At 41.2% G+C, this 54,823-nt stretch overlaps 1 protein-coding gene across 1 annotated transcript; it reads right to left on the bottom strand.

The window, feature by feature from the left end:
- Positions 1-17,604: 17,604 nt before the first annotated feature.
- Positions 17,605-46,180, bottom strand: LOC132774346 (regulator of G-protein signaling 5-like). The gene is made up of 5 exons (XM_060774378.2): positions 46,021-46,180; positions 30,350-30,460; positions 23,292-23,353; positions 21,976-22,142; positions 17,605-20,124 (listed from the first exon to the last, which is right to left on the bottom strand). The coding sequence occupies exons 1-5, from the start codon at positions 46,062-46,064 to the stop codon at positions 19,963-19,965; spliced, it is 546 nt and encodes a 181-aa protein (XP_060630361.1). The 5' UTR covers positions 46,065-46,180; the 3' UTR covers positions 17,605-19,962.
- Between the last annotated feature and the right edge of the window lie 8,643 nt (positions 46,181-54,823).

The following is a 54,823-nucleotide window of genomic DNA, read 5'->3' as shown; positions in this document are numbered from 1 at the left end:
CAAGACTGTAATTAACCCCTTTGCTTATGAAGAACACGAAAAGATGCCACAACGACATATTTTGCAACTGTTATTGTAATTTAAGAAATACATTTCTCAAATGGAAATTGGAATCAAGCATGAATTTGATAGATGTCTTGGCTTGAATGGGGAGTTGGTTGTATTTTAAAAAATATTTTAATGTATTATTTGTTTATTTTTTTAAAAAAGAGAGGGGATAAAGAAGTGGGGGTAAGCTATGAGGATGGTGAATTAGGAGATTATTTTAGTATTCTTGAGCTTATTTTATTCTAGTGTCTATTTTTTATTTTTAATTGGGTGGCTTTAAGTTGCCTTTTTTAAATTAATAAAAGTTAAGTAGAAAAACACCAAAGACAGATTTGAGTCATCAATGCCCAAAGTAAAGGTAAAGATTATCCCTTGACATTAAGTCTAGTTGTATCCAACTTTGGGGGGCGATGCTCATCTCCATTTCTAAGGATGAGAGCTGGCATTGTCCATAGACACCTCCAAGTTCATGTGGCCAGCATGACTGCATGGAGTGCCATTCCCTTCCCTATTGATCTACTCACATTTGCATGTTTTCGAACTGCTAGGTTGGCAGGAGCTGGGGCTAACAGTGGGAGCTCACCCCACTTCCTGGATTCAAACCGCCAACCTTTCAGTCAATAAGTTCAGCAGCTAAGCAGTTTAACCCGTTGCATCACCAGCGGCTCCCAATGCCCCAAACCCTAGATATATTGGGAAGAACTAGCTCAAATGCATATGCAGAATGGGAAAAATCTAGTAAATAGAAAATACTGTGTGGATGGCTATTCATTGAATTTACAGGTCTTTTTCTCTCTCTCTCACACACACACAAAGATGGATAGATTGATAGCTAGACAGTTATATTAGTAGCAGCTAAAGTAAAAAAATTGCTACTTCAAGCTATTGTGCACCATTCTACTACTTCAGGGGAGCAGCCAATCACGGGTGCAATTAAACTATTAAACAACATAAATAGTTCATAGGACCAACGAGACTAGGACAGTCCTACTGTGATTTGGACTCTCCAATTGGACCATCACAGCTACTATTTCCATAGTGCTTGAAGGCACAACCAGAGGAAGGGATATTATGTTTTCCATCTATTATAATTCACAGAACTTTAGGATTGGAGGTGACAATAAGAGCCATCTAGTTCACCCTTGCCACGCAGGCACATCATCAAAGTGTTCACAATTAACCTTATGCATGCATAATCTTATATGCATAATGCGCAACTGAGAACTGGGAAGTCCTGGCCCTTGAGCGCTCCAGCTGGAGGTCATCTGTGACCAGCATTGCTGTAGAATTTGAAGAGGCATGAATGGAGAGAGAAAGAGAGAAACGTGCCAAGAGTAAGGCGTGTCAAGCCAACCCCGACCAGGACCGCCTTCCACCTGGAAACCGATGCCCTCACTGTGGGAGAAGATGTAGATCAAGAATAGGGCTCCATAGTCACCTACAGACCCACCGCCAGAACACTGACGTTGGAGGACCATCATCCTCGGACTACGAGGGATCGCCTAAGTAAGTAATTCAGGATAATTTACTCTCAAAGAAGTATGTGGACGATAGGGTGCATAATTGTTGCTGCAATTATGGCACCTCTAATACCTTATGGGATTTTGTTAGCAAAATTAGCTTGAGTATTTGTGTCTTTGCAACCCCCTGAGACTGCAAGAGCGTGACTTGCCTAAGGTCATCCAGTAGATGACCTTGGCAAAGTGGTGATCTCGAGTCATAGTCCAACATTTAAGTTATCAAGCCATGCTGACTCTCATAAGCTGCATGTAGTCTACATTATTCCATGGAGGCCTTACTGATAGTAACTAAACTTAGTCTGTGTTTGTGTGAGTATGCAGATATCTTGGTGGTCCAATTTTGTGTGACCATTTCAGCTCCCCCGTTGCCTAGTCTTGGTCAAGATCTCTCTGTTTCAGAGTCCATTGGCATCCCGTTTGTACAACAGAGTGGAGAAGACCTCCAGAGAGAAGGTCTTACCACCGTATCACATTGAGAAATGCTCTTTTCAAGCATGGAGAGGCACAGAGCTCATCACATGAATTAAACTACTTCCAGTCATCATGCATAGGCCTCCATGGCTGAAAAGTGGCAGAAATGTCCTGAAAGGAGGAAACTCTGATCAAGGGCTGAGATCGAAGGTGAACCCCCCCCCCCCCCCGGACACTGTAAAAGATGGTTCAAAATCAGGGAATTCATAATTTTGCCATGAACATCAGGCTGGAATGATCCCATAATCCCCTATCTCTCCCCCATGTGGGAACTTAAGGCTTTTTCCATGGCCCCACATGGCAACACCCCTGTAACCCAAACTTTATGAACTTTTATGGACTTTGGGGGACTATGTGACTTTCCCTTAGACCCTGCATGATTCCCCATCTCTTCCTATGAATTCCTTGTATGTTCCCCTACCCATTCTCCATACCTTATATTTATGTATGTCTGCATTTTGAAAAATGGAGGAAAAAGCCACCTTCTTCATGAATCCAGCACCTCGTGGCTCCAGAAAGCTTTCCCAATTTCCTGAGCCAGTTAATCCCTACACAAAGGACTCAACCAAAATTCATTTGCATGAACAATAAATAAATGGCTCTTATCCGACCAGATCTCGGAGGGCAAAAGGCTAGTCCATCTGGAGAGATAAGACCTATAGGCATCTGAATCACCCAACACAAAGGGTGTCTTCCTGTCTGTGAGGAATTAGGATTTCACCACAGCTTCTTCTCATTGTGTCAACCTAACCAGCTGAAACCAACCCCAAACTTCTTCAATGGACTCCAAATCCCAGGACTGTAAAGACAAAGGATCTAGCCTCTAGAAGCTAGACCAAAAATGTGAATTCAAGAAGTCAAACAATAACCCTGGCTATGCTTGAGAGCCTAAAGATCATCACCCAGCCATTTAGCAAACACTGGTCATCTTAATCCAGTCAACTAGACATTTCTTCATTGTCTCCCTGTTGCCCGCCTCCCTTCCACCTCATTGGCTGAGAGGCTAAAGCAGGGCTCTGGCCACCATTGGCTCACCTGCTGGTTTGCTGATGTCACAGCCAATCATAACAAAGCCAGCTCAGAAGGAGGGGAGAGGGGTGGGCATGGGAACTCTTGAATCTGAAGACTATAAATGTTGTATCTTTTTGCCCAGTGGGCATGTCGATTTTGTTGGCAGATTACTGCAATTGTCATCCTTTCTAGCTGGAATGAAATAAAAAACCTCAATGGCTTTCTCTTCAACTTGGTGGGATTTATTCTGTAATATTGGCTTCTCTTTCTCACCAGGCAACCCACAATGGCCATTCTATATTGCTCGACAACAGGGCCAGCAATTGTGTTCAGAGCTCCTACCTCTTATTGTGCTTTACTCCCATAGTTCCAACTGAAAAATTGGTGGGATGGGAACCATCAAAGTTTCATTACCCAACTATCAGCAGTCTCTTGTATCATATGGAGTTTGGGGCAGAACAATATTATCCCATGGAAAACCATGTTTTTAACCTGGATTGCTATCTCTTGTATTGTATGGGCTTTGATGCAGAACCTTAGGTCCACATGGAAAGAAGTGGTTTTAAATTGGTGTCAGTCTCCTTTAATGTAAGAGACTTTGGGCAAGGCAAGGGATCTCTTGGCTTTTTGATATTGTTATTTCTCCTGATTAAAAAAAAAGGTAATACTAACCTTATGATGAATGTAAGATGAATGTATTGCTAGCTCTTAGGTTTCCATGTGTGTGTGTGTGAGTGTGATGGGAAGGCAGAACTCAAAACAGGTAATTCTCTATGCTAAAAAGACAGTCACGTATCATTTTCCCCGTATGTCATTGAGCAGGGCGACTCTTATAGACAATTAGACTGTAGAAAGAGAGTGAGCTGCCCTTCTATCTGTCCAACGCCATACCTGCAGCTACAATGCAGTCAAAACAAGAGTAATCATAAGACCTTCCTTGTGTAATTCTAGTTTCCAGGAAAATAAATAGCTTAGGAAACTATGTGTCTGGGGGTTGAACTGCATTTTGGAAATACAGCTTCTGGTTATGTATACAAAAACACTTCTAAGCATCAAGAGATTTGCCAAAGATCTCCCATTTCTCAAATTAGTGGGAGTGTTTACAATAGAGAATAACTAATGGATGGAGATGAGATTTTCCATTACACAAGCACAGTAGAAACCCCACTGGCTGTTGTTTGAGTTTCTCTTTAACTTGTTCTTGCATGCCACCATCCTTACAAGGTCATATCTTAACTGACCCAATGCAACGCATTCACAAGACCATGTAAGGAGAAAATAAAGCAATACACACATTTTGTCAGGAGTACTACTTTGCCTCATCACCTTGGGCTCATTTTCTAGTTCCAGGCAGATTGGAACACAGTGTTTTCCCCTCTAGAATAGCAAGAAGGCTGCTCAGATGAACGTTTCCACAGGAGGGATACTTGGCATCTTCAGTTTATGAAACAAGAGGCATATTCTTCCTCACCGAGTCCTTAAATATTTTTGGGGCCACTTCTGTGAGGCCAAAAGCAAAATCAAAGGCAATTTGAAGGGCCGTCTCTCCTTTCAAGAGTCCATTAGAACTCATAAGATCTTCTGGATAAGCTATGGGTATACCCGGGGGGGGGGGGGGAGCAGTACTATTCTATTATCCAAGGAGGGCTAGAAAGAGAATAGTCAATTTTATTGGGGGGGGGGGAGTTGAAGGAGCAAAGCCATTCTCCTCATTTTTGCTGGTTATTCCCCCTCCCCACATCCTATTTTATAATAATAATAATAATAATAATAATAATAATAATCAGGCATGTAGCCGGGGGGGGGGGGGGGGCTCGGGGGGCTTCAGCCCCCCCCCCCCGAAATTCTCATGGTGGTTCGCGAAAAGGCCTTACTGGTGCATTATTTAAACTGTTATTTTTATTCATATCATGATCTGATCACCATACTCAATATATCCCATATGCATGGGGGTATTGGGGTAATGATACAAAAGGTTTGCTAGGCTAGACCCTCTTTCACTCAGACTCAGCCCCCCCCCTGAAACTCAGCCCCCCCGAATCCCCCCCTGAAAAAAATTCAGCCCCCCCCCCCCCCCCCCCCGCCCCGGAACGAAATCCTGGCTACAGGCCTGATAATAATATTAATAATAATAATAATACTTTATATCCCGCACTTCTCACCCTGAAGGGGACTCAGGGAGGATCACAGTACATATACATGGCAAACATTCGATGCCGCTTTGTATAGACAATACATAGACAGAACAGAAGGAGGTGCCATGGAAGGTTGGGCTCGAGTCCAGCCAGCTCTTCGTTATAGAGGATAGAGCAACAGCACTTTCTCCTTCCTTTTGGTCACCCAGCATTTTTTGATCTTCTTTCTTTATGGCGTCGTAAAACACCTCCCCTGCTATTTAGCAATTAAAAAAGCTCTTAGGTAAACAATGAGCTAGGCTGACAGTTAGCAGCTCACGCCAACTCGGGACTTCGAACTTGCAACCTTTTGGTTGATAGATCTTATAATTGCTGATTTCTCTAATTTCTCTAATCACAACTAAAGCTCTTTTCGAATTGCTTAGGTAAACAATGAGCTAGGCTGACAGCAGCTCACGCCAACTTGGGGCTTCAAACTTGCAATCTTTTGATTGATAGATCTTATAATTGCTGATGATTTACCAGCTGTGCTAAACCTCTGGAAACAACAAGGGTTGTTTCCACAGCAGGAACATGGGTGGGGGGAATAACAGGAAAATGGTTTTATTTCTTCAACCTACCTTCCACCCCCATAAAATGGACTATTCTTCTCTCTCTAGCACCCCCTTGTGGCATCCACCCAGATAATGAAACAGTACTTAAATGCCCACATCTATTCCAGAGCTGTTCGAACATACAACATACAATAAGATTCACTGTGAAAGTGCTTCTTTTATTTGTCAATTCGATTTATTAAAACACACTTTTTGCTCCACAATTTTGAGGAAACAAAAGTGGTTTTTCTATCATGTTCATCTGAATTGGGGTTGCAATTGGGGAGGGGGATACAGTGCAGAACAGAATAGTGGGGGCAAACATTGCAAGTCGCTTCTGGTATGAGAGAATTGGCCGTCTGCAAGGACATTGCCCAGGGGACGCCTGGATGATTTGATGTTTTTATCATCCTTGTGGGAGGCTTCTCTCATGTCCCCGCATGAGGAGCTGGAGCTGATAGAGGGAGCTCATCCGCCTCTCCCCAGATTCGAACCTGCAACCTGTCGGTCTTCAGTCCTGCCAGCACACTGGCCACCGGGGGCTCATGAAATGCTCTCCCTCTATTTCTCCCTATGCTACCTTTCTATCACTGCATGCCATCTATCCATACAACCACAAAGTATTGCTCCCACATTTTATTAGAATTTCCTAGTCTCACCCAAGATAGAATAAAGGAGACACAAGGCATTATTTTTAAAGATCCCATCCCATGTCTTAATCACCGCTTTCTCCCGTTTCCATGCGCATCAGAAGCTCAGAAGACTATTTATCCTAACGTCAACCCCCCCCCCCCCAATTTCCTCGTACTTCTGAAATGCTTCACAAGGGATCCGTGCTGTTTAGAAGTGTGTGGAAACAGGGTGGGCGGGGGAGATCTTGCAAGTGATGAAGTCCTCGATGAGAGGAAAGGGCTGCGCAAATAAGGACTGCAGCTTGTCGAAAGAAAGATGATGTACAATTCTTTTTGCGCACCACTAGATGGCAAAAAGCAACTCAAATTCAAGGGGCTACAATACATGCTTTAATCAACGTATTGTCGAAGGCTTTCATGGCCGGAATCACTGGGTTGTTGTAGGTTTTTTTGGGCTATATGGCCATGGTCTAGAGGCATTCTGTCCTGACGTTTCGCCTGCATCTATGGCAAGCATCCTCAGAGGTAGTGAGGTACCTCACTACCTCTGAGGATGCTTGCCATAGATGCAGGCGAAATGTCAGGAGAGAATGCCTCTGGCCATATAGCCCGAAAAAATCTACAACTACCTTTAATCAACAGTTTTCTGATTTTAATTGCATTTCAAGTGGTAGGCTAATGGTACAAAGTGAACTTGTTCTTGTTTTATTACATTACCTGCTTTTCCCCTGGAGGGATGTCTGGTATCCGAATCCAAACAGCTAGGCCTAATGATTTGTAATCTCATTAACACCCATGTCAGTATTAGCCCCATGCTTGTTTTGATTGGCACATTGGTTGAGAAATAAATTGGGTTGCAATAATAATAATAATAATAATAATAATAATAATAATAATAATAATAATCTTTATTTATACCCCGCCACCATCTCCCCGATGGGGACTCGGGACAGCTTACATGAAGCCAAGCCCAAACAACAAATTACAGCAAAATAAAACCGAGAACGAAAACAATAAACAACATCATAATTACATAAAACATACAAATGCATAACGATATAAAATTACAGTAAACACAATCACAGTGACAATGGGCAGGCTACATGTAATGATTAAAAGAAAAACTAATTAAAAACTGATTAAAAACTCTGGGAGATAAAAGGGAAGCAGGTTGTTTGCGGAGGGGGGGGGCTCATTGAAACGAGGGTTGTGGAAATAAACTTTCCCACAAGGGGAGGGGGGACGTAGACTCCAATGATAAAGGGTTTTCGGGCTGTATGGCCATGTTCCAGAAGCATTCTCTCCTGACATTTTGCCCACAACTATGGTAGGCATTCTCAGAGGTTGTGAGGTCTGTTGGAAACTAGGCAAGTGGGGTCTATATATCTGTGGAAAGTCCAGGGTGGGTGAAAGAAGTCTTGTCTTTTGGAGGTAGGTGTGGATGTTTCAGTTAGCCACCTTGATTAGCATTTGATGGCCTGACAGTTTTTAGGTGTGGCTTGTTACTGCCTGGGAGAATCTTTTGTTGAGAGGTGATTAGGTGTTCCTGGTTGTTTCTTGTCCAGAGTTCCCCGGTGTTTGAGTTTTGTTCTTTATTTACTGTTATAATTTTAAGGTTTTTTTAAAATACTGGTAGTCAGATTTTGTTCATTTTCATGGTTTCCTGTGGATTATCTACCTTGATATTCTGGATTATATGGCAGTGTAGAAGGGTCCTAAGGAGGTCCTAAGGGGAGCAAGAGATGTAATTGGTGGCATTTTTGGTGAGAAGTCTTCCATTTTGGTTGGGTAGGACATAGGAGACGCTTACTTCTTGGGAGGAGAGCAATTTCCAGTCTCGATAAAATAGTAGAGTAGAGACATCAGACTGGCAACAAAGATCCACATAGTCAAAGCCATGGTATTCCCTGTAGTAACCTATGGATGTGAGAGCTGGACCTTAGGGAAGGCTGAGTGAAGGAAGATAGATGCTTTTGAACTGTGGTGCTGGAGGAAAGTGCTGAGAGTGCCTTGGACTGCGAGAAGATCCAACCAGTCCATCCTCCAGGAAATAAAGCCCGACTGCTCATTGGAGGGAAGGATACTAGAGACAAAGTTGAAGTACTTTGGCCACATCATGAGGAGACAGCAAAGCCTAGAGAAGACAATTATGCTGGGGGAAGTGGAAGGCAAAAGGAAGAGGGGCCGACCAAGGGCAAGATGGATGGATGGCATCCTTGAAGTGACTGGACTGACCTTGAAGGAGCTGTGGGTGGTGACGGCCGACAGGGAGCTCTGGCGTGGGCTGGTCCATGAGGTCACGAAGAGTCGGAGATGACTGAACGAATGAACAACAACAAGGACATAGACCCTCCAAGGCAAAGTCCAGAGGGCTACCCCAAGAATGGCATAAAGTGGAACACATAATATGAAGGTATTCCATGGCTGGATAGTCTGCGCTACACAGGTGGTCCCACGAAACAAAGCCATGGTGTCCAATTGGAAGACGTCACAACAAGGTGCCAGAAAGACACATCTTTAGGGGAGTGATCCAATGACACAAAAAACCCAAAAGAAATGGCACACGTGTGATGTTGCTTAGACGTTGTATATTTGGGAGAAGGGAGCTGTTTGTACAGCTGCAATTGTTCTGGCCAAACTGTAATAAACCTCTGTAGTTTGTCTTCATGCTGAGTGCTTTCTTCTCTGTCCTTTCTGATTTGGTTTAGCAGAAGCTCACCGGGCACAGGCCTTCTTATCTGCGGTTCAACCTGAAATCATTTCATTATTACTATTGTGGTTATTAGCAGCACCTGTAGTAGTGTCGCTATTATTGTTATACTTATAGCAGTTACTATTGCAATTATTACTGTTTATTAATGTTATTACTGTTCTGCTGTCACTACTGTTATTAATGTTGATACTATTATTTTAAATTCATGTGGAATAATTATAATTATTTATATATTTACTGTCTTTATTCCCCACTCTTCTCAACCCCGAAGGGGACTCAGAGTAGCTTACAGATTATGGCAACATTCAATGCCACACCATACAACAAATAATAAATATAACATATCAAATTATAAAACATTTAAAGCATATAAATGCAATAAAGCATATTAAAAATAGTTTTAACAGAGCAGACTATAATAAAAATATTCATAATAGGAGTGTGTGCATTAACAGATTAACATATCCCCTTCTCTTGAAATATGATGGATCTTCATGTGAAAATTAAAGTAATTATTTGATGCAGTCTAGTGCCTTAAATTTTGAGCTAGGTCTTGGGAAGCCATGGACGAAAAGGTATTTAAAGGGGAGGTCCATGGTGAAGTAAAGGTTGAGAACTACTGGTCTATACGGTAACAAAGATATGGAAAAAGTTAGAGATAACAGCGAATGTAAACATACATTCTTTTCTCAAAAATTATCTGGTGGTTTTGGATTCAAGGTCTTGAATTCCATATACTAAACTTATGAGTACACAGAGATATTAATTTCTGTACAGTATTTTCAGATGTTGCATTTTTGTTTTTGTTTTTTTTATTTTTATTAAGGCTTTTCAAGATGTGGGGTACATCCGTGTTATGAGAGTCGTCAACATAACCATTACATAAAAGCGAATAGTGAGGATTGGGGGGGGGGGGGCGGGGGCGGGGAGGTCTGGTAGGGTGGGGAGGGAGTGAAGGGGTAGAAATGGGTGAAGGAAGTGTGTGGGTTGGGGAGTGGGTCTTAATTACCAATTTTGCCCCATAGAACATTAGTGTGGATATTCTTTTCCATTCTTGATTTTCACATGTCAAGTCTGGTTAATTTTGAAGTATTTTTTAATTGGAGACCAGTCTGTCCTAGCTTTGCCTATTGTCTGTTTATTTTCCAGATGTTGTGTTAGAGAGTCCATATTTATTATGTCTAGAAGTTTAAACATCCATTCTTCCACTGTTGGTATCTCTATACTCTTCCATTTTCTTGCTAATACAATTCTCGCAGCCATTGCCATGTGGAAGAATAGCTTGTCTTTATTTTTCTCGAGTTTGAAATCTAGTATTCCTAAAAGGTAATATTCAGCTTTCATTTCTATTCTTATATCCAATATCTTGTTTATTATTTCATGGATCTCTTTCCAGAATTTTTTTGCTTTTCCACATGTCCACCATAAATGGAAAAAGGTGCCTTTTTTACTTTGGCATTTCCAGCATGTCTCGGAGACGTTTCTATAACATTTTGCCAATATGCTCGGTGTGATGTACCACCGGTACATCATTTTTAACCAATTTTCCCTCAAGTCATAGGAATTGCATTGTATGTTGTAATTGTTAGGCATTGAATTGTGCCTTTTGTAAGCCGCCCTGAGTCCCCCCCCTAGGGGGTTGAGAAGGGCGGGGTAGAAGCACAATTAAAACTTGTTCGCCAGCTGGGCCCGTACCTTGGGAAGTCGGATCTGGCCACAGTGGTCCACGCTCTTGTCACATCCCGATTGGATTACTGCAACGCACTCTACGTGGGGTTGCCTTTTAAGACTGCTCGGAAACTCCAACTAGTCCAGTGAGAGGCAGCCAGATTGCTCACCGGAGCGGCATACAGGGAGCATACCACCCCCCTGTTGTGTCAGCTCCACTGGCTGCCAATCCAATTCCGAGCACAATTCAAAGTGCTGGTTTTGACCTACAAAACCCTATACGGTTCCGGCCCAGTGTATCTGTCTGAACGGATCTCCCTCTACGTCCCACCTCGGAGTCTAAGATCTTCTGGGGAGGCCCTGCTCTCGACCCCGCCTCTGTCACAAGTGAGGCTGGCAGGGACGAGGAGCAGGGCCTTCTCGGTAGTGGCCCCTCACCTGTGGAACTCACTCCCCGGGGAGATTAGATCAGCGACTTCCCTTTTTTCATTCAGAAAAAAATTGAAGACCTGGATGTGGGACCAGGCTTTTGGACTTTCTGGCAGCTAAAGGAAAGACCTTGATGATGGGCAGGAATTGACGGAACAGAATGGATTTATGGAACTCTGAACACTGAGCATGAGATTGTTTACTATTGTGTTATGTACTGATGTTTTTAACCTGTTAACTGTTTAATTGCTTTTATGTATGTATGTATTTTTGACATAGGCATTGAATTGTGCCTTCCTTTGTAAGCCGCCCTGAGTCACCCCTTGGGGGTGAGAAGGGCGGGGTAGAAGTAACTGAAATAAATAAATAAATAAATAAATTTTCCCACTCTGTGGTTCCAATCGTATGACCTAGATTTGCTGTCCATTTTGAAATGTAATTCTGTATTCTGTTTTCTCTGATGTTGCATTTTTGAAAGGTACTTGCCTAAAAATACTACACAAAAAACAAACTTAAGGAATTGGTGAAACATAATTTATTTCGTAAAAGACAAAAAACCATGTAAGTACTTTTAACTTTCCTTCTTTTATCCTTGCCTTGCACCTTCATTGTATACAATTCTGAAAACATAGTATTGCATTCTAGCAAACATTTCCTTATCATCTCGAACAATTACAAAGGAAGTTCCAATTGGAGATTTTCCTACTTAGACACCAATGAAATATAGTCCCATCCATTCCAATGGAACATATCCAGGAGAAGTCTCTGCTCGTAAATATATTATATATTTGTGTGAGAGAGTGTGTATGGGTAATATTGGGGATATATAACCAATATAAATATACTACAAATAATATATGTCTTACCTAATAATGAAAGTAGGATAGTAAAATGGAAATAAATTTATTGTTAGCTCATTTTATCTGTAGCAGGCTGCAAAACGCATACACCATTTGCATGGCTGAATCACTTCTCTTGTGTATGGGGAAAAAATTAAACAGAGTTTGGATATGTTATGAGAAATAATTGATGTTTACCTATGTTTACCTCTAGTATGGGATGGTATTTATTAATGTAGGTTCATTGCCATATTGTTAAAAAATTTTTTATAAGAAATTACTTTTTTTTTCTTTTTGGTCGCAGAGTTGAATGGCACAAATTCTCAAGGACCCAAATCAAACCAAGGCCACATAAGCTAGGTAAATATCAAAGTAAACTTAAAATACTACAAAATATCAGAGCTGTTGCCTTTGGCACCTCCTAACTACAGTTAGGCTGCTTACATTTCCAATCAGTGTTTGGCTTCCAAACACTTCCTGCTTCCTATTACTCTCTTGATAGCTGTGCAAAAAAGTCAGGTTAATGAGTGAGTAATGTTGGCACAAAGAGGGACAGCCTGCCAGGAAATGACAGCTAAGAAACAGAGACGGTCTTCTTGACTATCCCTATCTCCGCTAGGAAGTACCCCAAAATAGTTTCAGGCCCAGATGAATGAAAACCTAGGCTTTGCAAAAAAATAACCAATTACCTGATTATTTTTGCATGAATTGGATTATTTTGTTGAGCACTAGTCTAAGTTCAAGAACACAACTCTCTCTTTTTATATGTGACATATTTAATTAAAACAAAAAACGTATAGTTATAAATAAATAATATAACCTAGGGGAATTGCAGTGGTTTCATACATTTAGAGCCCATATCCTTGAATATGAATGCACACCTGCAATTTGGGTGTAGAAACTATGAAGAAATAGGCAGGGGACATGCAGATGCATGACTCGAGCAGGGGTTCTCAAACCTTTTCAGCTTCGGAGTCCTTTTTGAAGTAAATGTTTATCGTGGAACCCCAAGAAATGTTTATATGAGGGTTGAATGAAAAGTAATGTCTACACCTTCGTTACTTGGGTTTGGATGGGAATCTTTTAATAAATCAAATGCAGAAATAATCCTTAGAACTACCACTATTCACTTTTTGACATAATCACCAGACAATTGGATACATTTCTGCCAAAGATGAATAAGTTTTCTGAAGCCATGATGGAAGAAGTCGACACTCTTTTTCCGCAACCCATTTTGCACAGAACTTCCGATAGCCAAGCAAAGCAATAATGTGATCCACACGTTCTTGTGAAATGCTGACTATGCTTGAAATTTCTCTCTGAGTGATATGACGATCGTTCTGAATCAATCTGTGAACCTTTTGCTTGTGAAACTTGGTGGTTGCTGTCACAGGACGTCCAACTCTTTGTCATGCAAGTCTGATGTTCCCACCTCAACATCTTTAAACTTACTTGCCCAACGATGCACAGTACTCACATCACCATAAACAGTTTGCATTCTCCGATGAATCTCCTTTGGGGTGACACCTTCTGCTTTCAAGAATTCTATGACTGCACATTGCTTAGGTCTCATTGACCAACCGTATGTGCAGGGTTCCATACTTTGCACTTTAACAACAGAACCATTCAATGCTAAGGCTTCCCACCAAAATAGAACTGTAGAGGAGAGTCTACTAAACAAGCCAGTCCCTGCCGCATACCAGTACTGCCATCGGTTGAGAAGTTACGAAGGTGGAGGCATTACTTTTCATTCAACCATCATATATTATATGTGATGTACATATATCAGGCATGGACAAACTTTCTGACCAACATGAACTTAACAGTATTTCAGTGGAAGACCCCAGGGGCCATCCTGTTCAACCCTCTTCTGCCATGCAGGAAAAAGCACCCCCCTGAGTGGTGGGAGAGAAATAAGATTTTGGAAGTAAGCAAGGCAAGGTGGAAAAGATCTGGGCGGCAAAGAAAAACAGCTTTTGGCAGTGAGGAAAGGGCTTTTGGGGGTGAGGGGAAATGCTTTTGGAAACAATGGAAGTGGGGAGAAGGCTTTTGGCAGAAAGAGAAGCTAGGAAAAAAAGGCTTTTAGCGGCAAGGGAGGCAGGTAGAGGAGCAGGAAAGAGAAGTAAAAGCTTGAAGGGGGAGGGAGGGAGGAGGAGGAGGAGGAGGATGGAAGGAAGGCTTGGGCCCCTCATTATACTTGTGAAGCCCCAAGGGCTCTGTGGAGCACACGTTGAGAACTACTGGATTAGAGTGTTGTGTTTTGGGGGCCAACCAACTCATGAGCTCACGGGACAGTCTTCAGCTTGTCACTATCAGCCTAACCTGCCTCACAGGACTAGTATAAGGATAAAATGAGAGAATCAAATGCATGCTGCCCAAGGATCAAAAGAGGGGCAAGGCAAGAATCAAGTAATTAAAAGTCTTGGTCATCTACAGCCAGATCCATTTCAATGACCTGTGTCTGAACTATAGTCCTGTCACTCTGACACTTTGTCCTTTCTTAGATGATGGGTAGCATTTGGCTCAATGGTTCCTAATTCAGTCTCACTGCTTTCTTTTCAGGATGGAAAAAAAAACAAGATTGTGGAAACAGCTACCATTTCCCCCCTCATGGCCCTTTCCCTCACACTCATTTCCCCTTAAGCCTAGATAGTGAAAGACTGGAGTTTCTTGAGGATACTGGATCCAAAATGCATCTAGCTTGAGCCAAACACAGTCAACTCATATCAGGCATCCTTACACTTCATTTCCTTGACTATACATGACTTTGGTCTGCTCTGCACTATCCCAAACCCATCTCAATGTTGGATTGGGCCAGGTCTCATAGAGGGCTGTTGGAAACCATGTAGGCCCCTTCTACACTGCCATATAATTCGGATTATCTACTTTGATCTGGATTATATGAGTCTACACGGCCAGATAATCCAGTTCAAAGCAGATAATCTTGATTTTCTATGGCAATGTAAAAGGGGCTGTAGTAGTCAACTGGGAAAGCCCTTGAAGCCTAGCATGCTGAGGTGCAGATGGGATCACTGAAAAGACCCACATCTCCTTTAGGAAAAGTAAGAACACCAGGTTTTCCACTCCTTGAACTGTGGGAAAATTTAGCCCCACGCGGTGCATTCTATGAGAAGAAAGTAGAAAAACATAGCAGGGTATTTTTTGTTCTCCTGCTTCAAAAGTATACTTCCTGAAAAAGCTGGCCCCGATCCTTCAACCATGTACGGCATTTTTGTACGGTTAACTTCTGAACATTATTTCCATGCTATTTTTTAAAAGCTCGACTTATAATAAACTTGTTGAGCCTTTGTTTATTTTATTATACGTCACTTGCTGTCTCACTGAGCCAAGCAGATAGGCTGCTGGGTGAAACATATTAAAATGTTCTTTGTCAAAGATATGAGCGCAAGGGACAGCTCAAGTAGCAGCAACTTTAGCTCCTATGTGCTAGTTTTAATTGGGAAATGTATCTCTAGGGAGGATGAGCTCCGATGACCTTTTCAATGAGCAGAATGTGTAAGGTAGAGCATGCTTTCTAAAAACATTCCCATTCCCACAAAGCCTTCCCCCATCACAACATAGACACACAACATTATGGGAAGGCTATTGGCCCAAAACAAAACAATGCCCCAGACTAAACTCCAACATGAATGGATTACTTGTCAAAAATTGCCCCAGGAAAGAAAATGACCAAAGCATCTTAATGTTTATGGGACACTAATACAGATTTATTAAGGCTGATAGTGAACATCTTCTATGTTGCTGTTCTTAACTGACTTACCACTTCTTTTCTGTCACAGTTTTATGTCAGCTGCACATGAACGTGGTAGTAACTATGTCTAGGTTTTTGACTTCGTATAAATGGGTAAATTATAATGATGACTGTGCTGTCACACGCTGGGCCTGAAATAATGTCTGTTTACAGGACGTGCCTTCTGTATGCCCAACGGGACGTCGGGGTGCCTCAGCTGAAGGGCCCCTGAGATTTCCCAACACAAATTTCTATTGAGGTTCAAAATAAGTTCAACAAAGTTCTTTATTTGGGCTTAAATCTTCAAACAAATGAATTAAACACTTTATAACCTTGGAAAACCGGTAGCTTCCTCAATCTGCCATCAAGGGCAGGCAACTGGTGGTAAACTCTTCCTTTCTTCCTTAGGGAAATCTTCTGACCCCTCCTTGGGCAATCTTTCTTTACCTTGCTGGCGTGAGGCCCCTACTCCCGGCTCCAAGCTACTTTATGGATAGCTCGAGTGGTCCCTTACCAGACAAGATTTCTGTAGATCTGCGAAGCTGAAAGGTGTCCTTTAGTTTTACTCCACGAAGGCTGTAGGAACTGTCCTGTTGCCCCAGCAAAGGCTGGCTGTACTCCCCCAGCAAAACTGGAACTATCCCTTTACTCCCCCAGCAGAGCTGTGAGTAGTGAAGCCTTTGTGCAGGTGGGATAGAGAAACCCACACGCCCTGCTGTTAGGCTCCAAACAGTGAGACTAAACAAAAGTCCTCCTTTGCCTCCAAAACCCTGGGGAAAGGGCAGATCTAGAGACTCTAACAATGATTGCCAGGTTGCTAGCCCTATGACTGCAACCTGGGGAAGCTACCTGATTGCAAAATGCATGGCTTAAATAAATTCATACAAACTAGCAGTGCAAGAAAAAGAGGTTCAAATCTCCTGGCACTGCCATGCCAGCACAATGACAGTTATATGTTAATGATGGTGCCATTGTGAGAATTCATCAGACAAAAACATTGGGTAACAGCCTCCTAAAAAAGAAGATTGATATTGGCATCTGTCTGCTTGAAACAGTCGTATTCCATAGCATCATATTTTTAAGTGTTATCTGTGAGAGATCTATCTATATTGAGTAATCAATCTGTTATCTTTAAATAGAGACCCCATTAGCCCTACACTGAAATGTAGCAAACAAAATATTAAACTAATGGAAGAATAATTAAATTAAGAAATTATGCAGTAGTTAAATATGTATAAGAAAAATAATAAAGCCTGTCAAACTTATTTGGCTTTTAAATTCTGCTTTCATCTTAAATGTATAAAAGTTTAGCAATCTAAATATGTTTTATTCTAAACATATTTAGATTTTCAACTGTATCAAACTCTTCTGGTTCTGGAAATTAACAAACTTTTTAATGTTCTCAATTCAATAATCCACCCTTTTCAGATTAAATGTACATTCAACTGTGAAAGCTGTTCAGCAGTGGAACTCTCTGCCCTGGAGTGTGCTAGAGGCTCCTTCTTTGGAAGCTTTTAAACAGAGGCTGGGTGGCCATCTGTCGGGGGTGCTTTGAATGCAATATTCCTGCTTCTTGGCAGGGGGTTAGACTGGATGGCCCATGAGGTCTCTTCCAACTCTATGATTCTATGATTCAACACTTTTATTTGGCAATTCCAAACTTCCTGGTATATCAAAGACAGGGAGGAAATGTTATGTTAGTGTTCCAAAATATCACTTGACTGTAGAATCAACTATATTAAACATCCGACTTTATATATCAAAATAATGGCTGTATTCTCACACAAACACTAATAAGTTTACTAGAGTTTAATTTAATTTTCTTGAGCCCACGGGATATTTTTCTAACCATGTCAATACAACCCACACAAGATGAAGCTCCTTGATGATAGTGTATGTATTTCAACCACATTTTATGCTACAGAAAAAGTGTATAGGACAAGATGTAACCACAAATATTTTCATCACAATTCAGAAAAGAGTACTATACTTTATGAGCATTACATAAAGCTGTGCATAGGTCATACAGGGCCATTGTAGACAGTTTAGTCCCAATAAATGTTATGCAGGAAGTGAAAATAGATAAGTGACAGGTTGCTAAAGAAGTCATGCTGTTTGGTCTGATTATCTCCCCCGACTCCATCCCCGTCTCCGTTTCCAAATGTTTTTACAGGTATTTTGAAAATGTGCAATGCCATCGTCTACATATTCCACTGTTGTCCTGCTGAAATTGTAATTTCCGTGTGATACAACTCCTTCGTGCTAATCACCTGGTTGACCTTGCTCCAAACAATAACCAAAATTGCAATATGTCAATTCAATTAATTAATAAAATGGTTAAAATACAGAGATGTAAACTCAAACTACCATTACTTACCGGTACTTGTTGCAAACTTCAGAATTCAAACTTGGCCATGTCTACATAACTAATTATTACAAGATTAATTGTGTGCCACCACTTTCCCACACTGAGTATATTTTTGAGTGATCTCTTATATAGCAAAGGCTATTATATGCCAGTTTCTTTAAGATGGCACAATATACACTGAGTATCACCAGAGATTGGTACAAACAATAATTCACCAGATGCAAGTGCTGGCATTAAATTGCTATGTTGTACCAATGTTTTGAGATAGCAATATATGAATAGAATCTCCGAAGCATTTAAATTTAAAAAAACTTCACTTTTATTTCCATCCTTGTTGTTGAAACTGCTTTTTTCAAACTGGCACCCCCTCAGATGAGGAAGGCTACAGTTTCTTTCATCCACAGCCAATTTGATCACTCTTCTATTGGATGTGGTTGGTGAGAGCTGTAGTCCAAAACCTAGAATGTAGAGGCCATTAGGTTGGAGAAAACTGGTCTGTATGATCAGAGACTTAGGCTGCATCTACACTACCCTATATCCCAGGATAGGCCTGTTCAATGCATGGTTCTAAATGGTTCTAAAGTACTTACGAAACTAAAGTTCTGGTGGTGAAAATTTCAGAACTCTTTCAAAATTTAATTATTATTTCAATATTGGCGATTTTTATGACAGAACCAACTAGGAACTGCCATTTATAATGAAATTTTGAGGGTTTTGTTAGAGTTCTGAAATTTTCACCACCAGAACTTTAGTTTTGTAAGTACTTTAGGACCATTTAGAACCATGCATTGAACAGGCCTATCCCAGGATCTGATCCCAGATTATGTACTTTGAACTGACAGTCTATACCAGGGGTCCACAAACTTTTTAAACAGAGAGCCAAGTCACAGTCCCTCAAACTATTGGAGGGCCGGATTATAATTTGAAAAAAAAAAAACATGAATGAATTCCTATGCACACTGCACATATCTTATTTGTAGTGCAAAAAACCACTTAAATGCAATACAATAATTAAAATGAAGAACAATTTTAATAAATATAAACTTATTAGTATTTCATTGGGGAGTGTGGGCCTAGTTTTGGCTGATGAGATAGGATTGTTGTTGTTGTTACGTGCTTTCAAGTTGTTTCAGACTTAGGTTGACACTGAGCGAGGGCCAGATAAATGACGAGGGCCGTATCCAGCCCCTGGGCCTTAGTTTGAGGACCCCTGGTCTATACTGTCAGATAATCTAGGAAAAACCTATAATCTGGGATCAGATCCTGGAATATAGTGCAGTGTGGATGCAGCCTTATTTGCTAATGATGGATGATAAGTACAGGTTACCACATTATCTACTTCTCATAGGATACTTCAAACAGAGGGGACAAGGTCGTGTATTACATTCTTCTTCTAGGATGGTCAGATCAAGGATGCATAGAAGAATTTAGTCAGTTTAGTCTTGCGGGGGTAAATAGTTATCATCTGTTATGTTTAATAGGAGTGACTAGTGTAGCCCTTCAAACTTTGTGTTCTTGCCTCTTTCTGCAATCGTGTCAGAGATGGAAAGAGGGGCAGAAATGTGAGGAGAGGGTAAAACAATCATCTGGAAAGAAGAACAGAGAGACCAAACAGCATGAGAAAGACACTGAACAATAGCCTTTGAACATCTGAAGCCTGGAATACACATCAGAAAAGCCAGCAAGTAAGATAAATGTCACAAAGTAGTAGCTGATAATTGGAGTAAACAATGGCCCTGTTTGTAATCAGGAGTATCAAGGCCCAGCACAGCTCTGCTACATTGCTACTTTATGAACTCCTGATATATGTTAGAACGCACAAATCTGGGAAGAGAATCCTTCTCCATCAGCATGAAGATCTTCTTCTGAGCCAGGTCAAAAGTACTCTCAGATGGTTCCACCAGATTCTTCATGGTCACAGACTTGGTGAAATGATCAATGTTTACCTGGTAAAAGGAAAACAGAAAATATCCCAGTGGGAATGGCACCAATAATTTTTTTTCACAGCAAGGCAGCTACCAAAAATATACTTTATTGCAAAATTGCCAATATCTTTCTTCCAGTGAAGACAATCTGGAGCTGCGTTTGTTAAATACAGCCAGGTAAAACCTGTGCATATATTATAGCTGAAATAAATATGCATGCAATATCTCAGTAACAAATTTAAACTAGCGAAATATGTGTATTTGTAGGGGAAAATGGGATGTAAACTCCAGATGCGGAAACATACAAAGTAGTTATAGGGCCAGTTTATCTGTGGCGCAGCTGGCTGGGAGACAGCTGCATTAAGATCACTACTGACCAAAAGGACATGAGTTCGAAGCTAACCCGGGTTGCAGTGAGCTTCCGACCAATTTTGTGTAGCTTGCTATCGACCTTTGCAGCCCGAAAGACAGTTGTATCTGTCAAGTAGGAAATTTAGGTACTGCTTATGCGGGGAGGCAAATTTAACTAATTTACGAGGCCATAAAAATCTCCAGAAAGCATGCAAAGAATGAGGAAGTACTTCATCAGTGTCGGTGAAGGGACAGATTCCCTGGTGGCCAGAATACCTTCAAGAAAAGCTGGAATGTTAAATTGCCTCTGTGTCTGTCTATATACGTTGTGTGTGTATGGCATTGAATGTTTGCCATGTATATGTACATTGTAATCCGCCCTGAGTCCCCTGTGAGGTGAGAAGGGTGGAATATAAATACTGTAAAAAGAATAAATTAAATAAATCTGGGCCTCCCTTGCTGCAATCAAGCACTGAGAAGCTGGGTTTTTTTACCAGCATCTCCCACCAGAGGATGTAGGGGGGAAAAAATCTGTGGATTGGCTTGATTCACACCTAGAAGATCTTTGTGATCATCTTATCAGCTTCCAGTCAGTATGTAGGATACCGGTATAGGCACTCTGAAGTAAACTGGATCACTTAACTCCCTAAATTCCATACAAGATAGGTTCTGTAGGGTTTTTTTCCCCTTAAGTTTAATTTGTTTGAAAGTAAGATATTGTACATTTTAAGTGTAACTCCATATATATATATATATATATATATATATATATAGCATAGGGAAGGGTTAACACCCCTGTGATGTTTGTTTTGTTGTTATGCCCCTGCTCAGAATATTTCATCTCACTTTTTGTCCTGTGAAAATTGGATTTTGAAAAATTTGCTTTACTTGGAAACAAGGTTTGGTGATAAAGCTTCAGTTGAGACACCTTTTTCCCATGATAACTTTTGCAGAAGTGAATTTCCCTTCCTAGGGGTAGATTAGGATATTAGAGGCAAAGATGAAGTATTTTGACCACATAATGAGAAGACAGGAAAGCTTAGAGAAGACAATGATGCTGGGGAAAATGGAAGGGAAAAGGAAGAGGGGCCGACCAAGGACAACATGGATGGATGGCATCCTTGAAGTGACTGGATTGACCTTGAAGGAGCTGGGGATGGTGATGGCCAACAGGGAGCTCTGTCATGGGCTGGTTCATGAAGTCACGAAGAGTCTGAAGCAACTGAACGAACAAACAACAGCAGGGGTAGATTTCCCCTCTCTTCTGTTGTCTCACCCCCCCCCCCTTCTTAACTATGTTTGTAAGTTTGATGTTTGTAACTTGGGGAGTGCCTGTATTTTGAAGTCATGGATGGTAGAAGCCATGGATACAGAATCTGTGGATCCGGAGAGCCCGACTGTATAGTAATTAATTCTGAATTTGCATCTATACATATAAATTAGCACACAGATTTAGTATGACACCTTTCCACAACTCTTAGCATGCAACCAGTAGATGTTTTCCCTTTCAAGGCAACTGACCTCTTTAGGAGCCTCACTCTGGATGAATTCTTCATAAATTTTCTTGGCCTTTTCAGTCATTTTAGAAGGAATTTTTATTTTCTTATACTCTTCACAAGCAATCCAGAATTCAATGTTCTCCTCACTGAACTCAGACTTGAGGAAGTTCTGGAAGCTGGCAAGCCCATCTGCAAAGACAAAGATTGGGAAATGTTCCACATTTTGAATGATAAATTTATCACATGAGAAGGAGCAAGGGAGACATGAAATGAAAATGGAAATCAGAACACTGTTGTTCGACTCCTAAATCACTTTCTATTTGATTGAATATGCAAATAATTATTGCTATTCTGGAAGAACATAGTTCTACCCTAATTTTCTGTTTGATTTCCAAATCAATGGAGGCAAGTTTCTTTGGGAGAAGGATACAACGGTAAGAATGGTAAGGGGGGAAAAAGCTGGAGCTGCAGGGTTACAACCTCCTTCCCCTATATATATGGTTTTATAGGAATGTGGTGTTCTGTGCCCAAAAATGATGCCATTGTGGCGCAGTGAGTTAAAGCACTGAGCTGCTGAGCTTGTTGACCAAAAGGTCGCAGGTTCGATTCTGGGGAGCGGCATGAGCTTCCGCTGTCAGCCCAAGTTTCTGCCAACCTAGCAGTTCGAAAACATGCAAATGTGAGTAGATCAATAGGTACCGCTCTGGTGGGAAGCTAACTGCACTCTATACAGTCATGCTGGCCACTTGACCTTGGAGGTGTCTATGGACAATGCCGGCTCTTCGGCTTAGAAATGGAGATGAGCACCACCCCCCAGAGTCAGACATGACTGGACTTAATGTCAGGGGACAACTTTTACCTACCTTTTACCTTTGATGTTGTTATATGTTATTTGAGGATTAAAAGATAATCCTATGCCTTTGGGGCATTTAGTATGTAGGACTCTGCATCAAAATAAGTTGGGGAGTCCAATTACTCCAGGAATCCTTAACTACAAATAATTAATACCACTAACTTATTTGTATTTATTTATTTACTACATTTATATACCCTTCTCAGCCCGCAGGCAACTCAGGGCGGTTTACAGTCAATATCAAAGACATAAAATACAATTAAAAACAGTCAATTTAGGTATAAAACCAGATAAAACAATCAATATCAATAAAAACATATATCAGTTTGAGTCTCCTAGTTAAAAGCATTATCCAATATCGTCATCAAGTCGTACATACAGTTATTACAATTTCAAAGATATCGTTTAATCTATATATAGCCATGCATCCTCACATTACAAGAGCAAGTATTCCCAATGATATAAGAACATCGTGGCAGACTTACAGGGATTCTGAAGGAGTTTCTCCAGAGAGTTGCGCCACTGCCAAGCCTCCTCAGCAGAAGGTCTGAAAAGATGAGAGAAAATACCAATGATCCCATTAAATTAAATAACAAAAAAACTATAATTGAAAACATAAATCACTGATCAATTCTGTTTCCCCAGTTTACGACAATTCATTTACCTGCCTTATTTGGTGGAATGAAATGAGGAAGAAAGTAACTGCCGTCAGGCCCGTAGCCAGGATTTCGTTTGGGGTGTGTGTGTGAATTTTTTTTGGGGGGGGGGGATTCAGGGGTGGGGCTGAGTTTCGGGGGGGGGGGGGCTGAGTCTGAGTGAAAGAGGGTCTAGCCTAGCAAACCTTTTGTATCATTACCCCAATACCCCCATGCATATGGGATATATTGAGTATGGTGATCATATCATGATATGAATAAACATAACAGTTTAAGTAATGCACCAGTAAGGCCTTTTCACGAACCACCATGAGAATTTCGGGGGGGGGGGGGGGCTGAAGCCCCCCGAGGCCCCCCCCCCCGGCTACATGCCTGACTGCCGTGTTACCGAAAGGAGGAGTTTTCTTTTATTTAAATAGGGGTTTCATCACATTTAATAATATCAGTGTTTCTACACATTTAAGAAACAGCTACCGATGGAGCCCATCACATGATGCAAGCTTGTACCATGAGTTCCAGGTATTTTACAGTTTCTAAACTATCTGTTTTTCCTACATTTCCTAAGTCAATTGGCAATCAACTGCTTTTTCAATTCTCCATGTAGATACATGTAAAAACCTCCAATTTAATGTGTGATGGGAATTCCTCCTTGCCCACTTGTAAACATGATGACATCATCATTGAGGGAGGATCTGAGATGAGCAGTTTTGATTCCTTTTTTCTGCCATTACCATTTGGGATCCAGGGGGAAGGAACGGTAATTTATATCTCTTTTTAAACGTGAATAGATAAATAGACTTACCTTTTGACATGAGTGCCATCTGTACCTATAAAGAGAAAATGTAATATCCAAAGAAAACAGGAGATGAGACAGTGGGAGGTGAAATATGTCTCTTGTGTGATGAGAAGGCACACTATTACTACACTTTGTTGAAACTGTGAAGTTGCTTTAAAAATAACTTTGAAAAATCTTACAGAGGATGAGAATTGCAGGTATAATAGAATTATTGAGTTGGAAGAACCCACACGGGCAATCCAGTCCAATCTCCTGCCATGCAGGAAAAGCACAATCAAAGCAGTTCCAGCAGATGACCATTCAGCCTGTGTTTAAAAAACTCTTGAAAAGCTCTTAATGTCAGGAAGCTCTTTCTAATCATTAAGTGAAATCTCCTTTCCTGTCATTGAAACCCATTACTTTGAGTCCTAGTCTCCAGGACAGCAGAAAACAAGTCTTTTGCCTCTTCCTTATGACATCCTTAAACATGTAAATGAGAACATGTAAATCTTACTGGTCAAGAATTAAAATCTAGTAAGGTTGGGAAGGATAAGATTAGAAGCAGAAATGACAACTACATTTGAAACAGCATCCCATGCACTCACAGCCTATCTATCCTGTTCCAGCCTTCTTGTTTTCAATTGAACGACTGAAGAAAAAATTGCTTAATTTCAACCCTGATTTCTGACTCTAGGAGATGGCTGGCACTTCTCCATTCCTCATTCCAACACAATCCACATAAAGTCAAATCTTGGCCACCTCATTTGTAGTTCATGTCATGTAGTTTTGACAAATGTAGTCTAAGATTACATGTTGCTTGAAGTCTCTTGTTGAAGTTGGAAAAGTTTAATAGAGAACAAATGTGGAAACTCGAGGGAGATGGAGAAGGGCGAATGGAGATGTCGTGCAGGCCCTGATAAAGGAAAACACAGAGAAGAGCTGGGAGGAAAGTGTGAGTGAAGACAGAAGGCTGGAAAGATAGGTGCAAGTAATTGTTGAAAGAGACTGTTATGGAAGAAGCAAAGGGGGTTGACTTTGAATACTCTCAATTTTTTTAAAGAGAGGGCCAGGTCACAGTCCCTCAAACTGTTGGAGGGCCGGATTATAATTTGGAAAAAGCATGAATGAATTCCTATGCATGCTGCACATATCTTATTTGTAGTGCAAAAACACTTAAAAACAATAAAGTTTTAACAAATATAAATTTATTAGTATTTCAATAGGACACATGGGCCTGCTTTAGGCTGATGAGATAGGATTGTTGTTGTTGTTGTTGTTGTTGTTGTGTGCTTTCAAGTCGTTTTAGACTTAGGTTGACCCTGAGCGAGGGCTGGGTAAATGACCTTGGAGGGCCGTAACTGGCCCCCGGGCCTTAGTTTGTGGACCCCTGGTCTAAGCAGACAATTCAGGGACATGATTCTTCAATTGCAATCTTTATTTTCCAGCCAACAGGAGAGGCCAGTGAAAAATTCCAGGATAAACAGGCAGATGAACACTTAGCAGTTGCAATGTGAGTAATGGCTTGCATAAAACAAAAGGCTTTGAATAAGAAATTATAGTAGCTGGGCTTGGCTTGTACACTAGCTTTATCTAGTGTCTTCTTGTATTAAAATTTCATTATGCTGAAGAGCACCAAAATAAAGACCTTGTTATTTCTCGTAAATTTTGTGCCTCCATAAGTATGCAGGCCATAGTTTCCAGGTTCCCTTTTCTATAAAGGAGGGCCAACCTACAACATTTAGTCTTGATTCTCAGTAAAAAAAGACTGTCTGACATGGTAGACCAGGGGTCCTCAAACTAAGGCCTGGGAGCCAGATACGGCCCTCCAAGGTCATTTACCTGGCCCTCACTCAGGGTCAAACTAAGTGTGAAATGACTTGAAAGCAATCAACAACAACAACAACAACAACAATCCTATCTCATCAGCCAAATGCAGGCCCACTCTTCCCATTGAAATACTAATAAGTTTATATTTGTTCAAATTGTTCTTCATTTTAATTACTGTATTGTTTTAAGTGATTTTTTTGCACTACAAATAAGATATGTACAGTGTGCATAGGAATTCATTCATGTTTTTTTCTTCAAATTATAATCTGGCCCTCCAATAGTTTGAGGGACTATGACCTGGCCCTCTGTTTAAAATGTCTGAGGACACCTGTGGTAGACCATACTAGGAGTACTGCTGCTGCTGTTGTCACCATAGCCTCTTGCCTCATTGTTGTTGTTCATTCGTTCAGTTGTTTCCGACTCTTTGTGTCCTCATGGACCAACCCACGCAGAGCTCCCTGTCGGCCATCACCACCCACAGCTCCTTCAAGGTCAAGCCAGTTACTTCAAGGATGCCATCCATCCATCTTGCCCTTGGTCGGCCCCTCTTCCTTTTGCTTTCCACTTTCCCCAGCATCATTGTCTTATCTAGGCTTTGCTGTCTCCTCATTATGTGGCCAAAGTACTTCATCTTTGCCTCTAATATCCTTTCCTCCAATGAGCAGTCGGGCTTTATTTCCTGGAGATGGACTGGTTGGATCTTCTCGCAGTCCAAGGTACTCTCAGAACTTCCCTCCAATTTTCCTCGCATTCCAAGGCACCAACAGAACTTTCCTCCAGCATCTATCTTCTTTCGCTCAGCCTTCCCTATGGTCCAGCTCTCACATCCGTAGGTTACTACGGGGAATACCATTGCTTTAACTATCATTGCCAGTGTGATGTCTCTACTCTTCACTATTTTATCAAGACTGGTAAGAGCTCAGAATCCCATCACCTTGGGAAAGTGGTGCCATGGTGGGTCAAACATTATCTCCACTGTAGTGGAGGTAGTGAAAAAATGCTCTATTTCCAAAAGATCAGAGGAACTCTGCTTTGACAATGTGAAACGTCTGCTTCCACTCCTATGATATATGGATGAGGTTCACAGCAAATTGGCAATGTTCTGCCTAATTTGTTGCAAATGGTTATCAAAAGGGAAAATGCACCGTCTATCTAATTTATGATGGTTAAATGCATGCTAATAACAGCTGAGCTGATCGCTAGGCAATCTTCAGATCAGCTCATCTGCAGAGCCTTGTTTTAGTATAATTGGAAACAGATCCAGGGACAAGACGCCAGGAGGTTTCCCCTCTCCCACTGAGGCCACTGTTTTCCCTGACAGGATCAGATGCTACTGGTTGTTCATTTTGTTCCAGTTCTTGGAACAGATTTGCTTTTGGTATAGATCGGGGACTGTTTTCTCACAGATTAAAATGACAGTGATGAATGTGGTTAATCAAGCTCGTTTTGCTCTAGGCTTCAGAACAAGCACAACCTTAACTATCTTCTCAAACCCTCTGTCGGTTTACTCTGGAAATTAATTTAATTGAAAAGGACAGACAGAGTCAATCTTACAGACAGGAATCATCTCAAATGCACTGAAAATAATGTAATCTCCTTGGAATTAGCTGGAAATAGAAATAACTTTCAGGCAGGTTTTGTTTTCCTGTTTGAAAAATGAACTTTTTCATATCTCATCAGGGCCTCTAATTTCCTGTTTAAATTCTTATTTCTCAACCCTACTAATTTCTTCTTTAACCAGTAAATGGAAAAGCAGTAAAAGCATGGGAAGTAACTCTCTGAATTTTCTTTCCCACTGTATGGATAGGGTCAGTGCGACCTAATGATGGAGTTAGACAACAAGCAATGCCCTCTTGCACATTTTCTAATCCTGGCAGAGAGATTAATCACTGCTTTTTATGCTAATTTACCAGAGATAATTTTTTGTGGAAATAAAATGAAAAGGAACATTTAACACACTCGAGCAGACATTAAACGTGACATTGTTGCTTCCTTTCCAAACCCTGCTTTTCTGTATTTCATAGGTGCCTTGCATACAGATATTTAAATAGGAAAGCTTTCCATTTCCTACATGAATGAAAAAAGCAATTTTAAAGGAGAACGGACATACTTGCCCAACCTCTTTATCATCATACAGAGACCCCTTCGTCATTAGACTGTGGTGAATGATGTTGAACAACCACAGCCACACATAGTGATTTGGGCTAGGAGTCAATTTTGTTATTCCCTCCATAATACTATGTAACAAAATTAGAAAGATTTTTTGATCCTGGTTTGAAAGTGCTATTTCATGTTTAATGGGGCAGAACTCACTTAGGACTTCATCCCACAGGATAAGTAAAGCATCTAGGATCATTAATTTTCCCTTAAGCTCGCAAAGCCCCATTTAGAAATTAAATGGATGATTTCCCTACCCCATCACACCCTTCTCCTTTTCTCCACATTCTGTAGGATTTATCTGCTTGATTTGTTTGATTTCTCTGTTTGATTTGTTTCCCCCACTGTCCCTCCCCCATTTTTGGGGTTTTTATTTACTTATCTCTTTGTAATCTCAGGAGTTCGATTTACAGCCTGAAAAACTCATAACATATTTTACGTTGCAGAATTGAGAACAGGAGGGAGGGGGAAATGAAGCTTTAGATCTCTTATATATCTCTTTCTGCTAGCCTTTTGATAGATAAAACAAAAGCCTGACAGCACAGCAGGAGTTTCAGAGAGGCAATTGAGAAAATAATAGGTAAGTGTTCAAAATGACTTTTACAAGAAGGGAGATAACACAGGAAGAAAGGGGAATGTTGGAAGAGGGGGCTCAGAGACAAGTGCAGGATTTGCATGCTTTACTGTTTTTCTCCTGAATGTTTTGAATATCTATGAATGTTTGCTATACCTCCTCAGTCCCAAAACGGTAATGATGGAAGAAAGGAATCAACACTGTTTATCTTGGCTCCTCCCTCTACAGTTACTTAGAATCATAGAATCATAGAGTTGGTAGTGACCTGGTGGGCCATCCAGTCCAACCCCCTGCCAAGAAGCAGGAAAACTGCATTAAAAGCACCCCAAAAGATGGCCACCCAGCCTCTGTTTAAAAGCCTCCGAAGAAGGAGCCTCCACTACCACCACATAGTACATCATTGTCATGTTTACAAACAGGTGAGGGGGAATTCCCATGACATATTAAATTGGGCATTTTTACACATCTCTACACAGGGAATTGAGAAATAAGTCTCTTGCCAACCGGTTTAAGATTCGTCAGGAAAATCCACACTTTGGAAATGGCTAGATATCTCTACTCCACATTATAAACTTGTGTCGTATGAAGGGTATTGTCTGTAAAAATACTGATTTCATTGCACATGGTGAAGTCCTTTGAAATTAGTTATTATACCCAAAAATTTCAATTTTGTAGCTGCCATTTTAATCCTTTCAATGTGCCATATTTAATCTTTTGTGTAGACCACAAAAACAATGTTTTTCTCAGTTTAATAAACTTTTAATGATAGAACAAATTGCAAAATGACATTTTTAACCCAGGAACAAAAATGGTGTTACATAGTGAAATGTGGGGCTTACATTGCACTTTAATTTTGTTCTCTGGAAATTTGGGAATATTTTGATATTTGTTAATGCAAAGCAAAAAATAGGGAAAGGGCATTTATAATAAAAAAGAAAATTAATGCCACTAACATAGACTTTACATGTATATTTGAATTATAAAATAATTTTAGAAGAGTTACAATATTGCTTTTAGATTAATTATGTTACAATATTGCTTTTAGATTAATTATGTATTATTATTATTATTATTATTATCCTGCTTTATCTCCTCCACAGGGGACTCAATGAATTACCAGAGGGTTTTTAGAGATTGGCTTCTGGTTCTGTTTTTTGCTAACCATTCTACTCTCTGTCCGTTCTCCTCCACTCTGACATCAGGTCCCTCCAGATTCTTCATCTGATTCTAGCTTTCTCCCATACTATCAAGCAACTCCCAAACACTCTCAGAACAAATATTTCTTTAAAAAATCTCCTTCATATGTTGACCTTAGGGTTGCCATAATCAAAAATGACTTGACCACATGCAATACGTAACAGAGATATCTTGGTTCTAAGGCAGGTGTGATAATATAACTTGCAATTCATAGTAGTAATTCTTGTGTTTAATCTATTGTCATGGATTTATAAAATGTCATTAATATGTTGAAATAAGTTCAAGTAAAACGGTGAAACCAAATAGTAGAAAATAGGTTCATGGTGCTGCATGTTAAGTCAATAGTTTTGTTCTTACTTCTGGAGCTTTGCTGGTTTTTCCGGCTTCTCGGAATATGGGATGATCAGGTCTACAGATGAGTCTGGCTTCTGTAACAGTGTGCCCAACTTGGTCTTGATCTCCTTGGCTCTGGAGGGAGAAATTATGCAAAAAATACCTGAGTGAAGTTGACTCTGTGTTCAGTTTTTTTCATGTCAGGAGCAACTTGAGAAACTGCAAATCGCTTCTGGTATGAGAGAATTGACCGTCTGCAAGGACATTTGCCTAGGGAATGCCCAGATGTTTTACCATCCTGTGGGAGGCTTCTCTCATTTCCCCGCAAGAGAAGCTGGAGCTGACAGACGGGAGCTCACCCTACTCCCTGGATTCGAGTCACCAACCTTTTGGTCAGCAGCCCTGCCTGCACAAGAGTTTAACCCATTGCACCACCAGGGGCTCAGTAAATAAGACTTTCTACTTGAATTGAAAGGCATTAGCTGTAATTTGTGAGAGATGCGAGTCAAAACACTTTCCTCCTCCCTTCTGAAATTTAAAAGGAATAGAAATTGTTGTTCCCTTATTTTAAACGAGTTTCATAGAAGCCTCTTGTATTCTCCCCTTTGAGTTCCACCGCACACTTTTCCCTTCAGTCTAATGGGGAAGACGTTGTTGTTGTTTTTAACTAACTTCCCACTCTGTGGTTTGGAATCATGGACAGGACAGATCTGTTCACTGAAGGCATCTCTACCTGGTTTCTAGTGATCCACTCCACCACAGCTCTCCACACCCACTTCATCCCAGAAATAGGAAAGTAACTCAAAATATTTAATTAATAACTTTAAAACTAATTATTCTGACAGTATTAATTTGAATAATTATGAAGTTTATGCAAAAAATCCTGCTTAAGTTGAAATTAAATGCTTGCACTAAAACTATTGCCAGAATGAAGCTGAAGAAGACCACCCATGATTATTCATAATGCTTTATTTTACTACTGATTCCCACAAGCATCCCAGCAGAAGTTCTTGAGTTACTAGCATCAAAATGAAGAACCCCTATGTTGTATCTGGTGTAGATTACAAGAAGACCTCCAGGATGCGCAGAAGACCACCCATCATTCCAAGTTGCCTTCACTACTAGTTGATTTAAAATCAATCTTGGAATTAACTAAACTACCATAATATTTGGTGATACTTTAGGAGTGTCCCTCATTTAGTGAATCAATAAACAAATCAATAACTTAATTCTGGAATTATATTAATGTTGATGTTCTACCTTAATCAAACCACATTAGCTAAAATGTAATGTAATTTTGTTTCCATATCATTACAGTAATTCAATTTTAATTGATGTTGACCTCCATAATTTTCTCTCCCTCTAGCTGAGCTGCAAGTTTCTAAATCTGGATCCAACCATTCCCATCAATCGAGGGATCCTTCTGAGTCGCTTAGCTGGAACAGGACTTAGAAACATCAGGCAGTTCTACACAGACACTATAATCCAGTTTGGAAGTGGATTAAAACAAACTGGTTTTGCTGTGCAGTGCCTACACAAACACCCCAGGAAGCAGTTCGAGACTGATACAGTAACTACAGATTGGAGGCAGACCCAGAAATGCAGCATCCATGTCTAGATAGCCATCAAAAAATGCAGGGTTTTCTTTGTTAACCAGTCTACTGAGATGCGCTGCAGACAATCAACATATATAATCCAGTTTTGAGCCCTGCATCACATATACTCTGATCAGCTGCGGTACATTATGAGTTTTGTTTTGGACTTTCTGTTGAGTTTTTTTAACACCCTGTTTCTGGCTTGATTGATGCTGTAGTGTGCATAGGAGGTTTTGTGGAGACCTCACTCTCAAGTCAGCTTCGAACTGCGTTATAGTGTCTGTGTAGAACCACCCTTTGTATTACAGTTGCTCTTTTCCTTCCTGAATCCTGGACAACTGAGTTTGTAAGTGAAATATACTGCCTCAAAGTGTAATAGGCTGGATGACCATCTGTGGGAAAGGCTTGGATTGTATTTTCCTGGATGGCAGGGGGTTAAACTAGATGGCACTAGTGGTATCTTCCAAATCTATGATTCTATGATCTCAGAAGTGGGGGACTCCTGTTTGATTCCTCGGTTATTTGCCTGTGGTCTCAGGGTTCTGCTTTGCTGCCCCACTCTATTTGACGTCTACATGAAAACACTGATAGATGTTCAATGTATTGTCGAAGGCTTTCATGGCTGGAATCACTGGGTTGTTGTAGGTTTTTTCAGGCTATATGGCCATGTTCTAGAGGCATTCTCTCCTGACGTTTCGCCTGAATCTATGGCAAGCATCCTCAGAGGTAGACCTCACTACCTCTGAGGATGCTTGCCATAGTTGCAGGCGAAACGTCAGGAGAGAATGCCTCTAGAATATGGCCATATAGCCTGAAAAAACCTACAACAATCCACTGATAGATGTTATCTGTATGTGTTTGCCTTCAGCTTACTTCAATGGCTGCAAACTAAGTTCAAATACAAAAATAGTTTAAGCTGAAGGGAAACAGAGAAAGTGGCAGGGAGGAATGAAAAACTGCAGCAGTTTACTTTGCCTGTCTAGTGAGATGGGCAAGATTCTGCCATTATTTTCAGATAATATAGAATTTTCAAGACAGTATTGCTTTATTGTAACTGTGCAATTATAATCCTATCTATAGCAATTTCATTTGGATGCTTTCAGCCTATTTGGAATTGTTCCCAGACTACCTAATCATCACAACCACAGGCATTTTCTTTTCCCAAAGATGCTGACCCTCGGTTTCTTGATATATTTATATTTTTCCTTTCTTTGACTTGTATTCAGTGATTTCCCAGGATTGCTATGTCCATAACCCAGCTTTCTTTTTCTAAACCACAGTCATGTCTGGCATATTATGTTCTAATTATGTGTAAATTTGACTATAAAAGTCCCATAGGATTTTTGCATTAAGGTTTTCTATAACTTCTTCAGGCTTGTATTCCCACCAGTTCTTTTGGGACGAGTATACACACACACACACACACACACAGAGAGAGAGAGAGAGAACAATTTATCATTGCAGCCATTATATTGTTCTTAGGCACCTTCTCCACATCCAGATTATTACTTTGTACTAGGTTATATGGCAGTGTAGACTTAGATAACCCAGTTCAAAGCAGATAATGTGGATATATATTCTTGGTCAGGCATGGACAAATTTTCTGACTTGGGGGGAGGGCATACTAGGACTGGCTGCCTGGTGATGGAAGGATGGAAAGAGAAAGAGGGAGGCAAGGAAGGGAGCGAGGTAAGGAGGAAGTAAAGAGAGAAGGAAGGAATGACAAAAGGGAGGGAGGGACAGAGGGAGGGAAGGATGGAAGGAAGGATGAAAGTGTGGAAGGATGGATGAATGGAAGGAAGGAAAGATGAAAGTGTGGAAGGGAAAGAAGGAAGAAAGAAGGAAGGGAAGGAGGAAGGAAGCAAAAAGAGAAGGGAGGGAGGAAGAGAAGGATGAAAGGAAGGGAAAGAGGAAGGAAAGGATGAAAGGACGGAAGGGAATGGAGAGAGGTGAAAAGAGGGAAGGAAGGAAGGGAAGACAAAAGGGAAGGAGGGAGATGGAGAGAGGGAAGGAGGGAGAGAGGAAGAAGGAAGGGAAGGAGGAAGGAAGGAAAAAGAGAAGGGAGGGAGGAAGAAAGAGAAGGATGGAAGGAAGGGAATGAGGAAGGAAAGAGAGAAGGAAGGAAGGATGAAAGGGCGGAAGGGAATGGAGGGAGGTGAAAAGAGGGAAGGGAGGGAGGGAGGAAAGAGAGAAAGAAAGAAGGAAAGACAAAAGGGAAGGAAGGAGATGGAGAGAGGGAAGGAGGAAGGAAGGAGGAAGGAAACAAAAAGAGAAAGGAGGGAGGAAGAGAAGGATGAAAGGAAGGGAAAGAGGAAGGAAAGGATGAAAGGGCGGAAGGGAATGGAGGGAGGTGAAAAGAGGGAAGGAAGAGAGGGAGGGAGGAAAGAAGGAAGGAAAGACAAAAGGGAAGGAAGGAGATGGAGAGAGGGAAGGAGGGAGGGAGGAAGAAGGAAGGGAAAGAGGAAGGAAAAAGAGAAGGGAGGGAGGAAGAGAAGGATGGAAGGAAGGGAAAGAGGAAGGAAAAAGAGAAGGAAGGAAGGATGAAAGGGCGGAAGGGAATGGAGGGAGGCGAAAAGAGGGAAGGGAGGGAGGGAGGGAGGAAAGAAGGAAGGAAAGACAAAAGGGAAGGAAGGAGATGGAGAGAGGGAAGGAGGGAGGAAGGAAGGAGGAAGGGAAGGAGGAAGGAAGGAAAAAGAGAAGGGAGGGAGGGAGGAAGAGAAGGATGGAAGGAAGGGAAAGAGGAAGGAAAAAAAGAAGGAAGGAAGGATGAAAGGGCGGAAGGGAATGGAGGGAGGCGAAAAGAGGGAAGGGAGGGAAGGAGGAAAGAGAGAAAGAAGGAAAGACAAAAGGGAAGGAAGGAGATGGAGAGAGGGAAGGAGGAAGGAAGAAGGAAATAAGGAAAAAGAGGAGGGAGGAAGGAAGAGAAGGATGAAAGGAAGGAAGGGAAAGAGGAAGGAAAGAGAGAAGAAAGGAAGGATGAAAGGGTGGAAGGGAATGGAGGAAGATGAAAAGAGGGAAGGGAGGGAGGAAAGAGAGAAGGAAGGAAAGACAAAAGGGAAGGAAGGAAGGAGAAAGATGGAGAGAGGGAAGGAGGGAGGAAAGAAGGATGAAAGGGTGGATGGGGAAGGATGGAGGGAGGGAGAAAGAGGAAGGCAAAGGAGGGAGGGAGGCAAAAGAGGGAGAGAGGAAAGAGATAAGGATGGATAGGATGGTGAGAGAGGAGGGACTGAGTCTAGATTATATGGCAGTATAGAAGGACCCTTAAATTCACTCTTTCTGCATGAACTAATAAGGGTTTCTCTCATGTACAGATATGGTGCTATACATCAAAATAATGACAATCATAACAGCAATAAATGATATTTACTATTCATAATTATTAGTCAATATTAGCCATGATGATAGTTGTTTGAAGCAGCTTCCTATTCCTTTTATTCTTCTTATCATCATTTTAGATGTTTAGTTTGGCATTTTCTCCTCAATTTTATTATCTTAAGTTGCTTTTATATTTTTATTGTTAGCTGCTTGGAGGACTTACTACGTGCTGTTATGAGGAGGCAAAGAAATATTCAGAAATGATAAAACACAATAAACCAAAGGATTTGTCTCTCCAGACACATCAAATACACAGTGTACTTGTGCCAAAAGACACAATGCATAAAAATGTCCCCTTGGAATGCTCTCTGATCTCAAGCCTTTTTATTTTCTGTTTCCATACACAGGAAATCCCAGAATTCTCAAGACTGACCGTTGTGTTTTTAGCTTTTGGGACCCTGAACTCAGAGTCTTACTCATCCATCTCTTTGGAGGATGCCAACAGATGCTAAGGCCATTTCCATCATCAGCAGTTCCAAGAATTATATTCACTTGACCTGGAAAAATCCTTTTTCTTAGGTCAAAAGGAGACCGAGTCCCCATGCTCCCTTTTGACCGAGGTATCTCTAGAGTAAGGATACTTTCATTGTAACTGCAATATAACTGCAGAGACCGAGTGTTATTGCAACTGCTCTTCTCTCTACTCCAATATGAGAAAATATTAGTCTTGGGAGCTTCCAAACACCAAAACAAGCAGCTACCAATCCTTCTTCCCTTATCCCATCTGTTTCGGAATTTTAAAACAACAACATCCAGTTACTAATAACATTTCATTGACCCTTCAGGTTGAATATTGTTTACAGAAATGTCCAATAATATTTGTTTCAGGTTCCCAGATTGAGAATGTAGAGAAAATATTTTGTCTTGTTTTGCTTTGTTTATTTTCCAAACAGCAGCCATGGCTTATTCTCAGAGATAATGACCTTTCCTTTGGATTGTTCCTCTTCCCACACTACAGGTCAGTAGATGGGTGGTATGATCAAATATAGATTGTTATGAACATTTGCTACTGCACATCCTCATATCATTATTCATGCAAAACAAAATTTAGCGTGGAAGACTAGAAGCTTTTCCCCTGATTTCCTAATTTTTGTAGGGTTGTATCAGGCATGTAGCGGGGGGGGGGGGGGGGCTTGGGGGGCTTCGCCCCCCCCCCCAATTCTCATGGTGGTCCGCGAGAAGGCCTTACTGGTACATTATTTAAACTGTTATGTTTATTCATATGATCTGATCACCATACTCAATATATCCCATATGCATGGGGGTATTAGGGTGATACAAAAGGTTTGCTAGGCTAGACCCTCTTTCACTCAGACCCAGCACCCGCCCGAACCAAACTCAGTCGTCCCCCGTCCCCCCCGAAACAAAATCCTGGCTACAGGCCTGGCTTGTATGGAAGAGTATTCAGTGGTGTGAACTTGCATCCACACCATGGGATATTCCCACATTGTGAAGGGTAAAACAACCCATTCAAGAGGGCTACTACATAAGTGATATACTGGAGGCTAGAGTATGCAAATACATGGACCATTGTTTCATGCCTTTTATTTAAAAGGAAATACAGGCAGTCTACAAGTTACAAACAAAGTAAGCTCTGTAGGTTTGTTCTTAAGTTGAATTTGTTTGTAAGTCGGAACAGGTACATTTTAAAAACGTTATTGCAGCCAAATGCTGTTGTTGTTCATTTGTTCAGTCATTTCCAACTCTTTGTGACTTCATGGACTAGGCCACACCAGAGCTCCCTGTTGGTTGTCACCACCCCCAGCTCCTTCAAGGTCAATTCAGTCACTTCAAGGATACCCTTGATCGGCTCCTCTTCCTTTTTCCTTCCATTTTCCCCAGCATCATTGTCCCCAGCATCATTGTCCAGCCAAATACATGGGTTGAATAAAAAGTAATGCCTCCACCTTCGTAACTCCTCAACAGATGGCAGTACTGGTAAGCAGCAGGTACTGGCTTGTTCAGTAGACTGTCCTCTACAGTTCCATTTTGGTGGGAAGCCTTAGCATTGAACAATTGTGTTATTAAAGTGTGAAGTATGGAACCCTGCGCAGAAATTCGGTTAATGCGACTTAAGCAACATGCAGTCATTGAATTCTTGACAGCAGAAGGTGTCACCTCAACATCTTTAAACTTACTCACCCAACAACGCACAGTACTCACCTCAACACAATCACCATAAACAGCTTGCATTCTCTGATGAATCTCTTTTAGAGTGACACCTTCTGCTGTCAAGTATTCAATGACTGCACATTGCTTAAGTAGCACTGACTGACCGTCTGCTCAGGGTTCCATACTTCACACTTTTGCAACACAACCGTTCAATGCTAAGGCTTCCTATCAAAATGGAACTGTAAAGGAGAGTCTACTGAACAAGCCAGTACCTGCCGCATACTGGTACTGCCATCTATTGAGGAGTTACGAAGGTGGAGGCATTACTTTTCATTCGATCCTCATATGTATGTGTGTGTGTGTGAAATGCTGGAGGCCAGAGCATGCAAATACATAGACGATTATTTCATGTCACCTGGAGTAAATATTTTTAAAAGGAAGTATTTACTCTAGGTGATGTATTATAAATTTTGTGTACATTTTGAAGTGCTGCTATGTGCTTACTCTAAATCATCTCCACACACAGCTATGTAAATAATTGCATACCCACTCAGTTCCACATTTGAAAATGGACTTTTTTTTTAAGCACTGCAAGTTAAACCAGGAGCTTTCCTCTTTAAGCCTCACTATGTGCTAGTTATAGAGCCAGTAGGAAACTAAGTAACCTTAGGCTGGATCTATACTGCCCTATATCCCAGGATCTGATCCAAGATTATTTGCTTTGAACTTGATTATATGAGTTTATACTGACAGATTATCTGGGATAAACAGATAATCTGGGATTCAATCGTGAGATACAGGGCAATGTAGATCCAGCCTTAGAATAAATTTAATTCTCACTGGTGGCCAAACTAGCAATGATATCAACTACACAAAACCCATTATTAACATGAATTTGGAAGAGGAGCTGTGAGAGAGGGAAGGTGAACATAATTGGAGTTTTAACCATCCTACCAAATACAAGTCCTATTTAAACGGGTGTAAAAAAGCTTCCAGTGGGGAAAATGTACAAGCAGTCCCCAAGTTACAATAGGTTCTACAGGTGTGCTTGTAAGTTGAATTTATATGTAAATTGAAATAGGCACATTTTAAAGTATAACTCCAGCAGTAGGGAAGGTCCCCTAAAGATGTATTGACCAAGGAGCACTTAGAGCCCATAGCCAGCACTACCCCATAAGGACTGCAAGAATTAAAGCCACCTAAGTACAGATTCATATATGAGCACTTTATTGAAATCGTGAAAACCTGCTCACGGGCCTCCATACTGAGAGGCTGCAGAACCAACTACCTTCAGGGCATTACTCCTGAAACAGCTGCCTTGTTGGAAAACTATTACAGGCTCCACAACGAAGACCCATTTAGTGAGCAAACCCTTCAGGCAGTGCAGAGCATTGTGTCCTCCATCTCTGAAGCCAAGAAAGAACAGTGGATCAAGCTGATCACAGAGGTCGACATGGGCAGGAGCAGCCAGAAGGCGTGGAGGCTGCTGAGATGGTTGAGCAATGACCCCTCACAAACTAATACCCATGGCAACATAAAGGCAGATCAGATAGCACACCAGCTCTTGAAGAATGGGAAACCCAACCTTGCCACCAAAGTAGAAAAGAAACCAATAGCCAGACAACTAGAGATTGAGAACAACAACCTTCATGAACCCTTTACATCTACTGAATTGGACATGGCTCTCAATAAATGTAAAAATGGCAAAGCAGCTGGCCTGGATGACCTATGGATGGAACAAATCAAGAACTTTGGTCCAAAAGCAAGGTGCTGGCTGCTGGAGCTGATGAACAACTGCACTGCATCCTGTCAGATCCCCAAAATCTGGAGGAAAGCAAGAGTCATAGCCATCTTGAAGCCAGGCAAAGACCATAATGATCCAAAAAGCTATAGACCAATCTCCTGTTGTGCCACCTCTACAAAGTTCTGGGGAGACTTATTTTGCATAGAATTATGGAAAAAATAGACCCTTGTCTGATTCCACAGCATGCTGGCTTCAGGAAAGGCAAAAGCTGCACATCCGCAAGTGCTGAACCTGACTCAGCACATAGAAGATAGCTTTGAAAGGCAGCAGATCACAGGAGCTGTCTTCATAGACCTGTCAGCAGCCTATGATACTGTAAACCAACGCCTCCTCCTGAGAAAAATGTATAATATCACAAAGGACTACCATCTCACCCGCCTCATAGGAAACCTGCTACAAAACAGGAGCTTTTTTGTTGAGTTCCAGGGCCAGAGAAGCAGATGGTGGAAACAGAAGAGCGGCCTGCCTCAGGGGAGTGTGCTTGCTCCATCAATGTTCAACATTTACACAAATGACCAGCCACTGCCAGAAGGGACAGAGTGCTTCATCAATGCTGATGATCGTGCCATTACTGTTCAAGCTGGGAGCTTTGAGATGGTTGAACAGAAGCTCTCCGAAGCTCTAGGTGCTCTTACTGCCTATTACAGGGAAAACCAGCTGATCCCTAATCCATCTAAAACACAAACATGTGCTTTTCACCTTAAGAACAGACAAGCATCCCGAGCTCTGAGGATTACCTGGGAACAATCATGTTAAGATGGTGCAAAACACCCTTCGGTCTCCAGAGTACAGACAAAAGTCAGTAAAAAAAGACAGAAAAGGTAAAACATTACAATGAATAATTTACAATCAGCTGACAGAACAACTTTAAAATACTATTGATTTTATGACCCAGAAGTGACTGAGGGACCTGTCCTATTGGTCTGGTTATGTAAAACTACACATACAGAGAGAATATGAAATAGAATAAAATGTTCAACTTGATTAAACTGACATTGTTCTTAATTGTTTAGAAGTTGTTTCCTAGGATCTATTTTGCTCTGGTCTGGCGTCACTAAATCTTCAGTTGAATTATGAAACTTGTGCTGAATTATGCCATGACTAAACAACACTACCTGACTGCCTTCTTAGAGTTCTGTATGTGCATCTATATAAATAAAAATGTAATGTTCGTTTGTGGGATTAACATAACTCAAAAACCACTGGATGAATTGACACCAAATTTGGAAACAATACACGTATCAGGCCAACAAGTGACTATCACTCATAAAAACACTGAAAAACACAGAAGAAGAGACTTTATAAGCCAAAAAATTAAAAAATACATTACAATGCATGTGCAAAACCACATATACACATATATACACACACAAAACACATATACACAGAGTGAGCCACAGCAACGCGTGGCAGCGGTTGGCTAGTGTGTTTGTAAAACTACTGATTTGTCTGTACAATTACAAAGTCTGTCCTAAGGCAAAGGGATTCAAGAGGCATCTTTGTTCTTGTTAGACCCTTCTGTTGTTATTGTTTGGTTTTCTGCATTTTAAAAAACATGTTCATGTTCTCCTTGAATCGGATCTTCTAATAAAAACCAGACCTTGTCTTAAACTGATTGTCCTTTGCCATATATGCCTTAATCCTGGGACTCTGTTCTCCCTAATTTGATTATATGATCTTATCACACTATTTCTGTTGTCAGGACCCATTACTAATATCAACACATTCATTTGGCTTTTATAATTACCATATGACCAGGGACGAAATAATTGCTTGCCTTCAGGGCTTTCTGAAATGATGAATCCAAGATATACCTATTATGGTGTCTTTTGGAGGCAGGGGCAAGATTTGTTTGCTTTCCGCTGGGCTGAGAGAATGTGACTTAGCCAAGGTCACTTGGTGCAATGTTTCTCAACCTTCCTAATGCCGCGACCCCTTAATATAGTTCCTCATGTTGTGGTGACCCCCAACCAGGTCCATAGCCAGGATTTTGATTCGGGGGGGGGGTGCTGAATTTGATTCGGGGGGGGGGGGCTGAGTTTGATTCAAAGGGGAGGGTGAGGATCTACCCTAGCAAACCTTTTGTATCGTTATCCCAATAGCCCCATGCATATATTGAGCATGGTGATCAGATCATTATATGAATAAACATAACAGTTTTAAAAAGTTTGCTCCAGGCACTGTCAGGCCATTATATGCTAATCAAGGTGGTCAGTTGAAACATTCACACCTAGCTCCAGCAGACAAGAGTCCTTTGTCCCACCTTGGTCATTCCACAGATATATAAACCCTTTTTCCTAGTTCTAACAGACCTCACTACCTCTGAGGATGCTTGCCATAGATGCAGGCGAATCGTCAGGAGAGAATGCCTCTAGACCATGGCCACATAGCCCGAAAAAACCTACAACAATCCAGTTTAAATAATGTACCAGTAAGGCCTTCTTGCGGACCGCCCTGAGAATTTCGGGGGGGGGGGGAGTCCCCCCCCTGGCTACATGCCTGCCCCCAACCATAAAATTATTTTCATTACTACTTCATAACTGTAATTTTTCTACTGTTATGAACTGTAATGTAAGTATCTGATAGGCAGAATGTATTTTCATTCACTGGACCAAATTTGGCACAAATACCCAATATGCCCAAATTTGAATACTAGTGGGGTTGCAGGGAGATTGATTTTGTCATTTGGGAGTTGTAGTTGCTGGGATTTATAGTTAACCTACAATCAAATAGCATTCTGAACTCCAGCAATGATGGAATTGAACCAAGCTTGGCACACTGAACACCCATGACCAACAGAAAATACTGGAAGGGTTTAATGGAGTTTGAGTTTTGGTGTTGTAGTTCACCTACATTCAGAGACTACTGTGGATTCAAACAATAATGGATTTGGACCAAATTTGTTACAAATACTCAAGATAATAATAATAATAATAATAATAATAATAATAATATTTATTTATACCCCGCCACCATCTCCCTCAGCGGGAACTCAGAGCAGCTTACATGGGACCAAGCCCGAACAACAGGTTACAATTAAAAAAAATACAAAATTGCAATAAAATAAACAACATAACATTAAAGTATAAAACTTCAAAGCATATAAACAATATACATAGAACATAAGAACTGAACATAAGGACAAAGAGCGGGCCGCATGTACATAAAATGATTTTAAAACTCCAGGTGAGATAAAGGGATAAAACTAACCTAAAACTAAAACAAACCTACGTACAAGGGGGGGACGGGGACGGGACTCCTGGGACAAGATGTACAAATGTGAGCACTGGTGGAGTTTGGGGGAAACAGAACTTGATATTTGGGAGTTGTAGTTGCTGGGATTTATAGTTCACCTCAATCAAAGAGCATTCTGAACCCTACCAATCATAGAATTAGGCCAAACGTCCCACACAGAACCCCCATGACCAACGGAAAATACTGTGCTTTCTGATGGTCATTGGTGACCCCTCTGACACCCCCCTTGTGACCCCTCCAGGGGTCTCGACCCCCAGGTTGAGAAATGCTGACTTAGTGGGTTATCATAGCCAATATTCAGACTTCCAGACAGGTCCTATATCCCAGGATCTGATCCCAAATTTTCTGTTTATCGCAAATTTTCTGGCAGTGGGGACCCATATAAAGTTTAAATGAGAAAACCTGGGATCAGAACCTGGGCTACAGGGCCCTTAAATCTTCAGAGTCCTAGTCCAGCACCTAAACCACTATCTCACAGCAGTTCATAAAACGAAAATATTGCTCCCCAAATTGCTGTCCACTCTAGAACTAAGTGATGAGACATCCCTGGATGTTGACACAGAGAAGGTGCCTGAGCAAGCAGAAACATTCCTACTTGGCTCGAGTGCTCACTGACGTGATAAACTGGTGTCTGGAGTATATCACTTTTGACTCAGGTTGGGGCTCTATGCTTGCAAACCCATAAAAATAAAACAAACAGTTACAGACGAATTAGCACACCCTCAGGCAAAACTGAACTCCTTTTGTACTTCAGTTCAACAAATATAGAACTATGTCCCCTGAAAGTGCTTTTTAAGAGGATCATACTTGTACTTTCTGTGTAACAAGTGGTAAGAAATTACTAATCAGGAGTGTTTACAGGCTGTTTCTATTTTTCTAAGCAGGTATGTAAGCACAGTTTTCCCTCTTTCTCTTCTTTATCCAGTCATACCTTGGATACCCAGCTTTCCACCTTAATAAGATCTTGAATCCTAAAGTAAAGGTACTAATAGAAGGCATTTCTCATCCTCTCCTTCACCCTGTAGCCACTTGCACTCCTTGAAAAGCCTATTTGAAGTCATCATAGAATGAGATGAGACACAAGGCAAATGCAAGATACTCCACTTAAGCAGAGAAAAATGAAATGCAAAGATACAGAATAGGAGACGCGTGGCTTGAGAGCAGTACGTGTGAAAAAGATCTTGGAGTCCTCGTGGACAACAAGTTAAACATGAGCTAACAATGTGATGCGGCGGCAAAAAAAGCCAATGGGATTTTGGTCTGCATCAATAGGAGTATAGTGTCTAGATCCAAGGAAGTCGTGCTACCCCTCTATTCTGCCTTGGTTAGATCACACCTGGAATATTGTGTCCAATTCTGGGCATCACAATTGAAGAGAGATATTGACAAGCTGGAATGTGTCCAGAGGAGGGCAACTAATATGATCAAGGGTCTGGAGAACAAGCCCTATGAGGAGCAGCTTAAAGAAGCCCTATGAGGAGCGGCCTGAAGAAGAGAAGGCTGAGAGGAGACATGATAGCCATGTATAAATATGAGGGAGGAAGTCATAGGGAGGAGCGAGCGAACTTGTTTTCTGCTGCCCTGGAGACTAGGACACGGAACAATGGCTTCAAACTACAAGAAAGGAGATTCCATCTGAACATTAGGAAGAACTTCCTGACTGTGAGAGCTGTTCAGCAGTGGAACTCTCTGCCCTGGAGTGTGGTAGAGACTCCTTCTTTGGAAGCCTTTAAACAGAGGCTGGATGGCTTTGAAGGCAATTATCCTGTTTCTTGGCAGGGGGTTGGACTGGAAGGTCCATGAGGTCTCTTCCAACTCTATGATTCTAAGCCATGGACTAGAAAATCAGGACATCATGCAGAAGAGTCCTGAATTCCAATATTATGATAATTGTGGTGAAATAACTTCATGAAATATCTTCTGTCTAATCCTCCCCTCAAATGCTCCCACATCTAATATCCTATCCCATATTACTCAGGAGAATCAGCACTCTGAAGAGGATTTTTGGTGATTGCAATAGGCTGCAGAGGAGGAGAAGAGACCCCCAAAACTTTATGTGAACCTCCTTACTAAATATACTTTAGTTTCCAACTTACGAATATATGTTTGTTTGTCAATCAGCAATTAAAGTTCAATATTGTATTTGGGTTGTGCTATTTTCTTATTTGTATATCTGGATTTTAAAATATATTGTGATGTTTACGTTGTATTTCTTGGTTATAATGCTAATATATTTTTAATATTTCAAATACACTACGAATCATTTTTTTTTTTTACATTCTGAAAATGTATCTTATTTTCTTCAGATTGTTCTTTGGTTTAATGTAAGCACTACAATATTTAGCCGAATACCGTTATTACTAAATATTGAAGTGGCATCGAATTCTTGCCTATTCTTAACTGCTCCGAGTCGCTCTTGGGCTGAGAGGGGTGGTATATAAGGGTAGTATTTATTTATTTATTTACAGCATTAAACTAAATAAATAATATATGTATCAACTGGATATAAATGTGGCTGACCATGGTTATAAGAGAGAACATTTCTAAAGGTGATCTAACTAATGAATGAACATGGTCAGAAAGGGAAATCCTTGTTCAGGATCCCATATGCCGCCAGACACATACAAAGTGGTTGTATGTATAAAGTGTAGTATGGATGGAACAGAAAAGGAAGTAAGCATTTTACCCGTCTTAATTTCCTTCCCAGAAATGGCTTTTTGAGGCATTATTTTCTCCCAGCGAGGGTTCAAGTATTGAAGTAAAACCCACTGGGAGGGGAAAAACAGTATATAGAATTAGCATATTGTATATTTCATGGGAGAGCTCCACACACTTTCTATACATGCCATTTGCTTCCTACTTGGATGGGATCAAAACAATCTGATCAGAGTCCTGCCATTGTTTCTATACCAAAATTCAAACGATTTTTAGTAATCGCATCTCACACAGAGAAAGCCCTAGGTAATTTTCAATGGTAAGCAAATGTTATTTTGGCGTTCCCCCCAACCAATCACTGATATATATTTTCTGTTTGTCGTGGGAGTTCTGTGTGCCATATTTGGTTCAATTCCATCATTGGTGGAGTTCAGAATGCTCTTTGATTGTAGGTGAACGATACATCCCAATAACTACTACTTGCATATGTCAAGGTCTATTTTCCCCCAAGAGCGCCCTTGGGCAAAATCAACTGTACTGCAAATGCTTACTTTGCTTAATGGGTTTAGCCGCCCCTGCATATACTCAATGATCAATTACTCAGTCAACAGACATTTTCTGTACTACTTAGGGCTACTTCACTAATCTCTTCCTCGGCCCCTTGGGCTTGTGTGAGATCTTCTAAATGTAAGACCACAAATAGTTTGCCAGGCAGATCTCATGTACTCTCTCCTGAGATGAATGAGAACAGGATAGCTTTAGCCAGGCTTGTCCCAAAGCTAAGAAAATGCATTTTCTCTCTTGACACATAACATAGGCTAAAAGTCTTGCAGTGTTGCCCTTTGATCCCTCGTCCCATTAATTTCCCTCCTTGAAAGAGATAAACCTCATTCTCTCACCTCTCCAGACATGTGTGCGGCAAGGCTGCTAGTCCCTTACACATCTTGTCCTGTAGTTATTTCCTTCTTGATGCCAAGCAGATTGTGTGGAAAAGGCTGCGGCTCCGTCTGTTGCACAGGCTGCTGCTTCTCAAAAATATATATAAATATATAAAGAGGCTGCCTTGAATCCCAGCCAGCTGTTTTGGCCAATCCTGTCCAGTGTAGTGTTCTTGAGCTGCAGAGCAATAGCCTGAGGAGCACAGAACTTGTCATGAGGCAGAGATGAGAGAAGCATACAACTGGAAGAGACCCCCAAGGGCCATCCAGTCCAACCCCATTCTGCCATGCAGGAAAAGTACAATCAAAGCACCTCCAACAGATGGCCATCCAACCTCTGTTTAAAAGCCTCCAAGGAAGGAGCGTCCACCATGCTCCAGGGTAGAGAGGTCCATTATTGAACAGTTCTTATGGTCAAGAAGTTCTTCCTAATGTTCAGGTAGAATCCCCTGAATGTTCAGGGGATCCCTTAATGTTCCCCTAATCCCCTAATGTTCAGGTAGAAGCCACTGAAATCCACAATCACGTGGACAATTTCAACAGAAAGGAGGAAACCATGAAAATGTACAAAATCTGGCTACCAGTATTAAAAAACTCTAAAATTACAACAGCAAAACAACAGAGGGGAAACAATCAGGCACATCTAATCACCTCTCAACAAAAGATTGCCCCAGGCACTGCCAGGCCATCGAATGCTAATCAACGTGGACAGTTGAAACATTCACATCTAGCTCCAACAGACAAGAATTCTTTGCCCCACCCTGGTCATTCCACAGATATATAAGCCCACTTTCCTAGTTCCAATAGACCTCATTACCTCTGAGGATGCTTGCCATAGATGCAGGTGAAATGTCAGGAGAAAATGCCTCTAGAACATGGCCATATAGCCCAAAAAAAACTACAACAACCCAGAATCCCCTTTCCTGTAACTTGAACCCATTGCTCCTAGTCCTAGTCTTCAGGGCAGCAGAAAACATAAGGGGGAGAAATTAGTCTGCTCCCTCTTCATTATGATATTTGGGTTGTGGTAAGTTTTTCGGACTGTATGGTCATGTTCCAGTAGCATTTTTTTCCTAACGTTCTGCCTGCATCTGTGGCTGGCATTTTCAGAGGATCTGTTGGCAACGAAGTAAATGGAGTGCATATATACCTATGGAATGTCCAGGGTGGGAGAAAGAACCCTTGTCTGTTTAAGGAAATGTGAATGTTGCAGTTAGTATGCTTGAGTTAGCATTTGAGTAGCCATGAAGTTTGCAAAGTCAATCAGTGAGGGTATCTGCGTATAGATTGGCCTTTGTTGCTTGGAGGTATCCTCTGTTTGGGAGGAGTTAACTGGCCCTTGATTGTTTGTTGTCTGGCGTTCTCCTGTTTCTGAGTGGTGTTCATGGCCATACAGCCTGAAAAACTCGCAGCAACCCAGTGAATCCGGCCATGAAAGCCTTCGAAAATACATTATGATATCCTTTCACATATTTAAACATGGCGATCATGTCTCTTCTCAACCTTCTCTTCTACAGGCTAAACAAGCCCAGTTCTTTGAGCTGCTTCTCATAGGGTACAATTTCCAGACCTTTGATCATTTTAATCACCCTCCTCTGGATGCATCCAGAGGATCCACAGTTTGAATATCATATTTACTGTATGCGTAGTATGGCAATCCTGAAGTGAACCTATTTACCGAGGTTTTCTGGCTGTGAGAATGTGCATCTCACCCAAAGTCATCCAAAAGATTTCTGTGGTTGAGTAGGGATTCGAATCCTAGTATTCAGTTGGAGTCCAAACCACTAGGCCAGGGTTCCTCAAACTAAGGCCCAGGAGCCGGATATGGCCTTCCAAGGTCATTTACCCGGCCCTCGCTCACGGTCAACCTAAGTCTGAAACTACTTGAAAGCACACAACAACAACAACAACAATCCTATCTCATCAGCGAAAAGCAGGCCCACACTTCCCATTGAAATACTAATAAGTTGATATTTGTTAAAATTGTTCTTCATTTTAATTATTGTATTGTTTTTAAGTGTTTTTTTCCACTACAAATAAGATATGTGCAATGTGCATAGGAATTCATGTTTTTTTCAAATTATAATCCAGCCCTCCAACAGTTTTGAGACACTGTCATCTGGCCCTCTGTTTAGAAAGTTTAAGGACCCCTGCACTAGGCCATAGTCTAGTTTATCAAAGTAGCATAGCTCCCTAGTATAGATTCAAGAGGTAATAAATAGAAATATCACTCTTGTGAGAGCAACTGCCTATTTGTCTGTGTTTGAGAACATAGGGTCTGTTTTGTTACTGGGTTGAAGATTCATCTATCTCATGCCAAGATATGCTGACATATCCTACCCAGGAAATGCTTTCAGGATTTGAGCCATGGCACTTGAAGTGGTGCCAGGATGCTTATTGTGGCCTACACAGGGCACGGATGATGCACCATGTCTTCCATTGTGATGCACCAATTGTTCCGTGGCAGTTAAAGCTGGAGTAGGGGAGCTAGGGTGAAGCAGTTGGCAGTGAGGATCACAAAGGGGCAACAAATGGTGGATTATTTTTTTTTTCTTGTTTTGTCTTGTTTCTGCCTTCCTTTGAGGAAAGGCGAGAGGTGTCTTTCCCTTTACATTTTTTGCCTCAGTTGGCAAATGCCTTTTCTAATTTGTATTCTCCTGGTAGGAATGATCATTTAACCAACTGGCCTTGTTCTCCTTCCATCAATGTATTTGGCCCAACCTTAATCCTTCCACTGTGGACCCTTGACCAAAAATTGGGGTAAGTGGCAATTCTTTTTTTAAAAAAAGTTTAAAGGACCAAAGAACTAGTAGAAGTGCAGATCACAATGAATGTTGTCTGGTAGGATAGCAGCCAATACCTTCCATGGCACCCAAATCAGCTGAAACAAACCACCTCCTTCTGTTCTGTCTGTCTGTGTATTGTCTATACAAAGCAGCATTGCGGTTCGAATCTGGGGAGTGGGGTGAGCTCCCATCTCAGCTCTAGTTCCCCATACAGGGACATGAGAGAAGCCTCCCACAGGATGGTAAAACATCATTTATCTGGGCATCCTCTGGGCAACATCCTTGCTGACGGCCAACTCACTCACACCAGAAGTGACTTACAGTTTCTCAAGTCGCTCCTGACACACCATAATAATAATAATAATAATAATAATAATAATAATAATAATAATAATAATACCTTGAACAAGTTACACTCTTTCAATGTCAGAGGAAGGATATTTAAAGAATGTAATCAGAGCAATTCCACTAGAACAATTCCCAGGTAAATGCACAGAGGTTTATAGGAGTTCTCAATCTCTAGATATCAAGTGTGTGATGTTGCAATTGGACCACAAACAGCCTGTGGAAAAGTTACATTTTTGTACTGAAATGATCCAACAACTCTGCCAGCTGTAGAATTCTGCCAAAGTTGTTGTATCACAACGCAACTTTCCCAAGATCTGCAAATGGTGAGATAAACAACAAATCTATGCACCCTTTCACACAGCACTATATCTCAGAATATCAAGGCAGGAAATCACACAATATCTGCTTTGAACTGGATTATCTGAGTCCACACTGCCATGTATTCCAAAGCAGATAATGTGGGAACACCCAGGCCTGGTTTACAAAGCACAAGCAATTGAAGGCCATCTTGGCTTCTCTTTAAAATCAAATGCTAAAAGAGATCTGTAGTGTTCAGGAATTGCTGGTGGCTCACCTCAGTGACTCTACTCTGGGTTTTAGTCTGAACAGATGAGCAATCCCAAATGATGAATCCTACTCTCAAATAGATTCAGCACCTTGGAGAGCTCCCTTTACCTTCAAGCCAAAAATGAACCTGGTATCCCATTGACTAATCCTGGAAGGGATTAGTCACTGTTTTGAAAAAGATTGCCTTTACAACTGAAAGAGGAAAACAAATGGACAAACTGTACTCTGCATCCTTTAAGTAGGAAATAGAATATTTTTAAATTATTTACTAACATTTCCTTTGGAACCTATTCACCTCCTCGGGGCTTCTATGCAGCCCTTAGGTTTGGGACTGCTGTTGTTGTTATGATTATTTATTTATTTATTCATAAATAAATAAACATAATAATAACAACAATAATAAGCCCAAACCAAAGAGCCTAATGAGCCTACAGCTCATTCCCATCCCATTATTTAAAAAGGAAGCCTAGGGCTATTTTCATTCACAATTACAGCATTATGTTACCACATCAGCTCCCATGGTTCTGTTGTTTGAGGTCATGGGATTTGTAGTTCTGTGAGTTCCACAGTTCAACTTCTAACCCTTGAGTTCCTGCCATGCACTTTGCCACTTTTACTTTCAATATTTCTTCTTGAATCAGATACCCTGGTTTAAAGGTGATCCCTATGGGAGAAAAATGGCTATGTTGCTTAGTGGGTGGAATGTGGTAAGTGTGCCCAATTTTCCTTTTAATTTCTTAAATGGAAGAGACAAACTTGTAGGAAACAAACAGATTTATTACAGAGCCAGCATGACATCGTGATTTGGGAGTTAGACTATGGCCCCTTCCACACAGCTGTATAAAATCCTATTGAACTGGTTTATATGGCAGTGTGGACTGAGATATACAAGTTCAAAGCAAATACTGTGGATTATCACTCTTGATATATATGGCTGTGTGGAAGGGCCCTACAACTCTGGAAAACAGGGTTTGAACCTCTGCTCAGCCAAGAAACCCCACTGAATCATGATCTGAATCATGACCTGATTTCAAATTCCTGTATTTCGTTACTACATTGTTAAGTTAAGCCAAATTGATCCTGTTTAATTGCTCTGTTTCCATGCTATTTCCTGTGCTACTATATGTTTCTATCCACCCTATTGACCACCCTATCCTCTTACCAGTTTCACATAATGGCCCCCTCCCCCCCTCCAAAAAGAGTCTGTTGTTGCTTTTGATGCTTGTTTATTATTGTTTATGCTGTTTTATACTATTTTAATATGTTATTGTTCTGTTTTAATTTGTATGTTGCCTTGGGCTTGGCCCGCCCTGAGTCCCTTCGGTGAGATGGAGGCAGGGTAGACTTGACCATGGTGGCCCATGCCTTAGTTACCTCTAGACTGGATTACTGTAATGCACTCTACGTGGGGCTACCCTTGAAGATGGCCCAGAAACTACAACTTGTCCAACGTTCGGCAGCCAGATTAATAACTGGGGCAACTTACAGGGAGCGGTCAAACCCCCTGTTTAAGGAGCTCCACTGGCTGCTGTTTATTTTCCCATCCCAATTCAAGGTGCAGGTTATCACCTACAAAGCCCTACCTTCGTATCTCCCTCCATGTGCCATCTTGGGCTCTCTGTTCATCTGTGGAGGCCCTTCTTTCACCCCTGCCAGTTTCACAAGCTCGCTTGGTAAGCACAAGGGAGAGAGATTTCTCTTCTGTGGCTCCCCAACTCTGGAACTCACTACCTGGAGAAATTAGGAAAGCCCCTATCCTAGAAACCTTTAAAAAGGACCTTAAAACCTGGCTCTTCCGCTGCGCCTTTGGAGAGTAGGTCTACAATCCCACACTACTGCTTAGCCTCAACGTTCTGTCATTGGAGTATATGTCATCCCCGCCTCTGTGGGAAAGCTTGATTCCACAACCCTCCCTATAACGAGCATTCCTCCGCAAATAATCTGTCTCTCTTTTATCTCGCCCGAGTTTTAATTAGTTTTAATTAGTCTTTCTTTTAATCATTACATGTAGCCTGCCCATTGTCATTGTGATTGCGCCTACTGTAATTTTATATTGTTATGTATTTACATGTTTTTTTGTATTGCATTGGTTTTATTATTACAATAATAATAATAATAATAATAATAATAATAATAATACATGTTTTATGTAATTATTATGTTGTTGTTGTTTATTGTCTGCATTTTCGGTTGTGTTGTGGTTTTATTTTATTGTAATTTGTTGTTTGAGCTAGGCCTCATGTAAGCCACTCCGAGTCCCCACTGGGAAGATGGTGGCGGAGTATAAATAAAGATTATTATTATTATTATTATTATTATTATTATTATTATTATTATTAGAAAAACAAAGTTGTTGTTGTTCTTCTTCTTCTTTTAAATGGAGGAGCCACATACTCTCAGCTCCTGAAAACCTCGAAATAGGGTCATCATGAGTTGGAAATGACTTGAAGGCACACATGAACTACAACAACAGCAACAACCAAGATTTGTTATCTTTGTTTCTGACTTATGGCAATCCTGAAGTGAGCCTATTTACCGAGATTTTCCGGCTGTGAGAATGCGCATCTCACCCATAGTCATCTAAAAACATTTTGTGGTCGAGTAGGGATTCAAACCTTAGTATTCAGTTGGAGTCCAACCCACTAGAGCAGGCATCCTCAAACTGTGGCCCTCCAGCTGTTTGGGCCTCCAACTCCCAGAAGTCCTAACAAACTTGTTCAATTGTCAGGAATTCTGGAAGTTGACAGCCCAAACAGCTGGAGGGCTGCAGTTTGAGGATGCCTGCACTAGGCCATAGTCTGGTTTATCAAAGTAGCATAGCTCCCTAGTATAGATTCAAGAGGTAATAAATAGAAATCTCACTCTTGTGAGAGCAACTGCCTATGTGTCTGTGTTTGAGAACATAGGGTCTGTTTTGTTACTGGGTTGAAGATTCATCTATCTCATGCCAAGATGTGCTGACATATCCTACCCAGGAAATGCTTTCAGGATTTGAGCCATGGCACTTGAAGTGGTGCCAGGATGCTTATTGCCATCCCACAGTGGCATTCACAGGGCACAGATGATGCACCATGTCTTCCATTGTGATGCACCAATTGTTCCGTGGCAGTTAATGCTGGAGTAGGGGAGCTAGGGTGAAGCAGTTGGCAGTAAAGATCATCAAATGGTAAGGGGCATCAAATTGGCATCAAATGGTGGTATTTTTTTCCTTTGTTTTGTGTTGCTGTTTTCTGCCGGTTCCCCAAATGTCTTCTCTAATTTGCATTCTCCTAGTGGGAATGACCATTTGACCCACTGCCCTTGTTCCCTTTCCACCAATGGATTTGGCCCAACCTTAAATCTTCCGCTGTGGACTCTTGACCAAAAAATTGGAGTAAACAGCCATTTTTAAGAAAGAAGTTTAAAGGACCAAAGAACCAGTTGACGTGCAGATTGCTACAAATGTTGTGTGGAAGGATAGCAGCCAATACAAGTTGAGTATGATATATTTTGTTAGGGGGTGCAGTGAGTCTAAACCTGATGAGGTGATGGTCGGTCCAAGGCAACGGAGCTATGGACAGCTCCTCTACACCACCACTTTCCTCCCATCCCTGACAGAAAACCAAATCTAGTGTGTGACCAGCACTGTGGGTAGGGCCAGATACCCGTTGGGACAGCCCCATGGTCGCCATGGAAGACATGAAGTCCTGAGCCCAGCACAATAAGCTGCTGGGACTCCAACACTAGGCTTGAAACCACCCCCGCTAGCTCAGGTAGGGAGACTGTAGTGCAGTGGGGTGGACGGTACTCTAACAGAATCTCTGTTCTGTCCCAGTCACCTACCCTCAGGTGGACACTTTCAAAATTGGTAGACTGTGGGATGGGGCACCTGGTCAGGTAGATGGAATCCCTATAGACCACCACAACCCCACCTCCCCACCCTCCGGATCTTGGCTAGTGTTGCATGGAGAATCCTGGTGGACAAAGCTGGGTCAGATTTACACCTCCAGCTTCATCCAACCAGGTCTCTGTTATGGTAGTGCCAGTTGCTCCTATCTTTTGAGTCTCATAAACTTTACATTTTATTTCTAAGTTTTTTATTTTTCCCAAATAAATTTTATCAGTTCTTTATTCCTATTTTTGAAGAGTACTTCTTTAAACACAATTGGTATTGTTTGAAATAGATATAACATTTTAGGCATTACATTCATTTTAATTGTTGATATTATTCCCAATAGGGACACATCTAATTTGTTCCATTTTCGTAAGTCTTTTTATATTTCTTTCCATACATTTTCATAATTATTTTTAAATCAATCTCAGTTGTTTGTCAAATGGATTCCCAGATATTATTTTTGCCTCTTGCATCGGGATCTCTTGATTCTTTTTGCTCACATTATATGTCAGAATCTTTGTTTTGTCTCTCCTTACAAATAGGTGTGCTGCTTTTCCAAATTCCATTATTATTTCTAGTTGCTACTCCCAAGTAAGTGATTGAAGATATGAGGTCCTTAAACTCACAGCAGTCACCAAGGAGGTCTGCAGGAAGGATTACAACAACCAGGTAAGAGATATGAAGACATAAGATTCTTGGACCCACCGCATTTACCAAGTAGAGGATCTTGCAGGAAGGATTTGCATTACCCAGGTAAGAGATTTGAAGGTGTGAGCTCTATGAACCAACAGTGGTGTCCTGGTCAGCTGGGGGGTTTGCTGAAAGGACCAGCAGTGGAGTTGTAGATCAGCAGTTCCCAGGAGTATCCCCCGCACTACCCCGGCCTGGCTTAGTAATTGAAGAAGAGCCTTCAACAATAGCCACTACCTCCCAGCAAGTGGAGCAAGCAGAGGTTAGTACATCAGAGCAGGCTTAAATGCACTGCCCCTTTTAGAAAACAGATGACAGCATATAGAAACCTGCAGGTCTGCACAATTAGCTGAGAAACAGGCTCTACTCAGGCAATACCTGACAGCATAAGACAAAGGGCTCTCAAAGTGAAGCCTTGTCAAGGGAGACAATGCCTTTGCTTGGTGGTATGAATCTGGACTTTGATGCTCTTGAGATTATCAGCTTTGTTGATGCCCTT

Source organism: Anolis sagrei, chromosome 4 (assembly GCF_037176765.1).
Source record: "Anolis sagrei isolate rAnoSag1 chromosome 4, rAnoSag1.mat, whole genome shotgun sequence".
In the NCBI taxonomy this organism is placed as follows: domain Eukaryota; kingdom Metazoa; phylum Chordata; class Lepidosauria; order Squamata; family Dactyloidae; genus Anolis; species Anolis sagrei.
Note: the sequence above shows the minus strand (reverse complement) of the source record. Positions and strands in the feature narration are given on the sequence as shown.

What these genes read in the sequence shown, in the direction of transcription:
- LOC132774346 (XM_060774378.2), bottom strand. Translation starts at nt 46,064, where the DNA reads ATGTGTAAGGGACTAGCAGCCTTGCCGCACACATGTCTGGAGAG. An exon ending in CCGCACACATGTCTGGAGAG is followed by an intron (nt 30,461 to 46,020) that starts GTGAGAGAATGA and finishes TTCTCCCTCCAG; the next exon opens with AGCCAAGGAGATCAAGACCA. An exon ending in GAAACTCCTTCAGAATCCCT is followed by an intron (nt 22,143 to 23,291) that starts GTAAGTCTGCCA and finishes TTGTCTTTGCAG; the next exon opens with ATGGGCTTGCCAGCTTCCAG.